Source organism: Acartia tonsa, chromosome 4 (genome assembly GCF_053477335.1).
Source record: "Acartia tonsa isolate MP-2025a chromosome 4, ASM5347733v1, whole genome shotgun sequence".
Classification (NCBI taxonomy): Eukaryota; Metazoa; Arthropoda; class Copepoda; order Calanoida; family Acartiidae; genus Acartia; species Acartia tonsa.
The window spans coordinates 34,500,745-34,559,271 of NC_137263.1; the positions used below are offsets into that span (position 1 = coordinate 34,500,745).

The 58,527-nt window shown below is 34.5% G+C and overlaps 4 protein-coding genes across 4 annotated transcripts; 1 reads left to right on the plus strand and 3 right to left on the minus strand.

The window, feature by feature from the left end:
* Positions 1-4,877: 4,877 nt before the first annotated feature.
* LOC145316926 (uncharacterized) lies at positions 4,878-17,449 on the minus strand. The gene is made up of 21 exons (XM_080157755.1): positions 17,302-17,449; positions 16,839-16,921; positions 16,618-16,672; positions 14,091-14,170; positions 13,589-13,649; positions 13,114-13,174; positions 12,551-12,845; positions 11,723-12,311; positions 11,398-11,517; positions 11,107-11,221; positions 10,925-11,046; positions 10,140-10,219; positions 9,502-9,577; positions 8,986-9,112; positions 8,407-8,473; positions 7,973-8,143; positions 7,048-7,140; positions 6,693-6,742; positions 6,171-6,304; positions 6,004-6,104; positions 4,878-5,047 (listed from the first exon to the last, which is right to left on the minus strand). The coding sequence occupies exons 1-21, from the start codon at positions 17,413-17,415 to the stop codon at positions 4,990-4,992; spliced, it is 2,652 nt and encodes an 883-aa protein (XP_080013881.1). The 5' UTR covers positions 17,416-17,449; the 3' UTR covers positions 4,878-4,989.
* Positions 17,450-19,488: 2,039 nt separating this feature from the next.
* Positions 19,489-39,772, minus strand: LOC145315439 (uncharacterized). Its single transcript, XM_080155420.1, has 8 exons — positions 39,648-39,772; positions 37,929-38,017; positions 37,010-37,056; positions 36,342-36,485; positions 35,746-35,896; positions 34,909-35,024; positions 20,459-21,218; positions 19,489-20,260 (listed from the first exon to the last, which is right to left on the minus strand). Exons 1-8 carry the CDS (start codon positions 39,770-39,772, stop codon positions 19,683-19,685), a joined length of 2,010 nt encoding a protein of 669 aa, XP_080011546.1. The 3' UTR covers positions 19,489-19,682.
* Positions 25,558-28,032, plus strand: LOC145318030 (uncharacterized). The gene is made up of 3 exons (XM_080159343.1): positions 25,558-26,140; positions 26,623-27,514; positions 27,958-28,032. The coding sequence occupies exons 2-3, from the start codon at positions 26,642-26,644 to the stop codon at positions 28,030-28,032; spliced, it is 948 nt and encodes a 315-aa protein (XP_080015469.1). The 5' UTR covers positions 25,558-26,140; positions 26,623-26,641.
* A 15,638-nt stretch (positions 39,773-55,410) lies between the features above and the next one.
* On the minus strand, positions 55,411-56,560 carry LOC145318307 (uncharacterized). Its single transcript, XM_080159615.1, has 2 exons — positions 56,251-56,560; positions 55,411-55,977 (listed from the first exon to the last, which is right to left on the minus strand). The coding sequence occupies exons 1-2, from the start codon at positions 56,371-56,373 to the stop codon at positions 55,681-55,683; spliced, it is 420 nt and encodes a 139-aa protein (XP_080015741.1). The 5' UTR covers positions 56,374-56,560; the 3' UTR covers positions 55,411-55,680.
* Between the last annotated feature and the right edge of the window lie 1,967 nt (positions 56,561-58,527).

Here is a 58,527-nt window from a genome sequence, read left to right on the forward strand (position 1 = left end):
ATTTTTTTTATATTTCTATAATTAGGGTCAGTCCGTCCGTACGTCTGGTACAGTTACTTAACTTAAACAGGCTAGAATTGTCCTATCGATCTCAAACTTTTCATGCTGATTTCTACAACAGTTAGGTATGACTTAGAAAGCACAGCAACTCTATAATCGTTACCAGAAAGTCCGTACATCCATTTATAATAAGCTGATTTTTACTCTTTTGACAACAAATAATGGTTTTGAATGTTAAAAATATCCTATTCAATTCATCTGATTTTTCGAATACTGATTCCTATTTCAATAACGTCTATTGTTATAAGCGAAGCATCTCTATAATCAAGTCCTAAAAACGTCAGTATGTCCTTAAACAGTAACATGTATTTAATCAGTTTTAATTACAATTTTGTATAGACAAGCATTAGTATTCAGTTCTGACACTTCACAAGTGTTAATGTTCGTTTGTCCTTCCATTTCAGAGCTTCGCTTCTTTCATGGATGTTGTCATCCTTGTTAAATTACCTCTTGGGGCAAATCCCCTAGAGGCTAGGGGCGAAGCCGCTAGTGTACATATAAACAGTAAACAAGAATCATAATATCATTATAAATATAGATATTAGTTAATAAAAATTTATGTTAATCATGCCCACATTTATAATGGATTTATTAAACATAAAATAAAGTGAAGCTTGTAGCTTGCTAAAATAAGGATCCCCATCCACCCCCATTTACACCATCCCCTTCCCCCCCTACTGAAATGAATTCCATGACCCCAAATTTGACACTTTGAACACTAAAATCGGACTACAATTAACCTAGTTACACTTTAAAGGGCCCAAAAAGCTAGTGATAGGGTAGCTGCGCTACTAAAAAATTATCATATTGCTCTGATAACCAAAACCCCTAATTAGACATTTTAAACACAAAATTCAAGATAGTTGATGGATAGATAGATGGATAGATAGATGGATAGGTAGATGAATAGATATATGGATAGATAGATGGATAAGTAAATGGATAGACAGATGGATAGATGGATGGATAGATAGAGGGATAGATTGATGGATGGATAAATTGATAGTTGATGGATAGATAGATGGATCGATATATAGATGGATCGATATATAGATGGATAGAGAGTTGGATAGATAGATGGATAGATAGATGGATAGATAGATGGATAGATAGATGGATAGATAGATGGATAGATAGATGGATAGATAGATGGATAGATAGATGGATAGATAGATGGATAGATAGATGGATAGATAGAGGAATAGATAGATGGATAGATAGATGGATAGATAGATGGATAGACAGATGGATAGACAGATGGATAGATAGATGGATAGATAGATGGATAGATAGATGGATAGATAGATGGATAGACAGATGGATAGATATATGGATAGATTGATGGATAGATTGATGGATAGATAAATGGATAGGGTAAGGGGGGGCTATTTTCGGGAGGGGTTAATCTGGTAATTTTCATAAAATGACCTTTATCTCCATGTTCCTTTCAAATGACAGAAAAAAACACAAAAGCAAATTTGTTTGTTGTTAAATTTTTGTGAGATGAATTTTAAGGGTACTAAATAATTAAATCCCCTTTTTGGTTGATTTGCCCCAATGTGCATTGTTATGAGCATCTTTAATATAATTTACCTTGACCATCGTCATCATGCAAAATAAAACAAGATTTCATGTTTATTTTATCCAATAAATCTATTCTTGATTTTTGTAAAAACCTTTTAAATCTACCTGTACGTATTCTCATTGACGATTTTTTGTGCTTCGCTACTTATGGATGTTGTCATCCTTGTTTTTTTGTATGATGACGATGGTCAAAGTAAATTACATAAAAGATACTCATAACAATGGGAAAAATTATTTTGATACTGATATCCCCCAAAAAGTTTGAAAATTGGATAAAAAAAACAAAGATATGGGGAAATATGTAAAACATAAAAAAATAGCCAAAAACCTGATAAAACGACAGATAATTTAATTTTTATATCCTTAACTTAAAAAATTAGGAAAATCGGACCATATCCACTGAAGATATGGAGAAAAATGTAAAAATAGCCTAAAACCTGCTAAAAAGGCAGTCTGGCCGTCATGGTTGTTTTCTTTAAAAGACGGAAATTTTATTTTGATATCTATAACTAAAAATTTTTTGAAAATCGGACTATAAACACGGAAGATATGGAGAAAAATATGAAAAATATAAAAATAGCCTAAAACCTGCTAAAAAGGCAGTCTGGCCTTCATGGTTGTTTTCTTTAAACGACGGAAAATTTAATTTTGATATCTATAACTGAAAAAATTTTGAAAATCGGACCATAAACACTAAAGATATGGAGAAAAATGTGAAAATATAAAAATAGCCTAAAACCTGCTAAAAAGCGGTCCGACCGCCAATGATGTTTTATAGTCAATTGTGCTCCTTAATGATGGGAATGTTGTCAAAAAATTTCAGCATTCTTTCTTTCATAGGAGCTGAGTAAATCCCATTTCCCCCATAGCGTTACGTACGGACTGACGGACAAAGTGAATTATAGAGTAGCTTCGCTACTAAAAAATATTTTCTGTGTTGCTATGTGAGTATAAATCCTGCTATCTAATGCATAAGTTCATTTATCTGTATGTCGTAAGATAGGCATTCTATGTGATAAGCTTTGCTGGGTCAAAAACTATAAAGACGTATAAAATTTTCCCCAACTGTTTGTAATCCTTTGCAGTCATAATTCATGTTTGTTCAGCATAAATTATTATACTCTACACAAAAGAATGGCAACATCCAAAAGGTAGCGAAGCTTATAAACAGTCAGTTATGAACAAACGAACATACTGAGATATAGAGCAGATATTAAGTGGTCATAAAAAAGGAAGAAAAAGAAGAATAGGTAAATGATGGGAAATATCTTGTAGCATGAACGACAGACCGACGGAGCAAGTAAGCTATGTACTGGATGCTTTTTGGTAAGAGGTTTGTTGGCAACAACAACAAAAATCAGCAGCCTAAAATATTTATTTATAGCCTTACGGAGTTATGGACGGACAAACAAATTGAATTATTTAACAGCTTGGCTCCTAGCAATACTCACACATGGCTAGACAACAAATTAAACATAACTAAATTATTCAAATTTCAATGTATATTACATATTATTTTTGGTTATAATTTCTTTTATATTCAATTTTATAATTTTTTACTTATCTTCGGTCATTAAGTTGGTTGGTTTGTTCAATTCTACTTCAATTTGTACAGTGGGAAATTTTCATCAATTTAGGTTGCTACATCATTGACATCACTTATTGGTCATTTCGTTCATCCAGTAGGAAGGGAGGGGATTGGGTAATGGGGGTGGGTGGGGGATCATTATTTTAGCTAGCTACGAGTTTTACTTTATTTGAATACATGATAATCAGGTGTAAGTTATTTCATCGATTTAAGGAACCTTATGCACTTGAGCCTCATGATTTTTAAGTGAAGCTTTTCATCGTTAAGGAAAACAAGGGTTATAAGTTACATGTTTATAGGCGCTTTCACTACTCCCGTACCTCATTTTTAAGATAAATTAGAAAATAAGAGGGAAGTTAGTTTTTCGTAAGTCAGGTTAGTTAAGGTTAGATTTTTTTATGATATAATTATCCTATTTTTCTGATGTTTGAAAAAATGATTCAAAGGACAATATTAAAATATTATAAGGAAGGCATCTCTAAAATCAAATCCTAAAAAAAAATTTATGTTCAATTTTGTTAAGACTTACAAATTAATGTTTTGCTTAATTAAGTTTTGACACTCTACAAGATATATTGTTTGCCTGTCCTCCCTCCTGATTGTAGAGCTTCGCTTTTATGGATGTTGTCATCCTTGTTTCTTTAGAATTTATGATTTTTTTTGTAAATAATAATTCAATATTTATGATGTAGTTTCTATGAAGACTTTTTGACTTATGTGTCCATTTAAATGTATGAAAGAAAATATTGCCTAAAGGAATGGACTAAAATTTCCCCTCTTATCTTTACAGATATGCTATTTTTCCCTTTTCACCATGTAAGAAACAGGAATAATAACCTTAGGTAGCGAACCTTATAAAAATAAATAATTTACTAGAATAAAAGCAAAATTGACAGACAAATAATCCAAGTGAAATATAGTGTTTATGACAGCGGTAAAGGTATAATTTTGACAGTGGTTAAAAAATTATTGACAAAAAAACACTATCTTCGTGTAAAAAACAAAGTGACTGTATTTTTGCTAGTGGTAGAAGAGGAAGCACCCCATATAGAGTAGATGCTCATTAATAACCACAATTTGTTATCTATCTACATCTTCCCTACAGTAAGACCGATGGACAAAGCAATTTATGGAGTTGATGCTAAATTTTCATCAAAATTTTTACAAAAAAAATTCAATTATTCTCTGATAATAGTTAAGTAAATTCCATCTACTCTTTTAAATTCCAAAATCTTTAAACAAATTTAATTTTCTCCATTAAGTTAGAGACGGGGTGACAGGTGGATGCACAGAAAAGTGAATTTGCTTCGCTTAATAAAAAGAAAGCGATGAAATGATTCAAAGAGTAACTCTGAATAGAATATGATTAAATATAAATTATTTATAAGAAGACGTTGTGTAATGATTATTTGCGTAGAAAAGTGGTTGATGTATTATTTTCCATTAAAAACCATCTTTGATTCGGCAGAGAAATGTCTAAAAAAGTAGTAGCTGTGGATTGTTACTTATTATGGTGGGTATAGCTGCAGCATAAAATTAATGCAGGTTTTATAAAATTTAGCTTCCGTCTTTCTGGTCTTATTTTAAGCGATTGTTGCTTTACCAAGTGTTTTAGTGTAGTTATGACAATATGACATAGACAGAATAGCTTTATTAAAATTTATTATTGACATTTTAATGGCTAAAATTTATTTCATCAAACATATTTTTATATGAGATTACAATCCAAATTGTTTTTTGCTTTTTTTCTCTCCAACTTAATATGTGGGTGCACACACAAGTTGCACTGAACTCCAATCCATTTTAGATCCAGGCCTGTAAAAAACATAAAGACATAAAAAAGTTTGAAATAAATTAATACATAATTTATTTTATTGTATTTTTTGAGAATTGCAAAGATAAAATCCATCCTAAAATGGCTTTTGTAATGAATGAAGGTATAGAGTAGATAAATGACGGGGCTGTTTAGATGGTATACAATGGAAATGACAATACTTCTGTATATCAGCTGGACAGATGCCAGAGCTGGTTTTGTATTTCTAGGAGATGACCATACCATGTGGTCATCAGCTGGACAGATGTCAGAACTCTTTGATAGTGCACCTTTGAGATGACCATACTTGTGGTCTAGAAGCTAGACAGATCCAGAGCTGTTTATTAGTGTACCTGGAAGATGACCATACTTATAGTTCAGGAGATACCCGAAAAAGCTGTTTAATAGTGTATCTGGGAAATGACCATACTTCTGTTCATAAGCTGTATAGATATAAGAGCTGTTTTAGTGCACCTGGGAAATGATAATACTTCTGTTCATCAGCTGGACATTAGACAGAGCTGATTAATAGTGGATCTGGGAGATGATCTTACTTTTGGTCAATGAGCTACACAGATGCCAGAACTGTTTAATAGTGTACCTGAAATATGACCATACTTGTGGTCTTCAGCTGGATAAATGACAAAGGTGTTTATAAGTGTACCTATGAAATGACCATACTTCTGTCTATCAGCTAGACAGATGCCAGAGCTGGTTTTGTATTCCTAGGAGATGACCATACATGTGGTCATCAGCTGGATAAATGACAAAGATGTTTAATAGTGTACCTGTAAGATGACTAAACTTGTGGTCCATGTCCTACACAGATGCCAGAGCTGTTGTAGTGTACCTGTGAGATGACCGTACTTAGTACCGCTATACATTATCAGCTAGACAGAGCAGTTTAATCTTGTACCTGGAGGATTTTGTTGTATGGTTAACATAAACAATAGATTACCTGGGAGATGAAGATGACCATGCTTCTGGACCATCAGCTGGACATGATAACTTGGTGTTCTTGGCACCTTCCATCTCTGCTAACATGGCCTTGGCTCCTTTCTGAATTTAAATAAATCATACATTTTTTAAATTTTAAAGATACTTTTGTTTCTTTACTGAAGTTACCTGTGTGGCCAGGAGCCATTGCTTGCCAGCAGGATCATAATAGATGAATCTGGGTAACCTTGGCTCTGGGGTTCTGGCTGGGGAAGGAGTTGTAACCCGCTGTATTGGGATTGAGATAGTTGTGCCTCTGCCACCTAGAAAATGTTTTGATTATTTTTTTTTCTCTAATTATAACTAATAAAAGATTGAGTCCTGTTTGGAAGTTTATAACTTTTTTGCTTTATAATATGAAAAATGTCACTTAACTTTTTTTTAAATTAAACAAATCATATTGATGTCTAAGAAGAAACATTTGATTTTTGTATTTAGTGTATAAGTTTGTTAACCACTGAACTGATCAAGTTACCATTTTTTGGAAACGCCACATAGGTCCAGGGATAGTTTTAGGCTATTATATCAAGTATTGGTACAATTTTAGGCTAGTTATTGCCCACTCCCTATCCCTTTGAATGCATAGAAAGCTTCTAGATGCTAGGGGAGTAGCCACTAGTAGGATAAATAGGATTGAAATAAGATATTTACCCGAAGAAGAGCTCCAGCTGCTTGAACTTGAGGAGCTTGAAGAAGATGATCTAAAAAAGAACTTATTTTTATAAAACAAATAGTTAAGCAGGCCTTGATTGTTATAATATCAACACAAATAACTAAATAAGTAATAAAATTATCAGAAAATCTTATCAATAATAAGGACACTTTTTTTAATGCTGCATAATGACTTATGAGGTCTAAAGCCTGAGACAAAAAAGTTGCTACTTTGCAATTTTTGCATCATTGGTTTAGCATTTTGTATACTGTGTATAGGTACAAAAATACTCTTTCAAAGATTACTCAGTGTCTGTCTTATTTTAGTATTCCTTCTACTTGTACTCTGCCTGACCTTGAAGAGGATCCAGATCCTGTGGAACTAGAAGAGCTCCAGCTGCTCCAGGAAGACTTGTACCCGTCTGTAGAGTAGGAACCGTAACTTGAGCTAGACAAAATACATACTTTATTCCATATTGTTTAATGTTTATAAACAGTCAATTTCAATTCAAGTAGTCAGAATATTTTTGATGTTAGCAAAGGAGTGAAAATCGGTGAATATTTATAAAGTATTATTTAAATATAGACGTATAGGATGAATTATGGATTGTCGTTACGAGTTGCACTTCTATCTATTGATAACCTTATTCCTTGGTCCTAGGATCAAAGAATTGTATTAACTTTACTGTTTAGGGAACACATTTGGAGGCATTGCACGGCGGTGGGGGACAAACAAAGACGGAGGCGGACTGACTTCTGGGGGTGTAGCAAGCATATTGAAGCACAATTGCGGAATTTTATTATTATTGAACTATAACAGCAATGTTCAAATTCACTAGTCCGACTATGCCGGCCAGCAATAGCGCTCGAACGTCATCAAGGGCGTGCTCCAGCCTTAGGGCTACGTACTGCACCTGGCTAGTCAGACATGGGCATTATCCGCTATCATTATTAAACTGTTTATTTATTATTATCGCTAATAATATGTCATAATGATTGGATGGGAAATAAATATAAACCATCATATAAAGTAAAATGTTATAATATGCAATTAAAATTATATTATCTTGTATAATCTTATCATAAAGAATTTTATTTCCCGGTGGAGGATAATTGTCCGAGATCGGGGTTTGTTGGATCTATGGTTAATAAATTGAATTTGAATTTGAATTATTATTGGTAGGATAACAAGAATTTTTTTATTTCATATTTTTTTGTGTAAAAAAAAATATTTGTCCTAATGTTTTCCTTATTCCAAATATTTTGTAAAGTATTTATTCCTGGTAGTTGTCCTGCCACCGTAGCTGCCATAATTCCATGGAGGCTGGGTGGTCGGGCCAGAAATGCTGGGTAGCCCGCCATACCCCCAGGGGCTGTGGGTGGTGGTTGAGGGACCACCGTCAACACGTCCAATAAAGCGCTTACGCCTCCTCTGTTTCATGGGTCTCAGCCTTAAATAAAATGTAAAATAAAGGAAAATCGTACACATTCAGTGCAGCAATAACAAAAAAAATTAGGAAAAATAGAACAGTAAATTTTTACACAGTTTTAATCTGAAACAGTATCCAGACAAGTTAAAACAATATTAAAGTCCTTTAAGTTAGACTTTGTATTTTTGTTTGGATAAGTCCTAATCTATGAAGACTACCTATAGATATATTATTTTAGAGTTAATTATTTTCAAGTAACGAAAAGGGCTATTGAAGATTGCTACCTGACAAACTCTTTTGTACTCCTCTCCTCCAAATCCTGCATATAGTAGGGTTTACCCTCCCAAAGACCCTATCACAAATACTTATAATTATTCTTTATGTTTTTTTGTACTTATTTCACTCTGTGCAAATAACAAAAATAAAAATAACAGAGGTGGATTCTTTAAAAAAATTGTTTTCGTGAAAAATCCACTAAAATCACATTAAAAATCTACAAAAATTAAATAAAATCTTATGGTAATAACCCTTCTAAGATTTTGTTTAATTTTTGTAGATTTTTAATGTGATTTTGGTGGATTTTTCACGAAAACAATTTTGCCCCACTAAGCGATTAGTGGGGTAATTTTTTTAAGAATCCACCTCAGGTAAACTGCAATAAAAAAATTGAGAAAATTTAGTAAACTAATCATCAATGCTAATACTGCTTATATTACAAAAAATACATTTATATAATGACGCAATCATCTATAATAAGAACGTTTTGTAATGATTTGTGTATTGATTGTGTTCTAATTAAAGACTGGCAACAAGATATTTAAAGTTTAGACTATCTGCGCTACTTAATTATTAAAAGTATTGTTCCTGATAAAGGTAAACTCCAAGGGCGGGTAGGAACTCTCCAGCAGGTTTAGTCACTCTCAACTCCAGCCTGGGGGAGGAGCATACACAGCCCTGTCGGGTCAGGTACTCCGCCTGGGTTATCTCAACCTATACCCAAAATAAAAAGACAAATATTTTACTTTTTTTTTGATAGATTTGTCTTGTTCGTCTCTAATGGCTTGCACAAATAATTGCTATGGAGTTAGAGACTTGAAATGGGTTTATGATACCCCCTTACGCACGCCTCCAGCACTCCCCTGATTTAAACTAATCAAGGTATCACATCTTTTCTCATAAATGTATATACATATATTTTATGAACGCAATTTAATTTTGTTTACCCTAGGTAGGCTAAGAAAACAAAATTGAACGAATTTTTTTTAAGACATCAACAATTTATTATTAGTCTATTGATATCGACACGTTTTTTATTACATACTCCTTAATTTATTTCTTGAACTAGTTAATGGCTGTAATAAACTTTAATTGAATTCTACCTTTTGTTGTTCATGGAACTGGTTCTGCCTGACAACTGCGTTGCCTACCGTGTTCTCATTCGCATATGTCTCCAGTCTTATTATCATCATCATTTCCTTCATAACCTTATATGATAGCGGTAATGGTGCTTTCCCACAAAGTTCTTGTTGACCATATATACAAGCACATCCTCCTTATTTTCTTAATGAATTTAAACAGAATTAGGGAATATTTTTAAATGCTTTATCCATGTGAGTGGCCCAAACACTGCGGGGCTAACGAGTTCTCAATATAACCTCCCCCTTATTTTTTAAAAATGTATTTTGCAAAAAAAGATACCTCCTGTTGAGTTATAAGTCTAGAGAAGAGATTTTCCGATTCCAATTTTTTTTTCTTTACAAACCAAAATTAAAGATGAAAGTATGATACTCGCCAAAGTTAGGGGCAAAGCATTGAATGTATATTTTTGAGGGTTACATGGTCCTGTATCTTGAAAATAAACCCAAACTAAAAAAATATGGCTGTTTAAGTATTAAACCTACCTACACGTATTCAAAGGTAAAATAAAATGTGCAAATAAAAAAGAAATAGAATAAAAATATAATTCCACAACCTTAATAGCCATCAATGCTATAAAGCTGAAGACAATGATTTATTCCTGTTGGCATAAGCATCAACTGCTTCCATGTAGTCAGGTAAACAGGATTCTGGAACAGGACTTCCAGTCTGGGTCTTGATCTTAAAAATACAAATTTTTTTTTTAGATTTAACCTACTTTTAAATATTGTACAGTTGTATTTATTCTATGTATTGTTAAGGTCTAAAGAACAATAAATAAATGGATTGGGCGTTAGTTTTTATAATTTACAATCAAAGCGTTTCATCCAATACCCGTTATTCTTGTATTTTATATTTATTTTTAAAGGCGAAGCTTTTCTCTAATTAGGGTGGGTCCGTACGTCCGTTTGGAAAGGATAGCTAATTTAGGCATGATTTCAAAGTTTGCATGGTGATTCCTGTGATAGTTAGGTACAATTCAGAAAAAAAATTAACAAAAAAATTAAATGTGACAATTGGAATCTAAATCCTAGAACAACAAATTACAATGTTATAAGCGAAGCTCCTCTATAATCAAGTCCTAAAATGTAAGTATGTCCTTAAATATTATCCTGTATTTAAGCAGTTTTGCAAAAAAAAATAGTTACAGTTTTGTTTATACCTATTTATTTGTATTCTGATTATTCAGTTTTGGCACTCTACAAGTATTAATGTTCGTTTGTCTTACCGTTTCCGAGCTTCGCTTTTATAGATTTTGTCATCTTTGTTAAATTTCATTGGCAAATTTTAAATCATAATATGGTTTTAAAAAAATTAATCTAATCAAATTCAGTGTTATATAGATGAAATAACAATCATAAAACTTGGTAGAGTTAAAAAATCTACCTGGTATTTTCCTCCCATGAGGTAGTCAACAAGCAAGACCGAAGTCAATGGAGCAGGTTCAAAATCATCAATATCAGCTAGAGACTTCAATTCTAAGTCTTTCACCTCGCCAATGGTTGCTCCTAAATTTTTATTAAACATTAATACCATTAAACTAAAAAATAATAAAAATCTTAGCAAACCTTGAGGACTAACAATCTTGAGAACAAAATCATACAATTCACAGGGCTCCACAGGTACAACTATTTCTATCTGGTTACCAGAGAATGGCGGTTTCGATTGAACAGGACCAGCTACCTAGAATATATAAATATAATCAGACATAATTATTACTATCTTGTTACCAGATAATATAATAAAGGACTCTTTTGAACCTGGAATATATAATTATAATTCTCCAGAGATAATTATTTTGATCCAGAGTATAAAACCCTTATGAACAGAAGCAGCTTATACATACAATAGTTTTGTACCTTGTTGGAAGGAGGCATTTGCATCCTCAAGAACTGGTTTGAAAACATCGAACGTTGTCCCCAGAAGCTTGGTCTGCTGGAACTTCCACTTTCGCCATAGCTTCCACCTCCATAGCTAGGCCTAGTGGTATGAAAAATACATTTTTTTATTTAATTTATTGGATAAAAGGGTGTAAAATACCTATATAATAAACTAACAGTCCTTAAACCCAATATCATATTACTACGAAGTGTTTGCCTGAAACATCTTTGAGGAAACATGTTTTAAAGCTCATATAGAGTGTCTACAAATTATAATTTTAAAATAAATGTACTTCATATCATCCCTGTTATTGTTTGATGATGGACGCCTGGTTGTTGTTGAAATGGTTGGACGGGTTGTTGGGTACACCCATCCTCCTCCAGGAGTTTCCGTGGGTGGCCTACCACCTGGGTTATAACCCCAAGCTGGTGTGGTGCCTGGGTTGTAGCCGGAGTTACCTCCACCACCAGGATTATAGCCGGAATTACCACCGCCACCGCCTGGATTATAGCCGCTACTACCGCTGCTGCCGCCGCTTCCAGGATTGTAGCCCCAAGCGGGTGTTGTGCCTGGATTGTAACCAGAATTGCCACCGCCGCCGCCTGGATTATAACCGGAATTACCGCCGCTACCGCCACCTGGATTATAGCCAGAATTACCGCTGCTACCGCCGCCTGGATTATATCCACTGCCGCCTCCATAACCTGGATTGTAACCAGAATTACCACTACCATAACCAGGATTATAGCCGGAATTACCACTGCCGTAACCTGGATTATATCCTGACGACCCCCATCCTGACCTGGACTCATAGTTCCAGCTGCGTGATGGAGCCCCCATATCTCCGAAGGACCTGCCAGAACCGTAAGGTCCCCAGGCTACAGTGTCATTACCTGATAATTACATTATAATAACAAGAAAGATTGAGGATTTATTTACAAAAAATGACAAAAACAATTGTTTATAATATTGTTTTACTATTGAAGAATTGTAATGTAGCTATTAAAACAGTAAATCTGTCTAAAAGGCGAAAGAAAGAAATAAGAGGAAAAAGGAAGAAAAAAAAGTCAAATATAATTGTGTCTAAAAATAGATAGAAATATAGTTAAATTTATGTGATATTATAAAGTTCCTGGCATAGAAGGAGAGGATGGGTACGGGGACCATGAGATAGAATCCCCTCCAGGAATACTTGGTGCAGACGGATAGGGCGACCAGGAGATCGGATCACCGCCAGGCATTGAATACTGGGGCCGGGCAGTTGATGGCGCGGCCTTGAGTGCGGCAAGCCGTTCAGCGCCCTTCTTGGGTGCACCACTGACCTCTAGGTGCTTGACACAGCTAGCAAATGTCATGAACTGAGAGTCGATTTTGATACTTGCCTTGGTCAGGTCATACGCGTTGGTCTTGGGATCCTTGTAGTATCCTAAAATAAACAATGATAAACAAAATTACCCCTGATTTACTTTGTACAATCCCTGATTCAATCATACCTACTGAAAGTTTTGAAGTTAATGAATGGTAGAATAACTTTATCAATTTTGGTGACTATTATTATTTACTTTCCATTGTCCTATTTCTCCCTAACTCATAAAAATCAAACTATCTAAAATAATCATCCTATTGTTTTCCGTTTTGTGATACCTTAGATCTCGTAAACGGCCGAAAGTGTCTGACAGACATATCCTAATTACCTATAGAAAAGTAATGGTTGACATCCGTGGCATTGAAGGATGGCAAAGCTGCGCTGTTAAACCTGACAGTGACACAAATATTTAAATTATTATTTTTGCAAAGCAAAACTTATTTTATGCATTGGCTCTTCTGCAATTTGTAAATGAAGATGTATGAAATAATAATGGATAAAGATTTAAGTAGAAAAATCGGAGGATTTAATTATAGTGCAATGGAATTTCCACCCACCCCCCTTATTTATGAAATGTATTAAAATTAGAGATGGGTGTTTGTTTTCTTCCTATGCCTAGCCCCATATATCTGTGATTCCCTAACCCTACGGGTCTTCTAAATACCCTATATGTACTAACCCTTCCTGACCTAAGGTAACAAACCTAAAACTAATCCCCCTTCCATCTTATTTTCAAGCAATACGGGGGTGGGGGAGGCTTGTGAAATAATTTAGATTGGTATTAAAATATTTAAGTATTGGTCCCTGGCGGTTTGACTGGCACGTTTGTCTGTGTGGCTAGAATCATCTTCCTCAAGCTCAACCCTTAAAAGTTTATGTTAATGTGATGATTTTAAAGTTTTAAAATGTATCCATATTAAGCATCCTGTATTAAAGAAATTTAAGGATAATTTTTATATGGACTTTTAATCTTTTATTTACTTTTACTAAATAATATCAAATGTGCTGTTACTCTATACTTGTTAATGTTTGTATATCTCACTATATAATTTATGGTACTCCGCTTTTATGGATGTTATAATTCTGGTTTTACTATTCTGAGAATAGAATCATATTATGTTTAGTCGGGCTCTCGGGGCTAACAAAACTGGTTTTATCTTATAATTTTTCATTTTAATATCCGCAAAAAGTTGTCTATAATACGATACTATACATGATTTTTTAGTATGGCTGAGAACCCGTCCTAATCGATCGGATAGTTATCGGTTTGATAGCCATACTAGAAAAATTGTTACTATTTGTTACCTGAAATTATGGAAGAGACATGGTTCAATATCCACAACCTTTGTCACCGTGTCCTTATTAGCGATAGGATATTTTTTTCCCTAGAATTAATTAAATTTAAAAGTATTTATAAGATCCTTTCCAGTATGGATTTGAAACCGATTAATATCCAGTGGATTAGAACCAGTTCTCAGCTATACTGAAAAATTATGTACAGCACCAAATTACAGACAACTTTCTACGAATAATATAATAGAAATCATGAATTAGTTCCAGTTTTGTTAGCCCCGAGTGGACGAAGGCCCTGACTAACAAAACTGGTTTTAATCTTCTAATCTTACATTTTAATATCCCCAAAAAGCTGTTCATAATACAATGCTATAAATAATAGGGTGGGTCGATTTTGGACATTTTTTTTCTGAGGCCAAAGCGGGGATCTGCAAATGATTTGTATGAGTATAATACACCTCTGGATGATTTAAAATTTATCCTAAGTCTTAAAACCGCTGACGACTAGACATTCAATTGTATAGCTATTTGTAAATGGGAGTCAAAATTTATTGAATCAGAACTATGGCTTCATGGTGCTCCCAGGAAAGGCATTGAGGAGTAGAATCAGGAACTTTTGACCGTTTCAAAAAATCTCGTTCCTAGCCTAAGAAAATCTAAAAAAAACCTCTACAAATTGGACAATTGTCAATAAACCTTTCAAAAATGTGTTTTTTTAGTGATTTCTTAGGCTAGGAACGAGATATTTTAAAAAGGACAAAAGTTCCTGATTCATCTCCTCAAGGCCTTTCCAGGGAGCACCATAAAGCCATAGTTCTGATTCAACAAAATTTTTGAATGTCGTCTTTGCATATTAATAAGTAATCAAATATATTTTTTAGTGGTCGCGTTCTAAAACTCAATTTTTTAAAATTCTTTTTCGGTCAGAAATGTTTCAAAGGTTAATTTTATCTGTTGCATATCCCCTCTTTGTCTAATTCCGATATGAACCCGCCCTAATAAATAACTATTCCACATAAAGGTGCCTAAAATCTAAACCACTAGCTTATGATTTATTATAGTTAGTTTTAGTTTAAAGCAAAGGGTTTCTTCAAAATGACTCTTAGTACCTCAAAGCTGGGGAAGCAGCTGTCATATAAACTCTAGGGTATCTCAACTAATACAGGGTGTTTTTTTTTAATAAGTTAAAAGTATTGCTTAATTTAACCCACTTGCCATTGACAGAAATTGATAATCTATATCTTAATTTCTTCATTGATGTGGGACATTTTGTATGAGAAAAAAATATTTGGCGATTTTCAACAAATTCTGCCTTAAAAACCGGTTTTTCCAAAGTACCTATTTTTGGAAGATTTTTGGATCACGACTAATTTAAAGAGTGTGCAAAAATGTGTACATTTTTAAAAATCAAATTGCGCAGCTTGTGTTAATAGTAAAAAAATGTTACGCATACCGTTTGAATTGTCATAAACTCTAGTTTTTGGAAATATATGTAACACACACAGGCTATTTGTAGTATAGAAGCTACATTGGAAAATATGGGAAATGTTGAAAATTTTAAGTAAGTTGGATCATTTTACCACGTAGCTCCTAAACTATACATAACACAGGAATAGTTCTTAAACACCTAAAAACTAGAGTTTATGACGATTCTAACGATATGCATAACATTTTTCTACTATTAACACAAGCCGCGTAATTTGATTTTTAAAAATATACGCATTTTTGCAACCCTTTAAATTAGTCATGATCCAAAAATCTTCAAAAAATAGGTACTTTGGAAAAACCGGTTTTTAAGGCAGAATTTGTTGAAAATCGCCAAATATTTTTTCTCATACAAAATGTCCCACACCAATGAAGAAATTAAGATATAGATTATTAATTTCTGTCAATGGCAAGTAGTTAAATTAAGCAATACTTTTAACTTATTAAAAAAAAACACCCTGTAAATTTGTTTCTTTTATTCCCTTTGTAAATTGAATTGCATGTATTTATTTTTGTTTGTCAATGTCTACTTGACAAAAACAGATATTTAAAAAAATAATATTTATGAATATAAAATACTTTTCTTTACAGGGACAGATATGCTCGGATAGAATAAGAAATTAAACATTTGAAGAGTAGTTGAAGTAAAGAAGTTAGGAATAATGAAAGTGGGTATGTAAAAAGGTAAAAGGTAATTGTAATGGAACAAATAATACATTATAATGGGTTTTATATATACTTTGATATCATGACAGGGGAAAAATTGTAGTCAATTTAGTTGGCTAACATGGACATCACTTACTGGTCAGTTTGTTATCTAGTAGAAGGAAAGGGGATAAGACAAAGGGGGTTGATGGATAGGGGGAGGGTCGTTATTTTAGCCAGATAAACATTTCTCCAAGTAATAATAAATCCATCTCTGAATGATTTACGGAAAGTTTCTTATTAAGTACAAATAATTGCATTTATTAAAGGCCTTTCAGATTGTACTTATGTTTTATTCTTTAATTATAAAAAGCTAACAATATTAATTAATATGCATTTCATTTTTTACCTGTCCTTTTTGTTGGCCATCCTTCCATACCCATAGAAAGTATTTATCTACGCATCTAAAAAAATAAGCTTTTTTGTTCATCCTATATTTGTTTAGCCTAGTGTGTGTGCCTCAATTACCTTTTAATCTTTAAATCTATACTTTTTAAATCTTTTATTGATCCATCCCTTGATACATAACTCAATAAAGAAAATCAATTCAATTGAAGAAAAAAATATTACTTTTTATTCTTGATAATAGAGCTCCAGTCAACTTGGACCTTGTTCGGATTTATTTTAGAAGGAACAGTTATTCTTGGAGGATCCTAGATTAGATAATAAAGTATTTGGATGATTGTCTGTGTGTCCAGTTTCTTAATATTTTTTCAATGAGAAACAGTTATTCTTTAAGATAGAACAAAATGTCTGTGTATCTGTTGCTTAAGATCGTCAAACTAAAATACTATTAATATAAATGACCCTACACACTCAATAAATTAAAGATTAAAAATAAACAGTTTCATCAAAAAACTACAAATAGAGTTACATACTCACGATGATAGAATCGAAGCTGTATAGAATACACTTTGCGTATTATAATATCTCTTCTTTTAAAGGTAAGGTATGATAATCTCCTCATTGTTTGAAACTGCGCTGACATTTCGATAGACACACCATATAATAGAGCAGGTACTCTACAGCTTACCTTTGTCCACTTAGCATCCGATACAAAGCAAGAAGCTTGAGCATAATTAATAATACAACATAATAATACAAATATAAGAGCCACAACGGGGACTTGTTTTCCTAAGCCCCGCATTTTGTCAACTCAAATCTTGAATCAATAAATGTGATCATATGTGGATATTTATTAGTTTTAGTTTCAGATGAGTAACGTCTTTACAAGTATTTGTATTTATACTCTTCCATTTTACAAAAGATTATGAATTAACTTATTAAACTTATTATACAATTTTAGAAACTAAATAAATAACTTTGGATTTTGAATAATATTTGACTGAAACTTTAGAGAATTCAAAAGAATAGAAAATTTAATTAAAAACTACCTTTATGCGCAGGTGCCAAAAAGATATTTGGATGGAGAATGGCGGTGTAAGGGGAAAGGCAGGAATTCCATTTGTTTAATTTTCAAGGGGTTTCTTATCAATTTCAATGGTTAATCAATAAATATACACAATATAAAAAATTTGTATTATTTGACATATTTTAGAATTACCTTAATTACTAGAAACCCCAGTCTACCAGTAATTTCCTTTATATTACGTATGGGCCACAAACAAATTCTTTAAATCAAAACGTATTTTTGATGTTTATTTTAGTTCTGGTAAGGTTTTGCATTGGCTAGGAAAGGCCTGCAGGGTATTTGTACGAGACCCCACCCCCTCGCAGGTGCAAGAAACATGATTTTTTGTGCAAAAAAAAATAAAAATAGGGGGAAAGATTTGTCTTATATTGATATTTGCAAGTAAAGACGGTTGCGCATCTTTGAACATTTTCTTACTTATTTTATTTATTTATAGTAAACTTGTTTTAATAATATGTTGGGAAAATCATTAAGTTTGCATTTTTGTTTATCTGTTATTTATCCATTTGTTGTTTTGGCCGGGGTTTTCAGAATAGTTGGGATTTTGGACAATTTTTTCTTCTTTTCATAAAACAAAGATATTTTTTGTTATAGTTATAAAATAAAAGCAGTTTTGGCCAGCTTAAGAAATTTCTTACCTTCAGAAAACATATATTTTTTAAACATGCAACCGTGTTCTTTTAAGCTTAGAATCTCTCATACTGTCTGTTATGTGTTACTCATGTAATTTATGTAATTTATGCTTGTTTATTTTATCAATAGGTCTGTCTGTTGTTTATGGATGAATAGCCTTTAACATCTCAAGGCCAAAGATTCCATAAGATTTAGAACACAAGAAGATTTAGTTAGCGGTATCCTCAGATTTTAAATAAAGACTTAGACAAAATATCCAAAAGAAACTTGAAACTAAAACTGCGAAAATCAATAAATATAGGCTAAAAAAATATGTTTAACTGTACATAAATAATTTTTTTTGTCTGCAATGAACAAAAACACATGTAAAAGTTGCCAGGCAACATATTATATATGATTATTATTTTAATCAGGATAATAAACTCAACTAAATGGCAATAAAACTAGTAAAACTCATACAAAGTATCTCGAACATTGTATTCCTAATTTATAATTTACTACTTTTCAATTAACTAGCGGTTGATCCCCATGCATATAGAGGCTTTGTATTCGAATGTAGAAAGATAAAGCAGAAAAATAGCCTAAGACTATTCCAATAAATATGTGAAGATTCCAAATCGGTTCAGTGGTATGTGCGGGTTGAACATAAGCAGGTTTTTTCTAGGGAAGGATTGTTAGCCCCACCCAAACCCCCTAGACTGGGGGAGGTGACCATAATTCAGTCTGGCATCTACCCTTGGACCTTTCCAGCACAGTAGGACTCTTCTGGTGTAGCTCCTAAGGTCATTGATGCACGGTGCAGGATGGACGGCGTGCACGTACCTGGTCTCCCATCCCAGTGGTTCAGTGGTATGGAAGATCTTAACGGACAAACTAAATGCTTCGCCTTTAAAATAGGTGACCCTTTAAGAATAAGGGGCCAATTTATTTTGGAATGGGATTTTCCACTTCTCAGGAAAAAATCTTAAAGTATAGTATGACTTGTAGGTATATTCCATGAAAAACAAAACCTTATTTGACCATCGACATCTTTAATTTTAGACGGGCGGACAAGCAGACATCCTAACTAAGAAACCTTATATTACCCATGGTCATCACTACAGATTATTTGTAGAATAAGGCTGGTTTAGAAATAGTTGTGTAAAATAAGAATTTGTAAACATAAATTTATTAAACTTAAACAAATATTATCTTTATAGGTTCTTATCATAAATTATCAAAAATTGTCGTAATTTTAGAATATAACTAATTATTATATTGTTAAATGTTGTTGTCAGATATTCTATCTCAATGATAGATATGTTTCACTTTCTAAGGGTCTGTAATGTTTATTAAAGTTGTCTCACAAGTTATCTTGGTTGAGTCTTTTTATTTGGATATTTCTGATTATGTTTATTCTGTAAACTAATCAAATCATCCTTCAGGTACGGGGGCAGCGCTGTCTGCTGCCAGTAGCCAGACGAATCATCTGGAGGTCGTCTTTCATCTGACCAAAAATCAGCTGATTCCTCTAAATATCGTCCTTGCTCAGATTCATAATCAGCTGTTTCTACAGAATGCCGTCGTTGTTCATTTGGATTAAAAGCTGACTCTGCTGAATATCGTCTTTGGTCATTGTGATTAACAGGTGAATCAGCTGTATGCCGCCTTTGATCCGCTGATTCTGTTGAGGATTTTCTGTTCTGCCAATATGCATCAGATGCTTGTTTGGGCGGTTCTTTTGGCTTATCCCAAAATCCAAATGGATGACCTTTAACAGGCGAATCTCTTGGTTCTTCCCAGAAACTTGAGGAGAATGGTTTTTTATTATCATTCATAAAACCCGGGGAATTTCTAAAAGTTTGTTCTTTATAGATCTTTTCTGGGTGCTTTTGGTAGTTTTTTGATGGATCAAAAGTAGGTTTCCTCTTTCTATAGTATTGTGATCCTGAAAAAATGTGTATTATTAACTTCATCATCAAAACTGTCCTACAAGTAAACAATATGAAGAATATACAGCTAAACTAGGAACTTCTGCCCTTACTGTAACTGTCATGCGATTGACATTGTGGCTTTTTAAGGTCATCCATATGACGTGAATTTAACACGAACCCAACACCTCCTGCCATAATTAAAAATCAGTTACCTGTTTTTCTTAGTGAATATGTTTGAGTAGTGTCTTCATCTTCATAATCATGGACAACAAAGTTTCTCCGGGCAGGTTCATCTGGGTCACCTTCTGATGTTGAACTATAATTTGGTGGCACTGTTGATGATATTGTAGTTGGCCACCCTGCTGCAGAATTTCCCCAACCAAAATCAGAATTCAAGCTGGAGAAAAAGTTGGGATGGTTGACAGAAAATCCGCCAATGCCCAGATTTTCCTGGGAGGATGGATAAAACTTTTCGTCGGCTTTTGCGCCATTTTCGTTGTTTCTTTGGGTTGTTGATGACTGGTATGAATTGTTGTCCTGGTTGGCTGCTTTGCGTTTTGTGTAGGTATAACTTGTTTTATACTTACTTTTATTCAGTGTCCTAATTTGGCTTGGCTCTTGGACTTTATGTGTCCTTGTTCTAGTATGTTTGGGGTAATGAATAACTTCATAAGCAGTAGTTTCATCATTGGGAGCCATGTTGGGCGGTGTTACAACTCTGGGATATTGAACAACATAATTAAGCTCAGGATCAGGTAGATTATTAGTTATTATATCATTATCAACACCTTTAGTATTTCCTTTGTATGTATCAAGAAACTTGGTAGGTCTCACTTTAGCTCCATCTATATTAACATAGGGGACAAATGGACTGTTGGGATTTTGTTGGTTAAAATAGTTGGGATAATTTCTTTTGTGGTTTGTGTTGGTCAGGAACTTGGAATCTGATTTCCAGTCTCGCAGGATGCTTTTCTGAAAATAAAAATAGACAAATTAATATTGGTAGTATAGGTGGAAGAAACAAGACCCAATGATATATTTTGTTATTAACTTACTCGCAGGGTGAGCAAAAACTCAAAGAAAATCACAAAACATATTTTTGTCATTTGAAGCATGACCGAAAGAAACAGGATCAAAACAATGTGAAGACTAGATGCATATATGTCTTAGGAATCTTCACAATAAATTCAGCTGTTGATCTTTAATAGCACCTTAGCAAATCACATTTCCACTACAGCGTTAAGGACTGACTGAATGGCAGACAGACAAAAGAATTGTAGGGTAACTTCGCTTTTAAGATTTAAGAGGGGGTTTGTTGCGATTATATATTATATATTTTTTTTTCATTCAGCCAAAATAAAAACATATTTTTTTAAAAGTTTCATAAAAAAAAATATATTTTTGTAAGGTATGTATGCATATATATATATATGTATTTATATATATAATAAACATAGTTTTGTTCCCGAATTATTGATCATTTTTTTAAATTTGTGGATAAATTCATCACGACGCGATAATTAAAATTAGAAATAAAATTTAATTTTTGTTGATTTTTCAAGGTTATTTCCTATTTTATATCATAGTAAAAAAATGTAGTAAATTATTAGGTTAGTGGTTTTATGATTTTCCAAACTTTTATCGATACTTGTAATAGTTATTAATCACATCGTAGTATAGACAGCTATCCGCGGATATGAAATTGAAAGATTAAAAGATTAAAACCAGTTTTGTTAGCATTCAGGGTCCGGTTCATCTCCAGTGGATGTTTGGCAGAGTAAGAAATACATTTAAAATTACTCAATGTTATCCTTTTCTTTTTCGGAGTAATAAATTAAAATCAGTTTTGCCAAAAAAAAAATGCTAACAAACAAAATAAATACATGTTAGTTGACCTTAAATTTTTGGTTTTGATTCGGGAAGTAAAAAAACAAGAAATACAAATAACTAGGACAGTTATGGCTATAGATAGCGCAGCATAAGGAGTTTAACAATACCTTTGACAGTTAACTGTCATAAAACAAATGCTTTTTTTTTTACAAAATTAAAGAAAATATAGTAGAACTAAAACACATTTGATAAAAATACTATAAAAATTTCAAAACCTTGAAAGCTAAAATGATTTTATGTTGTGACATAATGAGTGACGGTCGGATGGATGCACGGAGTCGGACATACCCTTACTATAGAGTAGCTGCGCTTCTAATAATGATTGTGTTAAAAATTATTTGTTTTACTTTGTGAAACCACAGATATGGTTTCAACGTGAATAAACAACAAGGATCACAAAATCCATTGAAATTAAAACAATATAATTTTAAAAAGACTCGTGGACATAGATTTGTCAGAGAGGATGGGATACTTAAATTGGTAAATAAAGAAGAATTATAAAAAAAATCCGATAATTAAAGATAAAAAAAATGTTCAGGTGGAAAAGTGGGGGGCAAAATAGATTTATCTCAAGTAAAATGTTCATTTCTAATGTAAGACTGTGTATTTAATTTCTGATATAGGTCATAACATTATGTCTATCCGTCACAGGAATTATTTAACATATCAAATTATATAAAATCTTTGCTTGTATCATATTAGTGATGCATCTATATCTGTCTAATCAACCATGCAAATTGGTTTTATCATAGCTACTCTATAATTATACTGGCAGTCTCTGCCTTTAGAAGCCTCTAGGGGCTTCTTAAACAAAGGATTGGCTTAGTCCACTAACTTGAATTATACAGGGCTGTTCATTTCAATATTCCCAAAGTTTTATAATAACGTTTTCGCTGGCATAATAACCTGAAGTAATTTTATTGAATTGCGATTACTTGGTTCATTAAGTTGAGTGTCTTCACGTTTCAGCAACTAATTGTAATATACAGAAGGGGTTTATTAGTATGGCATCATTGGGGATGTACATCAATTTATTGGCCATTGTCTTATCCCTTTAGATCCCTACGAATTTTATCTTATGATGTAGTGAAAATTGAGGGGCAATTATTGTCAAAGGTCATTAATCTTGGAGTGGTTGAGACAGCCACTACTAAATAAGTTTTTAAAAACCTCTCTGGTGGGTTCTATAATAAGCTTCACTTCTTAGGAGAACCAAGTACAGACATCAGCATAAATTGGAATAAATTGATATACTGGAAAAAAAGAATTTGAATTCAAAAGAAAAGGACAAGGATTTATTAATATTATTTAACAATTTTATTGCACTTTGTATGTTGCCAGCCTTGTTTGTAAACTTATTTGACATATCAATCTGAAAATCCATTAGCAAACTTTTTCTCTTGCTATTGGCATTAATACATAATTCTAAATAATGGAATGTTTATCTGTCTGTCTGTGTATTATGCAAGTACTTTAATTCATAATTTTGTAGGCTGTAACTTAATGCAAAAAAAGAGTTTATCTTTACTAATTTTGGGTAGCGAAATTACACTACAAGTTATTAATAGCAGTCTGTCTGTCGGTCTGACTGTTATCATGCTAGTTAATCAAAATCGACTATAAGTATGTTTTCATGATTTCTAAATTTCAGTAACCAACACTTCTTTTCCTGAAGCAGCTGCACACTTAGCAGAAAGACCCTATCAACACTTTAGTCTACAATTTTTAGTGAAGTGGTCATAGAAAAAAGGGTGGTAAACAATAAAAAATATAAGTGCCATGTTTGTGCTATATGTAGTTTAGGAGCTACGTTGAAAAATGTAAGAAAGGTTGAAAAGTTTTAAGTAAGTTGGATCATTTTACCTAAACTATACGTAGCAAAAATAGTTATATATCCAAAAACTAGAGCTTATGATGATTCTAACGATATGCATAACATTTTTTTACTATTAATACAAGCCGCGCAATTTGAATTTAAAATATGTGCACATTTTTTCTACAACCATTAATTCTGTAAATCTTCAAAACTAAGGCCTTTGGAAAAATCGGTTTTAAGTCATAATTTGTCGAAAAAATAATTTTTAAATATTTGAAACATAAATGTCACAGAACAGGTTTTCCAAATCTATAAAGCATTTTATATAATTGTTTTATTTTCTATGCATAATTAAGTTTTAAAAAAAACGCATTTCTCTTGAAACATAGTTGATACATATTATCGAAATGCCATCCTTTAATAAGAAGTAGTAAGGTTTCTCCGTTAAAACATTGCTATCAGCTGAACCGACTGAGTACTTAATTTTAAAGAAAGTTCACATAGGTACCAGGAAGGTTTTAGACTATTTTAATGCCTTTAATCTCTGCCAGAGGCGCATCCGCTAGTTTTTCAGATAACACCATTTGCATTATTGAACTTATTATCACTTTTCGCTAATATTGCGTGTAATCTTCCTTGTTCAATATTGTTTTTAACCTTGGTTCAAGTTTTCAATGGCAATTTATGCATAAAAAATGAAGAAAATTTGGTACTTTCCCACTAAGTACCTAACGAGCACTAACCCCTTCTCCTAACCCATATTTTGAAATATATTGAAATAAGGGGTGGTTGGTTTTTATCTATGCCAACCAACACATGCGGGTGGCCTGCGGGCCTACCCAGTAAGGGGGTAGGGGGATTCTGTGCTCGAACAACACTTGGAAAGAATGCATCGGCAATTTTAGATAAAAAAGAATACTAAACTATGGAAAGTGCATTTAATTAATTATTTCTGGAGTAAGATTTAACATTACATATTATCCTTAGAGTCATTGCATTGGGAAAGGTTAATCACAATTTTAAAAGCTGTCTTTGTAGCCTAAGAAAATGTAAAACATTTAGCGGGAGATTCAAAGACGTCCAAGGGTTGGGGTAAACTTTGAAACCCCCCTTTTATCCCCCTTTAAAAAGTTTTATAAATACATTAGATTACCTTCCTCAATTAAAAAGGCTTGGACGTCCCTGTGGCGAGAAGTGATATTAAAGCTAGAAAATTATACTTTACCAAAAGTTTTATAAACATGCTCTCTCATTCGCTAGCTTAAAAAATTACCATTAAATCTTGATTGATTGTCCAAACTTTTCAACCAATAATTTTAATTTACAGTTGGGGTAGTTTTGTTTCATTATTTGGGATATACATCAGTTTATCGGTTATTGTCTTATCCCTGAAAATCCCTGCGTTATAAAATTCTTTACTTATAAAAATAACAGGATGTCTCTCTTGGTGTGTGTCAGTCTTTGAGGATCTTGCTAGCCGCTGAACCTATATGGTTCTGTTTTACAAGTAGCTTCTCATGTGTCCAGGGAAGGTTAATAACGTTTTGGGGGAGGGTATCAACCACCTTACTAGGAAATCGACTTCTAACCCACCAGAGAGTCGGGCTGAGAACACGCATTTTGCAAGCTCTCCCCCGCCCTACCCCATGTGTTAAGCTCAGTTCTACCTTCCCCCTCTCTCTCAACTAGTTCCCCTCTCCCCACTGCCCGTGGTCACTCCGCAGTTGGAGGAAAGGGAAGACACTGTAGCCAGAGGGCACCTCGTATTTAGGCCTGGCAATGTGTATGTGTTAACGTATCGGTCAATTGTTAGCACAAAAAAGTGAAAATAAAACATTAATGAATTAAAAATTTTTTTTTTTAACTTATGTGTAACCTAATCGCTTTAATTTAATGAACAATTTTTGGTGAAAACACTCTCAAAATTTTTTAATAATTTATCGGTCTGGCAACATTTTACCGGCGCAAAGTACTCCCGACAAATAAGCTCTCCCATTGGCTAACATTTTTTCGCGTCCCACCATTGGTCAGCTGACCCACACTCACTCAGCACCCTCGGATCCGCCATCTTCACTTCATCATGGCCTGTAGTACGTGTGACAACCCAGAATATTGGTCAAAATTTAAAACAAATTTGGACGCTGCTTTGGATGTTAAGTTTAAAGAATACGATGCGAATATAGCTAAGGTAAGGGATGAGCTTATTCATAGTACTTTTGCCAGTCATAAAACCGAAATAAACGATATTAAATTGAGAGTCTCAGATTTAAATGTTAAAATTCAATCTATCGAAGGTATAGAAAATTTCGTAGATGCTAAATCTGTTGCAAGTGAACAAAAAGCGATTACACAACAAAAAGACTATCTAAACTCTGTCGAATCGTCGAGAGAAAATTTCGTCAAATTTCAACTTCTACAAAACTCGATAAGAGAGCAAAGGTGCCGCGATTGGAGTTGTAGAATAGTGAATTTTCAGCAGCCGTGGAGCCGTGAAAATATTACAGAGTTTATCATATTTAGAAACATTATAAGGCCCACCCTTGAAGCCGCTCTTAAACGTGGGGAATTAGAATATATTCCCTCACATTTTTGTGATATCGTCGAGCGTGCCCATATGCTCCCATATACAAAGGGCCAGATCCCCGTTTTTATTTTTCGTTTTATGTCTAGATCCTACCTCGACGCGTGGATGAACAATAAGAAGGCTGTGCTTGACCGTTACAACGCCGAGATCAAGAGGTTCAATCCCAGGAACAACGCGTCACCGGTCCCGTTCTTCCCCAATAGGTTAGTCCAGGCGAAGCAAGATATGTCCGACCTCAACAGGAAGACCATGACCTTTGTATATGCCACAAACCAGATTTCGAGGGCCAAAGTCGCCGGCCAACATGTCCAATTCCAACTCAAGAACGGCAGCCGCTGGATACGCTGCCTTAACCCATTTGGCAAAGACCTGAAGGAAATGGCCCAACCCATACCTGGAAGCGAGGATTTTTTTCTGTCGGAGGCACCGCCTATCCTTTGTTTCAACAAGCTAGCGCCTGAGGAAAGGAAAACATTCTTCTCGAATCAGGCTGATTTAACAGAGGATGACTTCCCAAGGCAGTTTAGTACGATCACAGCCCACCCTTCCAGCACGATTCAACATAATTCAACGTCTGCCCCTGCCCCAGTTCTTGGGGACCTGGCTGTGTTTCCTCCCATAGTCGCATCCGCCGCCGCCGCTGCCGCTGATTTCACTGCCGCACCTGCCGCCGCGCTCACCGCCGCACCTGCCGCCGTGACCGCCGCCGCATCTGCCGCCACGTCTGCCGCACTTGCCGCCGTGTCTGTCGCCGTACCTGCAGCATCCATTGCCGCACCTACCGCCACACACACCGCCGCACTTGCCGCCACGTCTGCCGCATCTGCCGCATCTACACCTGTCGTTGACTCAGCACCTTCTGATCCTGTTGCCATGAAGGCATTTACCGTTGACTCAGCACCTTCTGATCCTGTGGCCACGAGGGCCAAAGCTAGAGACACCGCCAACAAAGCTAAGCAAAGCAAAGCAACAAAGGCGGTAATCACAACATGAAGTTAAGTATCTTATACGACGAAAAAAAAAGGTACCTAACAAAAAAACACTCAGCTTAGTTATTATTATTATTGTCATCATTTTCAAAATGATTTATTTCGAAAAATTGAATGTTTTGTATCCACGTGAACTCTATAATATTATAATATTATTATTATATATTACCTAAGTTGTTAAAACGCCCATATCGCATATTAATTTCAATCTATTTTTCTTTTCTGCTGATTAGCATATAAAATACATGGAACTTGTATGAAAATGAGTAGGGGGAACTAAACTAGCTTTAAATGTGTTGCCACCCCCAACACACACATAAACTAAACGCTATCGGAATAACCATAGTAAATATGGTAATTTTTTTCGCTTTAACGATAATATATTGTATATTAACTATTTTTATTTGTCCACTAATATCTACTGTGTTTCAGATGTCCATACTTGATGTTAAGACGATTCCTCCTGCGGTGCTCCTGGACCAGCTCTGCTATGACAAACCTCCCTAATGATCAGATTAACCAGGATTACGGTAACTTAAACGATAACATTGGTCTAAATCTTATGAATCCGATTTACGGCGACTACTTTAACGATTTCGAGAATGAATTCGGAATAAATTGCGTTTTTTCAAGTGAACAAGGTATCGTACAGAAACTGAAAACATTCAATGAAAACCTTCTCAATATTTTTAGTATTAATTGTCAGTCATTACATTCTAAATACAATGATATTGTCTCCACTGTAGACTTCTTTAGGCAACATGATATCCACTTAAATGTTCTGTGTTTTCAAGAATTATGGCTAAATAAGGATGTAAATATGGATTGCTATGGGATTAATAATTACGATTGGCATGTTAAACTCCGCACAAAAAATAGGGGGGGAGGGGTAGGTATTCTAGTAAGCAAATATTATAAAGTAGATAAACTATTTGATAAGTTTTCATTTAAAGAAAATATTCTTGAATCTATTTGCTTAAAAATTTCCCACAATGGACTAAAGTTTTGCTTACTAAACTGCTATCGGCCACCCAATCAGAATAATGCTGAAATAGAAGAATTTTTTGAACTTTTTTTAGACCTGATTGATAGAATAGCAGCTTTAAGCATACCATACTTCATTGTGGGAGATTTCAATTTTGACCTTTTCAAAATAAATAATATAAATAGCAACTCCATGAGAATTATTGAGTCTTTTTCTTTTAACGGTATCATAAATACTGTTACCAGAGCTACTAGAGTAACTAGAACCACAGCAACCCTTCTTGATTTATTCGGGGTAGGTAACTTTATTCAAAACCTAATGTCTTCCTTTGTTTTAACATCAAAAATCTCCGATCACTTGCCAATTATTAATTCATTCCGAATAGACAAAGTAAATAAACCCAAACCTCCAGATTTCTTTGAAAAAAGAGAATTGAATTATGAAAACTTTGATGCCTTAAACTATGCACTCTACCACACTAACTGGAATCACGTTTTAAGTCAAGACAACACAAACATTGCTTATGATAACTTTATTTCAACCTTTTTGAGACTTTATAATGAAAAGTGTCCAGTTAGAAAAAAACGAAAAAACAAACGTACCCAGCCCCAGCAGCCTTTCATGTCAGATTATTTATTGCGTTGTAGATTACATAGAGATATTTTGTACAGCAACTTTTTAAAAGACAAAACAATTGAAAATGAAAGTATTTACAATGTCTATAGGAATAATTACAATAGGCAAGTGAGAAGAGCAAAGATTGATTACTACAGAAAACAAATAAGAGATGCAAACGGGGATGGGAAAAAACTCTGGAAAACCCTAAAGGAAGTCATTGGGTTTAGTAAATCTTCCCCTGAGTGCACATACCTTCAAGTAGGCCCAAACAAAATTGAAAATGACCAAGAAATAGCTAACGAATTTAATCGTTATTTTAGTCAGATTGGGTCTTCCCTAAGGCCTGAAATTCCTTCCACCCCCAAAAACTTTTTTGAATATTTACCACCCCCATGTCAAGATTCCCTCTTCTTTGAGCCATTGTACCCCTTCAAGGTTATTAATATCATTCGTAGTATTAAACCTAAGCGTTCCACAGACATAAATGATGTCTCGATGTATGTTCTGTCTCGCTGTGCTGATACCATTGCCACTCCCTTAACACATGTTTATAATTTATCACTTCAAAATGGCACTTTTCCTGAAAAAATGAAAACTTCCAAAATAGTTGTCCTTCACAAATCAGGTTCACTCAGCGAGGCAGATAATCATCGAGGAATTTCACTCATTGACAACTTTTCCAAACCCATTGAAAAATATGTCTGTGATACGCTGGTTAAGTTCTTAGAAGATCGGTCTTTTTTTAGCAATCGCCAGTTTGGCTTCATGAAAGGGATCTCAACCTTTCACAATGTATTGAACTTAAGCACATTGATCACCCAAGCACTCAGTCGAGACACTTCCTGTATGGCCATATTTTTGGACATAAGGAAGTGTTTCGACATGATAAATAGGGACATCCTTTTTAGCAAACTGGAGAATTCAGGGATAAGGGGGGTTGCACTTGAGTGGTTCCGTAGTTACTATGCAAATAGAAAGCAGCGTGTATTTTTTAAGGGCCTTTTTTCCTCTACAATTGAATTCATTATCATTGGCGTACTCCAGGGGTCAGTCCTGGGACCAATTCTTTTTTTGATTTTTATCAATGACCTTGTTTCATGCAGTGAAGAGATCCTAATCAATCTCTTTGCTGATGACGCAGTGGGCTTCATTGAAAAGCAGAATATTATTCAATTGATTAACCTTGCAAAGGAGCTTGTCCCCAGACTGACCCAATGGTACAATGCCAATAAACTTCTCATTCACCCCCGCAAGACCAAATGTATGGTCTTTTCCTCCCCCCGTGAGATACTCACCCCCGCTGAGCTCGCCGCTAAGACCAACTTTGAAGTCTATGTAAACATGAATAATCATAATGAAAATGATGAGTCAAAAATCACCAAGTTGGATCTTGTGAGCGGTACCAATGAGGGTAGTATCAAACACTTGGGAATTCAATTAGACGAGAAAATGAAGTTTTCTTATCATCTTGAAAAAGTCTATAGCAAAGTCTCTAAAATAATTTATAGTATGAAAGTAATGCGTCATTTGTTGGACAAGAAACACTTAAAGCTACTCTATTCTTCTTATATTAAGTCGAATATCGAATATTGTTGTCTCCTGTTCACTGCCTGTCCTATGTATCTGTTAGCACCAATCATTAAGTTGCAGAAGCAGGCCATTAGAATAATCGAAAATTTGCCAAGCAGAGCTCACACAGCTGAATTCTTTAAATCTAATGGCATACTTCCGTTTAACCTGTTAATTGAATTCAACGTTTGTAAATTTATGCACGCCTATAAATTAGGCAATTTTCCCAAAATCTTTGAAAACACCTGGAATTTTGTTCAAGACAGACATACGTATGGCACTAGGAACAGGAACAACTTTGCTTACGAACCGGGCACCAATAGAAACTTTCTCCTGCACGCCCCTCTTAACTCTTTCCCAACTATATTCAACAACCTTCCACTTGAAATTAAACTAATTGATAATAAAAATACTTTTAAGAAAAAATGTTTTACTTATTACCTAAACAAGATTGAGTTTTAAAAAGCAAATATTTTATTTTTTTTTCTCCTCCTTTACAACCTTCCACTTGAAATTAAACTAATTGATAATAAAAATATTTTCAAGAAAAATGTTTTACTTATTACCTAAATAAGATTGAGTTTTAAAAAGCAAATATTTTATTTTTTTCTCTTCCTTACTTAACAATTTTTGTTCTAACTAAGTTTCTATCCGTATTTTTAGCCCTCGACTTTCTGTAAGCATTTAATTTCTTTATTAAAAATCAATAAAACAGCATTTCTTTAACCTCAAATCTCAACGAATAGGTTCCGTAGGAACCGACACACATACCTATGTATAGAGTAGCTTGGCATAGTTTGTTTCTTATCCATTTTATTCATTTTACATTTTATATTTTGACTTTGACTTCTTCCATTATATTATATATTTTTATCTAGCAGCTAACGAATCGCGCAACCTCTACCTCTATCTATCTAATAAAAAATAACAAAGTTTTTTTAGAATTTTGACCGAAAATATATTTATTTATTTAAATTTAGATATCAAAAATTTTGTAATGACTATCGCTGACTGGTTAAGCTCATGTAGTGGGCATAGCCATCTACTCGTCGTAGTCGCTGGAGTCGCCGATGTCGTCGGGTTCCTGTTGGAGGAGCTCCTCCACAAGGTCCTGCTGGACGGTGACCAGGCGGTCCATTGCGGCGATGGAATCCATGTTAGCCTGGAAGGAGCGGGCGTACGTGGGCATTACTGATATTAACCTCACGACTAACCCATAGTTGGAATACATCATGCGGAGGATTTCCTCATCGATGGCGTCGTTGCGGAATCTCCTCCACATCAGCATGTCGCCCTCGTGCACAACGCCCAACAACCTCCTCTTGACCATAAACCAGAGGTCCAGACAGCGCCTGTCTACCCCCGGAAATGGGAGTAGATCAGGCACTGCCGCGAGGTTCAGCAGCTGCTGGACGCCGTGCACGGGTACAGGATCATCGACTTCATCGCTAGAATTGAGCATAGCGATGAGCTCCTGCACCTGGTCATGGAGGGGAACATTTTCCTCACCTCCAGCCTCCTCCGGAACTTCCGGCGCCCCATCTGGTAAAGCACCTTGGCCTTGTCCTACTTCCTCTTCTTGATCTGACATCTTGGAGACAATTGAAATTTGACCTTACCTACCCCATATTTATACCCCCCTTGTGTTTTAATACCATGCATTATGCAATCTTAATTTAACTTATTAATTAGTAAATAACTTTCCCCACTTCCGATTTCCCGCGTATTTCCCCTATGCTTTACAACCAATTGTCTCCCTCCCGCCCCTTTTTCCCTTTATTATACTGTGCTTTACCGGAAAACCACTCTTCCCCCCGCCCCCTATTTTTTCTCCCCCCCTAGCATATACCAAACGATAAGCGCCGCTCCATCTGTCTGGCTGGTAGCCACGACCGCGCACAAACCACTCACCACGCCCCATTTTCTCCCCCTCGTTTTTCCTCCCTTCCTCCCCCATACCTGTTCAATTCCTTGACCCATCTCCCTTATTCTAACTAGTCTCTCACTTCATCAACTTACATTTCTTATCCTTACTTTTTATGCTAATACTAAATTAATCCATAGCAAAATATTAATTAACAGACATCCTATTACTTTATACATCTTTCAAATAAAAAAATAAAAAGTTCATAGCAAGATATCTAGGATTTATTAAAAAACAAATCAATGAATTTATGGTAAATTACTTTTAAAATTATATTTAGCTACTTTTTTTAAAACTAAACTGTATTATTTATTTCTCACTTTGCAGATTTTTTTTTTTTTCTGTTGATTCATTGTTGATTTTTGTGAACGTCTTGCGGATATTTCCGCGGTTGTTTTTGCGGATATTTTGCGGATATCTTGTATATAAAGTCGTAGAGAACTTGACCATGACTGGTCCAGACCGGAAATGGCCAACTTCTGGAGCTATAGTTGGAGACAAGCCCCCTCTTGTGCAGTTATCCGCTCAGCAATTTCACCTAATTTAGTTTCATGATACTCCATATCCTTGTTTGGGTTGTATAGTGTGAGTGCCAACTCGGTTTCTAAATAACCCTGTTGGTATAGTAGACGGGCTACCTCACGACGTACTTCCTCACTGACATTGTCACCATTAACTATATTGAGAAGTCGTTGATATGTTATTGTCAATCTATTGCGTAACGGCTGCCACATTTGTTGGTATTCTTCCTCTCCGAACATTTTCGTGCCTAAACAACAGTAAGATTTAAACTCCACTAAAGCAAAGCTATAACCAAATTGTGCGCGCACTAGCACGCCACAGACTTTTTTTATGACCCACTTTCACCCTTTACTTTCAAAAAAGAGTGAGATCAACGTTTTCGAGCACAAACCACTCTCCCCTCTCCTTCCCTCACCTCACCCTCCCCCATATTGTTGCCCCATTCACAGCCATGCTGTGACCAGTTCTCAAAACATAAAAATCAGATTCCGGAGGAATCGAACTTTACATATTTAGGGACACACTCCCATTATCAAAAAACCAAAATCAGATTCCGTAGGAATCGCACATGACCTATTCTTTATTCTGTACAATAGTACAATTGTACATCATAGGATTATTATATCCATTCTCAAGAAATAAAAATCAGATTCCGTAGGAATCGAAACCAACCATTACACCTTGTTCACTTAAGTACATGATACGATTATATATTAGGATATCTTATTCATTTTTTGGATTTTTGGATTTTTGGATTAGACCAAGTGTTATCGCGAGATTTGCCGTTATCCTGTAATTATTGGTGTGGAGATGTCCTTAGACCCGGACAAAACTCCACTCTATAATGAAAATAATTTGTTATAAAGGAAACTGTCTATGTAGAGCTGAAAAGGGATCACAACGGGAATAGCGACTCCTAGTGGAGGTTTTGGTTCCTTAATTGTTCCGAATTTACGCTTGGAGAAGTTGCAACTGATAGTAGGAGGATGTCTGAAATACACAGCAAGATATTTTATTCTTTCATTGTTAAGATTATTATTTATTTGCACATAAAACATTGTATCGGCTTAGCAAGCGTCAAAGTACACCAGTGGCTCCACAACCCTTAAAGGGTTATGCTAACTATCTGGTACAATGTTGCATGGAATTTTTATTGTAAAATGTTATCTTCATCTTATTCGAACTGGCCTGGTAACTAGGTGGAGACGAAGTTCGGCCAATTCCATGCTAGGTACTTAATAATAGTTATTATGTATATCATTATATTATTATCAAACCTGCATCAAACATAACAAACCAGAAGAATCAAACAAATCAAAGCATAGTAACATAGTGTATGATATATATCTAATAAAATATGTTGTACCTTTGAGGAAAATAAATCTTATCTTATCTTATCTAACCCCCAACCTCAAGTGCCCTTAGAGTCTTCTAGGAGTGTAGCTGCCAGTAAGAAATAAGGTATGCCTTCACTTCCGCATAAATATCACATGATTATTAAATCATCAGAATAAATTATTAAAGCATTAAACTCATCCTCTATTTTTTTGCTATTGTGTGTTTTTTATTTTGCTAATTTTTTTTTTTCGGGTGTTTTTGTTAAAGGAAAAATAACAAGGCAATATATATATTGAAACAAAAATACCCCAAAATGGCTGATTTTTACTCTTCTCAGTCCCTTACATTGACACTTGAAATTTAAAAAATTTAGTTTACACGATGTTATCTTATTTCTGGAAAATCCTTGTTAAATTTGAATAAATACCTGGTTGTCATTTCTATATTTGGAATTTTTGTGACCCTTGACAGGGAAGGAACCATCCATCTTATCCGTGGCTTCATCCTGGCGGGACAAAAATACGTAAGGATTGGATAACTCTCCTAAGATCAATACTTAAATTAAAACCTCAAAGAAAACAAGAACGATTGTTTCAGATGTTTCTAGTTGAAGCTATACATTTTAACCACTTTATCTAAATTCTAAATTGATGTTGAATATACATGGATTTTTTGAGTGGGGGGGGGGGGGGGGGGATTTAGGTTGATATCATGGACATAATTTATTGGTCAGTTTGTTCATCTAGTAGGAGGAGAGAAGATGGGGTAAAGGGGATAGATGGAGGAATCGTTATTTTAGACATGTACAAAATATTAGGGTACATAATAATCTGGTGTAATATCTAAGCAATTATAATTCCATTATTGAATTTTAAAGAAAAAAAGTAGGTAAGAGATATATTGTTTACTCTAAATCGTAGGCTGAAATAAGACATTTAAATGATTTTCCTATGGTAGTACGCAGTATTTAAGTATCCGACTGTTTGAAAATATTTAAGTATTGATCCCTGGGTTAGGTCTAAAGAATATGTCAGCTAAATCTTCGTCTTCTCCCTGTGGGACGGTTGCTCATAAATAATAAATAAAAAAAATTTTTACTGCAGCAGAAAAATAATACTTCTTAGATTTATCAAATCTAGAAAGATTAAATGAAAAGATGGCAGTAGTTTTATGGACACGCAATCTTTTTCTTTCAAAACCCAGATAGGTAGGAAAATGGTCGGACGGACTTTTTAGTTATAAACTTAAAAAGAAATATGAGCACCCTCCTTATGTGGGCTATACGAAATCTCGATCCCGTTGTCGTCCAGGTACGGATCTGGCGTAGTGGTTTGGGTTGACCGGGAGTTGGAAAAATACTCCAGCAGTTTGTCCCAGGCAGATATTACAGAGGTCTTCAGAGTGGCAGCTGATTCCTGGTGGGTTACTTTTTTTGTCATAAATTCATAAATTAGGTTTTATTTTCATTTTATTTTATTCTTATTTTAATATCCGTGAAAAGGTATTTTATAATACAATGCGATAAAAAAATATTTATTATCAAGAAGGGATGATGTAGGTCAAAGAAAGAAAAAATAAGCATGTATATTGTACAAGGTAAACTAATCAATTCTTTGTAAGGTTTTTAAAAAAAGTAGTTTTTTCCCTTTGTCCTAGGATTTTATACTTTTTGCAATATAATGAACCTAAAAGATCAAGGTAAAATTTTATTCAAAGTTGAAAGTTGATAAAAATCAAAGAAAAAAAGAGATTTTCAAAGGAATAACAGCGTTTCATAATTATAGACAGTCAAAACAAGTGTGGTAAGAAAAGCTTTGTAGTGTGTATGTTTTCTGGTAAAAATTGTAAAAATCTGATGACAATTTCCTTCATTCTGGTGATGACAGTGGATGGGTATGATAGAATGGGAACCAGAGGTGAGGATCCGGGCAGGGTGATGGTCGTCAGGCTACGTGTCAACCCACTCTCCCTCTCTGCACGGTCTATTCCGGTCAGAATTAAAGCCTAAAAATTTAAGGGGGTATTTTTTAGACATTTGAGCTCTTTTACAAAAGGTACCATCTTGAGAACTGATACCCCTAGACATACCACACTTTTCTGGGATCTTGCTGTGTCAAGTATCAACTGTGGGGAATACCAAAGGATGACTATATGTAAAATTTGAGCTGGATCCGGCCAAAACCGGCCGTGATTTTTATATAAAAAAACGGTTTTTTTCCGGTTTTTAGAGGGTAGCTATAAATCAAGCCCCCTCCTGGGTACGCCCCAATATTGATTTTTGCTTTAAGCCCACTCTCATTATTTTTACATGAATATAAATTTAAAAGAAAGGAAGGGTAGGTCTTTTTTCTCTATGTCTTGCCCGTGCGAGAGGCAATAACCTTGCGAGGCTAACCAGTACCCAATATAACCTAACCTAGTCTAACTTAAATTAAAACACAATCACACCAGGAACTTTGAGGAAAATATAGTAGAAAAGTACTAGTATTAAGTAAGCTGGCACTTGGAATAATTATAAAAAGTCTTACCCTTGGCATCGCCATAGTATTGGTCTCTGAATCATACAAAAATCCTCCTAAAACAATTATATTTTTTACTTTTAACAAGGATGGCAACATCCATAAAAGCGAAGCACTGAAACAGTAGGACAAATGGACATTAGCACTTATATAGTGTCAGAACTGAATAATCAGAATATAAATGTATAAGAGTCGAAGCAAAGTTGTAAGTAAATTTGTTGAAAAACTGCTTTATATAAGATTATGTTTATGGACATACTTACATTTTTAGGACTTGATTATAGAGTTGCTTCGCTAATAACATTATACTTTGTTTTCCCAGGAATCAATATACCAAAATTCAGATCAATCGGATGATTACATCACATAAAAATTTGTTGTTAAAAAAGTAAAAAATTCAACATGTTTAAAATGGACGTACGGACATTTTGGTAATGATTATAGAGTTGCTACGCTTTCTAAATCGTACCTAATTACTAAAGGAATCACCATGCAAAATTTGAAATAGATAGGACAATTCTAACATGCCTAAATTAACGAAAAAAGCTATCCGTTACGGACGGACGGACAGACGGACGGACGTACGGACGGACCGACCCTAATTATAGAAAAGCTTTGCTTTTAATAATTATAGAAAAGCTTTGCTTTTAATAATTATAGAAAAGCTTTGCTTTTAAAAAGTGCAGTGGGAAGGGGAAGTAGAAGCGGAGGAGTTGGATAAAATGTCTATCGAAATAAAGAAAAGTAGACAACAAAGCTTCTCCCCCCATCATCTTCTTATTTCTGTTTTTTTTAAACGAGTTTCTATCTAGTCTCTATAGAGAGTTTTAACCCTGTGGATTTATATATATCATTACTTAACATAATGAGTTTTTATTGTCAATTGATTTGTTAACATTTATTTAATTGGAAGTTTGAAGATTTTTACCTGATATTTCAGATCTGTTTAAGATCAACGGAACAGTATTTTGAGAAGTTGAAGTAAAAGCAGCCATATCATTCAGATCTCCATACATTCTAAATATGAATCAAAATAATTTTAAATACACCTTAGAAAAAATTAGAAAATTAAATTGGGTTTTAGAATCAGTCTATAATAATTTTAAAATGTATTCCAATATCTGCTGGATTAGAACCGATTCTGAGCCATACTGAAATATCATGTATTGTATCGTATTTCAGACAATTGACCAGTTTTGTTATAATTTTTCATTTTACTATATACAGAAAGCTGTCTATTCTACATATATACCGATGTTATAAATAACTATTAAATTTATTTAGCCTGTGTCGTAATTATGTCAGCATAATTATATCATTAGACTTTGGATATGTCGATATTATATCAGTCATTGAAAGTCAACAATTTGACAGGATACGTGGGGGAGGGGGGGGGGGTAGTCTTAAATTAAACTTTTTAATAATTTTGTTGTTGTTATGTTCAAGGTCTTTTCTTTGTTTTTTTTAAAAGAAAAGGCAAAATGGTGAACTTTATAACAGTACCGAGAATTGTTAATTGGCTTAATTCAGATGTTTTGCTACATTTTCCCACTGGAAATTTCACGACCTTAACCTTTCTTAATTTGTAACAGTTGGGTGGTTGAGCTTTTTATTATTTCTTAAAATGATCCAAAATTTGGTTTTTTATTTAATAATGTTCTTCATTTTAAGAATTGTACAATAGTAATTAATATATAGAAACTAGTTGCTATTTACTGTGTATGATTGATAATCTAAGGTAATAAATCTTCTTTTTTCATTCCATCGTATTATAAACAATTTTCCACAAATGATGAAGTAAAAATCATGAAATAAATACTAGTTTAGTTAGTTCTAAAACCACCAGTCCAAGAAAACTTGAATAATCCGTTGCAATAAATAACTATTAATGAATAGAAGTATTTGTAAACCGCCCAACTGTAAAGTGATGCAACAGCTAAAGAGTCAAGTGCAAGTTTACCAAATTTAATTACCTAGTAAACTTCATTTAGAACAAGCAAATTAATGACAGACAATTAATTTAATTACATTGTTTAATGTATTTCAAAAAATTAGTACGTTAAGTATATAATGAAATAATATTTTGTAGCATAATTTTGATGTTTAATATTTAATAGTTATTTCTCGCATCGTATTATAAACAGCTTTCCGCGGATATAGAATGTATTTTACAATTATACGATTTAAACTGGTTTTAATCTTATGATTGTACATTTTTATATTCGTATAAATCTGGATATAATACGATGCTAGACATAGTTTTTTTCGTATGGATGAGAACCGGTTCTTATCCACCGGATTCGAATGAATACGAGAAAAAAATTACACCTATAGTTGAAAATTATACCAAACTTGGAGGTTTTGAAACAATGCAAATCTTTTTGACATCTTTTCGAATTTACTTATTGAGAAGAAACTAATATAATAAGTCATTTGGAGTTTATCTTTATCTCGTATAAACTAGGACAAACATGGCTCTTTAGGGATAAGACAATTGATTTACATCCCAATGATAAAAAGCAAAATTATCCCTTCTGTACATTAAATTGATGGTTGAAAAGTAAAGATATCACTTGTTTGGAACCAAAATTCAAGATAATACACAAAGTTTTTGAGATAATGAATATGCTAATTCTAAGAAATTTACCTTATGCTGGTCATTGGTATTGAAATATCGTCTTCAAGTGCGTAGTTGGCCATATCCGCGTAGATACTGGGTATATCAATGTAGATAGACGTCCGACCATTGGAATTCGTCCCATCGTCAATCATAACTCTTTAAACAAAATGCTCATTAAAGAAGATATAAATTCTAGTAGAAAAAGGCGTGCACAATGAAGGGGCAGAGGGGTTATATCCCAATCTGACCTATTCAGAAAAAATTCACATGGTTTGAGGGCTGAAAATAATTTGTTTGTTTTTTGAGGGGGGGGGGGGTTATTTTCCTCCCCCTATATTTCAGTTTTTATTCAAATTTAATTTTTTAAAAGTAGAAATTTAGTTATATCTTTGGAATAAAGGAGCATTTTCCTGTCTTGTTGAGAATCCTCCCCAGAGACTTGATCTTTCTGCTGGACCACAGCTTTTACAGGTTTAGAGGCTGGCCGCCGGATGGGAGGTAGCCGTTTTGGCTTCTCAACAAACTCATAGTAACCTCCGCGCCTATAACCCGGCGGTCGCTTGTACCGCCGTATTTTTTCCTCCCCTATATGCGTTCCACCGCCGTCATTTCGCCTATTTTTCTTTTCACCTTCAAAATTGTTCTTTGTACCCTTCTTGTCAAAATATTTTTCTTTAGAATTATTACCGGCTGGTTTGCCAGGCTTTTGTTTTGAACCTGGATAAAATTGATTTTTCTTGTTGGAATGTTTTTCTTTGATATGTTTATTTTTCCAGGCTGATTTCTCCAGCTCTATGCTCCAGGGACCATCGTTAGATGAAGTGGAAAAATATCTAAAACAAAAATTAACCTTTTTATATACAAAATTTATTCTGAAAAATTTGTTCAAATGTTCTTTTTTTTAGGTTTGTCAGCTGATTTAAAAAAAAACTTGAAAGATTATAAGCTATACCAATGGTTTCAGAGGTATAACCCCCCCTCCCCCATTTCTGTTTAACTTTCTAAAATTTTAATAAATTGAAATTAAAGATTTAAAAAAATTAAGAATGATGATGTACAATGATTTTTAAAAATGCATCAATAAAAAAAGGTGTACCATCATTGCCTCCATTAGATAATTTTTTAATAACATATGCAAGAATCACATAAAAAATCATGATATTTCATCTATTATTTCAGCAAATTTTTAAAAGTATACATACTACATAGATAAACAATGAAATTGATATATACATCAGATTGGGGGAGATTAATTTTATCCTTTGCCAACATGATAGCCTGCATACTATTGAAAATAGGCCTAATACTATATAACTTTTTTAGACTAGCCTAGAAGTAAGGATTTTCACAATCTTTCATAGCTATAAAGGTAACCCCAACTCCTTGGCTAGCCTAAGAAAGTTTTTAGGATATGGTTCATTGTTTTAACATAGATAAAAAAAAGGCTTATTTGCGAATTTGAAGCAGGCCAAAAAGGCATGAACTTTCTCATTTGTAATGCAATTGACAAGCCAAGTGAAAAATTCAATCTAAATCATTAAATTGAAATCAAAAAGCTTGATAGAAAGATAATATACTTGTATGTATACTTATAGTACAGTATATAAGACAGTATTCCGCGGATAGAAGTAAGTAAATTGATGGGATTAACTCTGTTTTATTGGCCCCAAGAAAGGTTTTCTATAATAGTTATGGAGATGCGATCCTCAATTTTCAAATTCTTTGAACGTACATATGAGACTTTTACAGAAATGCTTCGCATCCACAACTATCTATCTATGCTTGATATAAAGTCAACACTTTATAGATCATATTATGAACCTTTGATTGACACGTGCCCTGCAATTAACTAGTAGCACTCAGGGGCAAGACACAATTACTTTAGCTAGGCCCAAGGCATTATTTGTATCAATTTATGCATTCATAGGCCTATCTTTACCTATATGACACAATATATGGGTAACGCTAGCCTATTCATGGTAATCTGTATGTGATTTGCTAATAGTATATGTTTATTAAAGATATTATGTTTATAGTTAATGTAATCATATAAACAACCAGTTCAAATATGTATGCCTACAACCATGCCTGATTTACGTCACATATTAACACACAGATATTTAATTGCACAGACAAACACTAAAATCCTGGTCCAGAGCTAATGTTATAGCATGTACCTCTTGAATTTATTCAGTTATTTACTAACTCTCCTACCATCAACTTCTCTTTCTGGCTTTAAAAGGTAATGACTTAGTTGTTTGGCATGCATTGTAGTTTAAATTTAGGCCCCTTAGTACTTAGCATGAATTGAGCTCAGGCCTTATGTTAGAACTCTAACACTTAGCACAATTCACTGCTTGGGACTTAGGGCACATTTCTGTCCTACTCTACTTATAATTTTAACACTTATCCTGTAAATATTTTCATACTTAACTTATGCACTTGTGATATAAATACACTTTATAAAAACATTTTCCTTCCTTAATACTTAACATACTTATATAATTCTGATCAAATATCAAAACCAACCATTTATTCTTAGGTTAAAGCAACATAATACTTCGCGTGGGTCTTTTGTTGAGCTTCCACCAGCTCAACCAAATTCGTATTATACTTGTGGGAATAGAGGGTTAAGCATTCTAAACAAACAAACCGACGATGAGAATGTCTATGTGTATTGCATTAAAAATTAGGTTTTAGTAGTACTCATAGAAGAGCGGTCTCCATACCTAAATATGGACAAACGCCCCATTCGCACACACAATGGTGCAACTTACCGGTTGTATCTTGAAAAATTTTACTTCATAAATTTTTTTTTCTTTTTTTCCTTACCGTACCCGAACCGCCTAAGGCAGGTATTTTTACCAAAATCGAATAATTGTAGTTATGGCAAAATCGGATTTACCAAAACCTGTGAAACTATTTGAGAGCAAGGTTAGGACTATGAGGCGTTTGAAGAGATAGGGACTGAAAGGCACGACACAAATGCAATTGAGAGCCTCGTGTACGAGTAGTTGCACTAGCTGACACTCTAGAGGCCCTAGAGAATGCTAGCATATTTGTGGCCATTGGTCGCCGCCCTATAAGGACACTCGCACTGGTTGACACTCTAGAGGCCCTAGAGAATACCAGCACACCGGCACCTCCATGTCCGCCTCTCTTTAGTAAAACACTTGGGTTGGAACAATCTATGATTGAGCTATGTGCAAAATTTTGATTTTTGGACTTAGTCAGAATTTTGAAATTTAGGAGTTGTGCTAGGTGGCGGAGTATATATATAAATCTTCGGACTTAGTATGATTTTTACTTATTCGGAAATTCTCTAAGTGTTGAAATACTTGAATCTTTGATACTTAAACCAGAACTTATTAAGAATCAAGCATGGAGTAACTTTTCATTTATAAGCTATCAAAATACTATTTGTGAAGGACCATTTTGAACTGTCTTATTAAATGAAAACTTAGGAGCAAATCCTATAGAACACGGGAAACGCTGTTAGTTGGGATACATATTGTCTTTGGAGCCATGTTTCTGAAACAATATGCCGAAAGCAGTTAGTACTCTTGAGTCGTAGTAAAGGGCCAAAAGATTATTACAAACTTGTAGCATTTATACTCAAGTTAAACTGTACTAATACTTTGGTGCCGTTAGAACCGATTTTCTGAGATTTGCACTTACTTATACATGCCTAGGACTTATATTCTTAATGCAATTCTGATTTATATGCGGATGTATCAAAATAACTATTGCCTCCAAAATTTTGAGTTAAAACAAAATATTTCAAAGTCTCAAAGATATTCTCAACATCGATCGGTTGGAATGATATAAGTGTAGACAAATTGCTGTATGCAATCAGAGAAATAACTCCAGAGACTTCCTGAGACTCTGAGCAAAATATTCCACTTTTGGACTTAGCACCGTTTCTATTTCTTTTGTTACAGAGAGAATCTCGAATTTCTGGACTTATAGTAATTTTTATGAAATTGTGAACTTGGTTGGAAATTTACCAAAATTCGGACTTGTAATAATTACGATTTTTCCAACTAGATTAACAAATTTCATTTTCCACACTTAAAAGAAAATTTTGTCTTAGAGTATTTCTGTCTTAGCCAAAATATTCCAATTATGGACTTAGAGAGATTCTATTTCTTTTGGTGAAGGATAATTCTAACACTCTAATACTTTATAATCTTAAAATCCTTAACTTAGCGAGATTTGCATTTAGTCAAAATACTCCAACAGTGGACTTAGAGTGATTCTATTTCTTTTGACTTATAGGCAATCTCTAAAGTAGCTTTGTGAATGAACTGTTAGGAAATTTCTTCTCGGACAAAAATATTCCACGTCTGGACTTAGAGTAATTCTATTTCTTTTGTCTCAAGATAAATTCACTAATTTTGTACTTAGCATAACTTCATTGAAAAGTTTTGGACTTAGTCAAAATTCACTAATTTTGTACTTAGTATAATTTCACTGAATAGAAATTTTTTTTCTCAGTCAAAACTCACTAACTTTGTACTTAGGATAATTTCAATAAGAAAATTTTTTTTGACTTAGTCAAAAAAAATTTGTTAATTTTGTACTTAAGATATTTTCAGATTTTTTTTTCCTAAGCCAGAATTTATTGATTTTGTACTTAGAATAATTTCATTAGAAACTTTTGGACTTAGTCAAAATTTTCCAACTTTGGACTTAGAGTGATTCTATTTTATTTTGACTTAGAAAGTTTTTAATTCAATCTTAACTTAGAAATTTTTTTTTGTTTGTATGTTCTTTACAAACATATACATAAATACAATAAACAGTTCACTCAACAATAAGTAGGACATGAAAACTAAATTTTTACTTGCTTTGCTAATGCTAAAATTTCTATTTCATGTGCCGCCAGAATTCAACAGACAACTTGAGAAGAGTTATAAACCATCAATCATTAGTGATAGTGAATATTAGTGATTTAAAAGTATAGTCAACAACCTAAGCCCTATATGTAATTTAAAAGCACACTTATAAGAGACAAAGTTCTAGTAACCAAACGCAGCAAAAGGTTGCAGCAGCCTATCTTGGGAGTCTTGGGACGTCTCTAAAAGAAGTAGCAAGTAATATTGGAAGTACTCTACTGTCTTTATAAAAATCCGGATTAAAACAAAGAAAGAACATTTTCTTTTTATACCATTGAGAAAATTTAATTTTACTTAGGATTATTAGCATAAAGTCTATAACCAAGTAAAATAAAGTGTGTACATATAGTTCATAATCTTTATAATCTAAAATTGTTACCTTTTTTAGAAAAAAAAAGTGCACTAATTCAGCTAATTTGATTTTCAATAATATTTGACCAAGCAATAACACCAACCTTGTAGTCTACTTTAAAGAGTTTGATTGACAACTTCCAGCGTATAGATTGATCACCTTGCGTAGGATATCACACTTCAGTAAGACACATAGAATATTGTGTTCTCACTAATTAAGTGGAGCACATCCGGTCTATAATAACCTTGAAAACAAACTGATTATATTCATATATATATAGGACAATCTAAATTAAGTCTCAATAACATAGTTATAAGGATTGAAATCACAAGTGAAGCCCCATAATAATTCGCGAATAATACTTAGTAGGATTGGTAGGCATACCCTAATACAACTATAAGTATTGGGTGCGAGATCTTTGATATTCAGGCAAAACCGTTGCAATACTATTAGAATATAGACGATCCGTTGGGAGTGAACCTTAGTAAGTTATATTCATAAAGCCTTACAGGAATAAGCAGATTGTAAGCTACATATCCTTAGAGTGGAGTAAGAATTCAACAAGGATTATAAATTGCTGTTTTTCTCAACAATAACATTTGCTAGGAAAAGTCGACGCCTAAGCAAATAACAGTTAATTTGTGATAGTATATTAGCATACCCAAATTAACTTCGCTGCAAACCTTAACATTCTATTTAACTTTATAGCTAATTTGTACAGCTAAACAACCCACATTAGCTTTATAGGCAAATATAGAATAAGTCTAAGTAAAAGTGTTTCTACAGTTGAGCTTAATTAAGGATAAGAGTGCATTAGCGCACACTCCAGAATAAGATTCAAAGCTCACACGCAAGCATTCACGACGTAGAAACAACTGTAGGTGAAGTAGACAATACATACTCATCTATATTTAACAACTTTAAAAGAAAAATTTGCTATTGTAAACAATTTTTGATTGTTTTAACGTTAAGCGCATTAGTCAGTTTCTTCTTGTACCTCTGCTATTTAAATCCTAAAATAGTACAACATCTCATAAGCTTCTTTAAAGAACTCATAGAAAGTTTAAAAGCTTTAAGCTAGCTGTAATGCCATTATTTAATAAAAGTAAGAAAGATGACAACGCTGAAAAGGCGAACACTCCACGTCGAGGACGCTCGACGACGCCTGGAAGAAGAACTCCGTCAGCTGATGCAGCTTCTGCAGGAGATGATACACGAAGAGAGGAACCAATGCCCAACCAGGAGGAACCAGAACAGAATGGTGAGAGAACCAAGACGCCAGAACCAGACACGGAATCTGTAAGATCCATACCCATGCGCGAGGACTCACCAGATGCACTGATCAGAGATCGATATGTTAGAGCAACACTATCAGATCCTCTGGGAAATTTCCTGTTCCCACAATTCCTGGATACAATAAGACTTTGTAACCCCAACCTACGTGTGGACTCAGAAATGATGAGGAACTTCTGTACCAACTACACACAGAGTATGAGGGAATACAAAGAGGAACAAAGACGTGAAGTTGAGTTAGAGGCCCAGCGTATTGTACAGGAGGAGAATGACAAACGCACTCAACGACACTTCAGTAACTTCACCAACCAAACTGGAATTAAACCACCAAGCAGCTATGCAAGCAAGAGCACCCTAAGCAACGATCAAAAGCTTAAGTTAGCCAATGGAACCTTCCCTCTCAAGCATTGCTTCAAAGGAGACGGCAAACCACCCTACATTACTGATTACCTATCAGAGATGAACACTGCTCAGGAGTTATGTAACCTCTCAAGATCAGAATTTGAAACCTTTATGCTTAGAACCACAACTGGCGAAGCATATACTACTATCCAGCAGAGTTTCAATCTTGGACTATCTATTGAAAGTGTCTATAATAGCTTACTGCTACAGTATGATATACTCATCAGCCCACAGGAAGCTCAAGCTAAGCTGATAGCCTTTAAGGGAACCAAAGCCATGTCATTCCCTAAGCTCGTCAGTACAATTCAGAATCTTGCCAGCAGAGCCGCTGTTCATTATACAGACAAGAAGGAAAGACAGAATGTATTCAACATAACTGCAGTGGAGGCACTCAAACGTAGCTTACCAACAAATAGCCGCAATATAGCATCTGAAAACCATCACAATCTCACACATGATCTTGGAAGATCCCCTACATATCATGAGTTGACCGCTTCCATGTATCCTAGAACTGAAGACCTAGATCTGGACCTACAGCAGAATGGTGTATCAGCCAGTTACAATGGAGATTTATCGCTTCATAAAAAGACAAACAACACCAACTACTCACATGACAGGGATACAAGAATGAATAGAGACAAACAGCCTGCTAAAGTTGCCGCTACGTCGAGCTATTATAAAAGGCCAACAGTTAGAGAAGTTACTGCTAAACCAGCCTATCCTAAAACCTACAACAGAGAAAACAGGGATAATAGAGATAGACAACCACAAAAGAACACCAAACAAGATTATCATATCTCCTATGGAACATCCAATAAGCGCTACTGTGGTGCATGTGGTCAAAATTCACACAAAATATCAGATGGATGCAGACTACTGTGCGATGACCAAGGACGACAATATCAAACAGCACTAACATCCGGATACTGCCCAAGCTGTCACAAGAAGTATGGCAAAGACCTATACCACGCTCAACACCTATGCCCTGGACGACCAGCGATGATGGAACTGTACCATAGTGGTAAAGTAAGACCTGGTGGTGTGTTTAAACAGGCATATGAAGAATGGGTTGACGCCAAAGCCAATGGACAATCCAAAGAGCGTGGCAGAACAAGTAGGGTTAACGCTATCACCGTTCGAATGGATCCTAATGACCCCAAGATTTTAGCGGTAGATAGTTCTGCAGCTATCATGGATGAAAATAGGAAAATGTACCTGAACTGTTCCGGCTGTATGTCAAATGGAAACTACGATGTATACATGACAGCTTTGTTTGACTCAGCAGCAGACAGAAATATCATGTCAACCAGCTATTTTGGTATGTTATTTGGAGTACAACAAAATGAGGTTAAGAACCATCTGGAAAAGAGTGACATGGTTCTTGTCAGCTATTCTGGACACAAAATCCCAGTAGCTGGAGAAATAACTCTCATGATTCATCTCACACAATTCTCAGGCATCTATAGACCAGTACCATTTATGATTGTACCTGAGGAACACAAGAATGTCACACCTATGATCATCGGAATGAATGGCATTAGAGATCTCCAATTAGGGTTGACTTTCGTTGCGGACAACCACCCGCCAGCACCATATCTATACTCTATGTTCCATCCTGGGAGAGTACTAGATAGCCTGTTCTGTTCTGATTATGAGTTACAACTCTGCACAGGGACAATAGACAAAATTGATCCTAATGAAACTCAGACTATAGAAATGAACATCAACCATTTCTTCAACTTAGCTCCTGGAACAAAAGTCATTCTCAGCGATGACCACATTGCCAATGATAGAAATGGAGGAATTAAAATTCAACCTGGACAAACGCAACTGACTGTCAACAACCGAGGACAACTTAGTGGAAGAGCAATGATAACAAATGTCACTGAACATGCAATCACTAACACTGTTGTCACCGGATACTTGGAACCAAGCAACCAATTTGTAGTCAAGGAGATCACCACAGACTTTGATTTTACGCAATCATTCCTACACAATGTATCTGTGACAACTGAGCTAGATGAGATTGTACAAGCCCTGGAGCGACACGCAGAAAAAGCTACGGCTCCAGCCATCAATCAGATCTCACTAGACACCAGAAACCACTCAGTTCAACTCTTATAGCTACCAAAATACAGCGCCATCAATCTGGTAGAACGATCTTTTCCTTTAGCTGATGGATATATACCGAATCCTACAGCTATAAACAATGACACTCCAGTACCAGGAGTAGCCTTATCTGACTACCGTTCTAATATTGATGAAATTCTAACTACACCAGATCCTGAAAAGAATAAACTCTTTGAGAATAGTGATGACGTTATTGAACTTGGCTTAAAACATATAGCTGAATCTGATAACCTCATGGACTATGTAACAGAACCTACTGGCTATAGTGTGCCAAAGGACCAGTTTGTTAAACCAGAGGATCTTGTGGTGCTGTCAGACTATCCACCAGAGGTAAGACATTATATAGAAGACATATTCCTAAAATCTTACCCTGATATCATATCTACACATTCTACTGATAGAGGTAACATGAGTAAATATCTGGGCAATTATACAATTAGACTAAAACCTGGTCAAACTTTACCCCAGCATAAGAAATTATATTATTTATCACCCGTAGAGAAAATGCAAATGCAATCTATCTTAGAGTTTTTGTTAAAGAACGGCACCATTGAAAGAGCTAATTTGGATGGGGATTCCTATAACAACTATGCAAGCCCAGCTTATCTGATTCCAAAGTCGGATCAGGGGAGCTGTCCTCGTTTAATTGTAAATTTTCAACAATTGAATCCTTGTCTGCAGTCTGAACCTGCACTGCTACCCACAGCAGAAAATTTGATTCAGTCACTAAGGGATAAATTTGTGCATAGTAGTAGTGACATGGCTAACGCTTTTCATAGTATAACGCTAGAACCTTCTTGCAGAGACCTAACATTGTTTGCAACCCCATTAGGAGCTTTTAGACACGCATCCTTACCCACTGGCATTAAGACTTCACCTGAAAGTCTATCACGCTTTATGGAAAAGATATTACACTGGGAATTGGTTTATGATGATAATGGTAATGTTGTAATGGACGGTGATTTAGCTAAAATGGTATACTCACCTATCCCAGAAGTCCAACACATTTATGATGATTTCATTGTCTCAACTGAACTAGCTAAAACTAGATCAGAATCATTGAATATACATTTTAAGATTTTGAAGAGAGTTATGGGGAGAATACACACGCATAAAGGAAAGATTAGTTTAAAGAAATCACAACTTTTTAAAAGTAGGGTAAATTTCTTTGGATTCTTCATTTCACATAATTATTGCTGTGTAGATCAAAGGCGAGTACAAAAACTTCTAAATATTCCCATGCCTACTGATATTACTATAATGAGATCTTTTATGGGAGTACTACAAAGTATGCATAAACATTTAAGATTTGATATTATGGCTCCTACACATATTCTAACTTCACTTACATCTACTAGATTAGGTAAAACTTTTGTCCCAACTCCAGAACAAAGACAAGCATTCGAAGACATTAAGAAAGCTTTAGCTTCAGGACCAATTTTTAGCAAATTAGTTAACTTATCGGCACCTAAGATTATCTTATCAGATGCAGCCGGCACCTCAACTGGCTCATATTCAGCAGTCTTAGCGCAAATAGTGACACCAGAATTACAGGCTAAAACCCTACCCCCTGGGCTAAACTTCGATGATCCTGTACACCATGTTATTTATGATAATAGGTTACCAATTTTACCCCTACCTTTGCAGAATGAAGGTGAAAACATTAAGGATTATGCTAAGCGTATGTCTGAAGATGGACCACCCGAGTTTGAATATTTGGCTAGTAAAACTTTGGGCTATCCTGAAGACACTGTACACAATAGTCTCGGGATATCTTTACAATTGCTTTTAGAACTAAATAAAGTTCAAACACCTTTGACCACCATCCTGCAAAGAGCATCAAAAATTATACGTTCTACGATGTTGAGACAAAAGTATATTCAATTTGTATTTAATAATGATAGGGATAAATTCTTAGAATTTATTCGCAAACTAGAGCATGGATATGTATATCTAGATCCGCAACAACTCATATTTGAAGCTCTTAGTGTAGCTATGTACCGTCCTGTGATAGTTATCACAAATATAGAGGGTGCCAAACCTGTCACTCAACACTGTTCAGACAAAACAAAACCCCCTTTTGTATTTTTACTATATGGACACAAAGAGCAACACATAGTAAGACCCGCAATGGTTTCATCAACCAATAGCTTTAATTTAAAATCTTTAGCATCTATGTTTGAAATTATCGCATATACCTCAAAGAAAATTACCGTTGCTGAGTCAAGATTACATATCATAGACATTGAAATCCTAGGAATTATTTATGCAGCAAACTCGTTTAGAACTCTAATAGGTCCAAGCTGTGAATGTACTTTGTTAACAGACGCAAAGTGTGCTTATTATCTCTTCAATCCTAAAGCATTAACAGCCGTTAATAAGTTGAAAAGGTGGAATACCACTCTGTTAACTCTAATACCGAAGCTAACAATGTCTTTCTTGAGAGGAGAAGACAATTTGGCAGATTTCTTAACAAGGGCATATAAGGCTACTTTACCAAGCATTAAAAAGGTAGCCCTACCTAAATTTGTTAAATCTGGGTTTGAAGATAACTTACCCCAATATAAAGTTTGGACTATTGAAGAATGGACACAGTTCATTATGGATAACCCCGACTATTTGGGTTATGATGAACAACCCCCACAGCCAAAGCAACAAAAACCCAAAATCACCATAAATTCACTTGCCGCAGAACATAGAGTTATAGGCAAAGTACTAAGACCTTTGGAAATCCTAAAAGAAAGGATTAGCATAGAAAATATAATTGCAAACCAAAAAGATGAATACTCTAACATTTACACACGTTGTCTAACCTCTAAATCAAACACCTACACTTATAAAAGACAGAACTACGAACTTAAAGACACGATTCTGTTTACAAAAATAAAAGGAGATTTAAAGGTTTATCTCCCAACCAAACTATTACCAGTATTAGTATGCTATACTCATCTTTTGTTAGTACATAGTGGAGAAATTAAAATGCTTTTGAATATGCAAAATTTCTTCCACCCTAACCTTAAGAAATATGTTAGAAATTACACTAGATCTTGTTTAAATTGTCAACTTCAAAATTCATCTACAAAATTAGAACAAGTAGGAACTTATAGTACAATTTCAAGACCTTTTGAATGTGTAAGTATTGACTATATACAATCCTTGCCCCCATATCGTAGTTATAATCATATCCTCACTATAGTCTGCCAACTAACAGGAATGATTCTTGCATATCCCATGAAATCACTCACATCCCGTGAATTTATAAACAAATTCATGTTTTATTTCTATCCTAATTTCTCCCCCAGACAAATATTGTGCGACAATGCAAAATCATTTTTAGAAAAGCAAAATTTGATATTCTTTGCTTCTATTGGCATCCGAGTTTTGTATTCTACTGCGTACTTTTCACCCTCTAAAGGATTGGTGGAAGCTAGCAACAAAGTAATAAAATGGCCAATCATTAAAATTTTAGCGCAAGACTCAAAAACCTCATGGGTATATCTACTACCGTTAATAGTCCGACAATATAATTGCACTAAAATACCAAAAACTGGATTTTCACCCATGGAATTATTATTCGGGACACGTAGCTCCCTGTCTAAATTGTTCTTTGGAGCAATAAAACCGGATGAATATCACCCTGAAATAGCTCACACAGAAGCCTATGTGCAAGACCTCTCGGACGGTATACAAGAAAACTTGGACATTTCAGCAAAAGCTATTGAAAAGGGAAGGGAGGCAAGACTAAAGTATATTAACAAAACCCGCATACACAAACAATTTGATATAGGAGATCTTGTCTTGGTTAGAAATCACACTATTACACCTGGTGTTAACCCCAACCTTACTCCTATCTATCATATTTCACCCTATAGAGTTTTGGATGTAAGCCCTAACAGTTGCAAGCTTGAAAGAATTTCAGACAAAAGAACTGAAATATTTAAATACTCTTTCAACGAAATCAAAAAGTTCAAGCCTATGGACGAACATTTTGACACCCTCCCAGAGGAAATAAGGGATATTATTACAAAGCCTTATAATAAACTCACAAATCAAGAGATAGCCACATTAGTTAAAAATGACACACTTCCGCTTATATTCCCGGTTAATTCAAAGGATCCACAACCAGGAATACGCGCACACTCACCCTTAGAAACACGAAAAGAAGCGTCACAAAATAAGAAACCATTAGACTCTGATTCGGACATAGAGGACTCAAGTGCCGATGAGGACATGACACTCGATTCCGTATTTATTACCGGAGGTCGACGACTTAGGAAAATAAATGATAGACATGTCAGATTTCGGAATGGCACAAGTTCACAACCATAATTTACATTTCCATTTACCCTGTAAACTTGTGAACAATATGATAATATGTTATTCTAATCTGATAACTAAGTTATCATATTCATGTAAATTTTCCCACTCAAGGTTATATATCCAGTGGTAAAATATACATCTTTTCTCTTCAGCAGGGGAGACCAACTATATGCAATATACGTCGACTAAAGAGTCGATCCCTTCAAAAACACTTACATAAAAAAATTGCATATAGAGAGTTTTGATTCTGTATAGGCAAACAGAGTCAAACGATTGATACAGATTGTACAAAAATACGAATGTTACAAATGTTAAATATGCACCCTAAAATATACACAAAAACTATTTAAAACATTTAATATAAATTGTACAAAGTGTACAAACATAGCAGTACTAATAGGCAACCTATATATATACGCCTTGAATTGTGATGAGTTGATTAGTTATTAGAAACTATAACCACTCTACATACAAAAAATATGTCAAAAACTTTAATTATAACTTCGGACAGGAAACGCCCACTCAGAATTTTAGTAGTAGTAAACAATAACGATAACTTAAATTTTATCCTGAAATTGAGTCAGTTTACTATAACATATCCACAAGTGAGGAAATCACCAACCTTGTGAAGTACTACAGTTATCACATAACACGTAAGTCTTAACAGAATATTTTACAAAAGTTATAAAATGCAAACTAGATTCCGAAAGCCTATGCCTAGATCACAACGAATTCTACATGAGACCTTCGCAAACCTAGTAGAATATTGTTATAACTTGCTTACGATGATTAAAGAAATGTTATCGTTTAAAATTAGTTGTGGAATCAGCCAACCTAGTCGTATTGTACGATACTTGCATTGTCGTATACTTAGAAACACTTATAGAGACGCATACAACCGTTTGGTTATACGGTATAGACAGCAGGAGTATAGAAGCCGACAGACTATAACAGACGAATTACGGGCAGTAGCACGCCAAATAGAGAATCTGAGAGACACAATCCTCCTCATTTCTGGACATTGTACTCTCCCCACTATCCACGAAGAGTAAACTAGATTAAAACTGATTCTTATAATCTGATTTCTAACAATGACGTACGGACGTATCCTAACGATATAAAAGTTTTGCATATGATAAAACCTCTTGTACATATGTGTATTGATGTAAAATACTTATATTCTCATATATCTCTATGTAATTATTGAAAACGATAGGAAATTAATCGCATAAATCATAGTTGAGATATCAAAAAGAACATAGCAAGAAATTTTGTTATTTATAAAAGTTATCATAAACCAAGTGAATGTAAGCTAGACTAAGCACCTTGTAAAAATAAACTTTAATTATGTATCTAACTAAATTAAGGAACAGACAATAATACTTATAGAGTAGCTACGTAAACGGGAGTTGTACATAACAAATACTAAATCAGTAAATAACAGTGTATATGCTACTTAAAATCGCTATATTTATTCTAACAAAAGTAAATAATCTTTAGAAAAGGTATAAAATCTCTTTTTGACAAATATTTTTCTTTGGTGAAAACTTAAAATTAAATCAATTTTGAAAACAGAACATAAACTTTTATTTTTACAGTAGTTGAAAAATATTATGATAGTAAGAAGTTTTCTGACAATTTAACATCTTAGTTAATATAATTTGGACATAAGCTGTATAATGGCACATAATAAAACTTCGAGATTGCTAATACGATTAATTGAACGCTAAATGTTGAATTTGTACATATAAAAAGCACATAGCCTAATGACAAGCCAACGGGAGCCAAAAATTTAACTCTACTTGTTGGAAATAAGACTTAGTTTTAAATCTAAAGGGACATAAGAACATTTTACCTTGAGACTTTAAACTTTATGACTATTGTATTGAAATTTAAAAGGGAAACGCTATTTATTCTAAGCCTTACTAATTAAATAAAGCTTCCTTAATGAGATCATCCAATCAATGATATTACTTTAATTACTTGAATCACAAACAGTCTTTACATGAGTTTTCTTAAAAATACTTGAATAAGCGTATGTAAATAACTTTGTCTAACGTCAGTCTTTCGGTCTACTTAGATATTGGTTACAAAAAAAAAATATATATGCTATTTACAAGTCCTCTCTATATCACAGCACAATTAAAATTCACGATTAATGCACAGGGATGGATATAAATGAAATTTAGAGAAAAGGTACTGAGGTGCGAGTTCGATTAAATATCTATATATACATGACCCTTACAAGCTAACAAGAATGAATAAACTGCGACATAAGGCTGTAATTACAGTTGTTAATATACTATTGAGAAAAGAAAAGGATTAGTTCGCTTACTAAGAAAGTAATTAAGAATTGAATGAAGTTTTAAATTATGGGCCTAAAGAAAATACAACCTTATAATCATTTCCTTACATACTAAATATCCTTACAGACTAAACATGTATATACATAACATAATGGCAGAAGTGTAAATTAATGTTTGGCTTTGTACAGTATAAAAAGTCATAATGTCTAATAACAAAAGTCTTTACTTCATAGTGATTACTATTTTGACTAGTTACATAAAAAAATTAGAAAATCTGTAAATTTAGTCACATGTTGTCTAAAACTGGTCATTGTCTTAAAATTTGTATGTCATAGTTCAACCAAGCTAACAGCGCCACTTTACGGCGTACGTTTAGGGAACGTGGGACCCCGACGTCGAGGGACTCCCTCAACGCCGGAATCCTCTGTTCTGTTATTATCTGAGGAACGCGTAGCTGAATTGAAGCTACTCTCCGCTGATGTTATCTCTTCCAAGATGGCAGGAGTTGGAGTACGCATGGAGCGGCGCAGACGTTCTAAACTGAGAACCCGCAGTGGTGTGGGGTACTCGATCTCATCAGTCACCGCATTAAATCTAATGGGCGGGAGATCGGCGTCCTCGATATCGTCAACCAGTGGGACTAAACTGGCCGCATCCTAAAATTAAGAAAAGGGACATTATTAGACAATCATTTTAATAAATGTTCACAAGAGAATGTATCAACGCTTATCCATATATGTTTGTGAGTCATTTTTTTTATACATCACTAATACTTTATCCAGAATCTTGATATTAACTATTAGGAAGGAGTTACACCATAGTTAAAGTAAAGTTATTGTCTAAACGCATAGCTATCTGAGCTAAACAGCCTAGTCTAAGTTACGTAATTTTTGCAACGGAGAAATATTATAAGAACTTATCAAACTTACCACAGACAAATCAGCTGCAGATGGAGATTCAATGCGACTAAGGCACATAATAGAGCTCAAGGAAGAGCTGTCGCTGGATCCCTCAGCTGTCCTCTCAGAACTGACCCGATTACACCTCCCCATATTGGTGTAAAACTGCGTCAGGGGGATGGAGTTGGTCGCCTAAAATATAATAGATCTTATTAGTTTAATCGCAACGCCAACAAAGAATCTAGGAAAATCAGGAAATGAGAATGCCTAAAATCCTGTAAAGCTATATGATTAGGTAGCAATTCAACCCACTTTATACCAGAATTAAAATCTTAGATCGGTTCAAAAATGCTTATGCAACCATACATTTTAAGATTAATATTCTACCAATAAAAGATTTTTAGTTGCAAATACCTCTAGATACGTGTACAAATGTACGGCCTCTTTCTGAAAATTAATAGAAATCTAAAGCATGGATACTTACATGTAGACGCTCTGTTTGATCAAAGATCAACGGACGGAAGCCAGGACTTCCCGACGAGGTGTCCAATCCCGCAGGCACATTACTTCCAGTAACTTGATCCTCAGTGGCAGACAGACGGTGTACGGCAAACAGCCCAACTCTGGATCTCACTTCGGCTGGAGTCGATGGACTAGCAGAGGGAGCCTAAAACAAAAAGAAAACATTAAAGTCTTGATCTAACATTTAAACCCCCAATGAGAAACGTGCGGCACGAGCAAACTCTTAACCTTCCCAGAGGGAAATAATATTAGGTTGCTAATTAAGATTTTAGTAAAGGTTAACTGGTATCTCAATTTAATTGCGGTAACCGAGCGGATTTCTCTGGCGACATAAAACGACGATAAACGGTGAGCGATATATATGGAAGAGCCGAAAGTCAACGTTGAGGAAGTGAGAATAGGACAGAACAACCCTGCAACAACATGATGCTTTATTAGACAAAACGGGTGGCTAGAAAAAAAATTATACAAAACAGAAAAGAAATATACAACAGAAGAAAACTCACCTGTGTATCTGACAGAATATCATCCATCACAGAGGACGCGGCTTCATACATGGTGTCCGACGGCTCCACAGTTGGCGACATAACCCCTGATCTAGTCCTGTTGGTCCTGTTACCGCAGTGAAGAAGCTCAATGGTCCTGACGCCTATGTTTCGGAGGCGCATACATACATCTCTTATCCAGCGAGCCAGCGACCTGTCTGAGGTGTTGTCTAATCTTGTTAGAGTCTCAAGCCCTACAGCACCGAAGAAGACCACTATGAGAGCACATGAAAACAAGCCTAAACCCAACAACATGTTAATTAAGCCATCCATGTTGAATGTGTCCAGACTCGTCTTCTGGTCTCTCCTCGACTCGGCAGACCCAGAATCACCTCCGGCAACATCGTCACCAATGTCACCGCAGGAGTTCTGCATCACCGAATTGAGGAGAGACCAGATGATTTGTATCGTTCTACTAAGCATCAGTGAGAGATGCTCGTTGCCAAACATCTCCCCTTGATCCCTTTCGGACTCTACAGAATCAAAAGTACTTGTACTCCCATAGTCATCGACATCAGCAAGGCTTGGCATCCCAGACTGGTCGCTGTACACTGAACTCGAGTCGTCTAAGGAGTTTTCAAGAAACGAGGAATTGGCAAGAGTGGCCGCAGCCGCTCTCATTGATTCCTCGAATCTTTCCTTAATATTCTGATGCGCGTCCAGGCTGTCAGGTATATACATTATGAGCAAATGTAAATTTAAAATAGAGGACTAGTGATTCTGAAAGGCAATATAGTAAAGTTAATTTTATGAAAAAGACTGTACACACGAATATTTTTTTTTGTATTCTAAGCAACTATGGTTGAACCTCCTAACCATTAAAACTTTGATTTATCATCTAAAAGTAAAATTCTTTAAGTTAAAGAATATGTAATTAATCTTACATGATTCAACGCTTAAAAATAGCTATCGTTAAGCTATTCAAACATTAAAACTTTGTTTTATTAGATTCAATTAAGTTAAAGAATATGTAATTAATTTTACATGATTCAACGCTTAAAAATAGCTATCGCTGAGCTATCAAAAACATATTCATTATGATGTATCAAGCAATTAAAAACTTATGTACTAGCTAAATCTGAATATTTTCAATGACGTTTTAAAAACACTTTCGATAAAGCTAGCTAAATATAATTTTTGTAAGCGACCATTTTTAAATATGGTTGAGTTACTCGTAACGAAAATAACCTATCAATTAGCGTCGTTATAATTGAATTAAGTAAAAAGAAAATCTTATTTT

What these genes read in the sequence shown, in the direction of transcription:
- LOC145315439 (XM_080155420.1), bottom strand. Translation starts at nt 39,772, where the DNA reads ATGATTGACGATGGGACGAATTCCAATGGTCGGACGTCTATCTACATT. An exon ending in ATACCAATGACCAGCATAAG is followed by an intron (nt 38,018 to 39,647) that starts GTAAATTTCTTA and finishes ATTCATATTTAG; the next exon opens with AATGTATGGAGATCTGAATG. An exon ending in ATATTCACTAAGAAAAACAG is followed by an intron (nt 20,261 to 20,458) that starts GTAACTGATTTT and finishes ACATTTTTTCAG; the next exon opens with GATCACAATACTATAGAAAG.
- LOC145316926 (XM_080157755.1), bottom strand. Translation starts at nt 17,415, where the DNA reads ATGCGGGGCTTAGGAAAACAAGTCCCCGTTGTGGCTCTTATATTTGTA. An exon ending in AAATGCCTCCTTCCAACAAG is followed by an intron (nt 11,222 to 11,397) that starts GTACAAAACTAT and finishes TATATATTCTAG; the next exon opens with GTAGCTGGTCCTGTTCAATC. An exon ending in GGTGGCAGGACAACTACCAG is followed by an intron (nt 7,141 to 7,972) that starts GAATAAATACTT and finishes TATTTTGTCTAG; the next exon opens with CTCAAGTTACGGTTCCTACT.
- LOC145318030 (XM_080159343.1), top strand. Translation starts at nt 26,642, where the DNA reads ATGAACAATAAGAAGGCTGTGCTTGACCGTTACAACGCCGAGATCAAG. An exon ending in AAAGCAAAGCAACAAAGGCG is followed by an intron (nt 27,515 to 27,957) that starts GTAATCACAACA and finishes ACTGTGTTTCAG; the next exon opens with ATGTCCATACTTGATGTTAA.
- LOC145318307 (XM_080159615.1), bottom strand. Translation starts at nt 56,373, where the DNA reads ATGGGGAGGTGTAATCGGGTCAGTTCTGAGAGGACAGCTGAGGGATCC. An exon ending in CTGCAGCTGATTTGTCTGTG is followed by an intron (nt 55,978 to 56,250) that starts GTAAGTTTGATA and finishes TCTTAATTTTAG; the next exon opens with GATGCGGCCAGTTTAGTCCC.